Raw genomic sequence first — 60,989 nt, forward strand, 5'->3', positions numbered from 1 at the left:
AAGACCCTATGAGTGAATCAATATTAATACCAAAATATGTCATATTCAATGACCTGACAACAGTATCGTAACTATATCCCTTATGAATAAGTCTGTTTAAAGGTTTGGTTAGCTTTTGAGGTGAATTCCGACATTTTTGTGCTTTGTAAAGAATATTACCATAAAAGATTGGATGTGAAATACCTGAACGTATAAGATGTCTGCATGTTGATTTATATTTACGAATAATGTCCTTGTACCGATGATAAAATTTGGTAAACCATTTTCTACATAAGGAAATGCCTGTACCAAGTCAGGAATATGGCATTTGTTTTCCATTCGTTTGGTGTGTTTGAGCTTTTGATTTTGCCATTTGATAAGGGACTTTTCGATTTGAATTTTTCTTGGAGTTCGATATTTTTGTTATTTTACTTTTTACATATTTCCGAATTTATCCTATGGGAACTTTATTTTCACATGAGAACTCTATACTTTTTAATAGAACTTCACTTATTCAAGATGCCTAATTACGTATACAATTGTACGAGATGTAGTACGTTGGAGACCAATAATAAAACGACCAGCTTCAATTTGTACAATTTGACCATTTAATGTTTAGCTTATTCAAGAATAGGGCGAATAATTGCCAAATAAATTGTAATAAGTGCATTTCTATCAAAATTATATTAAATTTTTTTATAAAAATAAAATGTATTCTAGAGCAGGTTGTTGTTTTATAAATTGTAGTTATGTGTAATTTCCAACTAGCATTACTTATATCTGGTATATATTCATTAACTTTTCTTCAATAAATATTTTTTAAATTGATATTGTCTACGTCATCCTTAAAATCTGTATAATTTGGATACTTATATTTTCCAATTGAACGTTTGTTTGTGTATTTTTTATTCAAAATGAAATTAACTTCCTCGTACACGGGTCCATGAGTACATAAAAATGTGACGCTATATCAACGGAAAATTTTGTTGTTTGTAAAGAATAAATCAATACTTATACACTTGTTGGTGTATGTGATAAAGTTGGTCTTTTTAAAGTCTAGATTATACAAATTCGGGCGTTGTAAAATATTTATGAGATTGTTATTATTTACCTCTACATGGTTTATTATTGTGTGTTAGCATATCTACATAAATCTTTATTCATTGTGTAATACTTTATGCTAAAACATAGAAATTCGTAGAACGTTAACTAACACATTGGTCGTCTTGAAAAAAATAATGAAGGCATATATTCTTTATTAGTAAAAAATTTTATAACTACATGCCGTTTTTACGGGGTTGGGGGTGGGAAGTGGGGTGGGGGGATTGGGGGTGGAGTGGTTATCATATAACTGACGAATTTGTAAACGTGATAGTTCACTAGTTGTCCGATCTTTATAATTTAGCTGTCTTATTTGTAATGTTTTTCTTTTTAATCATATCACAGTACACATGGTACAGTAAAAATTGTTTTGACTTATCATTTGAGCTCCTACATTTTTTGTGCTTCTTTTATAACAAAAAAATCGAAAAGTCAAGGTCTAAACAAACCAGTGATAATATAAACATAACCTAAAAATACTAATTCATATTTAAATATTACAAGGAAACAGGTAAATAAGGGAAAATGTATGGTCTACCCAAAGTTTATTTCCGCGTAGGGACGCTACCGAAAACATATTATATCAATAATCAGGGTATTATTTGTATAAAGACCATACAGGTTTAAAGGTAAGCACAAAATCTCTTTTGCAAAGTTAAAATTTAATTTAGTTTTAAACTTTATTTGTTTTTGTTTTTGTTTATATTTATCATCATATCTTTTGCTTTGCGCATCTGCTCAATGCGTTTTAATTAGGTTGTGAGAAGTGTGTCCCTCTTTCATATCAACGCAGGATGTGTAGAAATTTCAGGTTTTGTATTCAAAAAAAATATTCAAATGGGTACATTAATTTGTAGCTTAATGTTAATCCCCTGATCACTACCATAAACCCCTCCCGATTCGTTAGACTAAAATCTTGACTTAATGCCAGATACGCAACGTAAATGTCGTTATCTGAGTGAACGTGTTCATTTTAGCAACACTTTTTCGTACCTATCTTTTGACTATTTTTAGTTCTCTTTTTAAGTTTTTCTAATATGATTAAACTATGTATCATATCAATTAGAAGTAGGCATAAATACATTTGTTTTACATGTAACATTATATATTGCCGTTTTATATGTGCGTGTGCATTTTTATTTCTACCATACGACTCGGTGATCTCGTGATAGCTTGTTGCATCGAGTGTGGGTGGTCGTTGGTTAAATCCCCGACCAGTTAAAAAAATCAGAAATAAAATGGTATTTGCTTGTTCTCTGCAAAAGATGCAGCATTAAGGATAAAGAGGTTAGCCTGATAGGCTCGGAGTCGAAATAATATGTCCGGGTAATGTGACATATCTTCCTGGGTATTGTTACATTGTGAGCTTGCACGTAAAAAATATCCGTCCTCCCCCTCCTCCCCCTCCTCCTCATCCTCCTCCTCCTCCTCCTCCTCCTCCTCCTGTTCAGCAGCAACAGCGGCGGCAGCTTTAGTTTTCTTCATTTATTTATCTGATTCTAAAAGTGAGGAGTTTTTTTTTAAATCTTTGGTCAGTTTTAAAAAGCGTACGATATTTATATTAAATATAAAAAACTTTTTATTTTATGAAAAAGAAAATTAAAAGGATCAAATAACAAATGATAACAAATGTCAAGTTATTCAAAAAAAAAATTTAAATGTTAATATATATATTAGTTAATCCAGAGGTAAATGATGGATATTCCGAGGAACTGATTGACAGAATTACAACTTACTTATCCTACAGCTAGGCTAAAAAAAGTGAGGCGGAAGATACCAAAGGGAAATTCAAACTCATAAGTCGAAAATAAACTGACAACGCCTTGGCTAAAAAAGAAAAAGACCAACAGTCAAACAGACAAACAATAGTACACAAAACACATCATTGAAAACTAAAAACTGAGCAACACCAACCCCACTAAAAACTGTGGGTGATCTCAGGTACTCCGGAAGGGTATGCAGATCCTGCTCCACATCTGGCACTAGTTGTGTTGCTCATGAAAGTACAAACTAGTTAGTGTAAAATTAAGATGCTAAATGCAACTGTATGCACCTATTGATAAGTTGAGAATTTAAAATCAAAATGAAATATGTTTTTTTGCAGCTACATAATTAAGTCTATACAGTATGATTCGGTGTCTTGTTTTTGTTGCCAGTATTTACCATGTGAGTATTTACAAACACATCAGCAGAAATTGAAGTTTTAGGTTAAATTTATTTCAAAAATGATTGACACCAAAGTCTAAAAATCTCATCCATAAGTTGAAGAAAGACAGACAGTGTTATGGTCTTAGCAAATAAAAATCCATGATTAATCGCATTCGATGTAGTGTCATTAACGTACAAAGGAGGCCGACATTGTATAACGGTCAATTAAATAGTTAGGACCTTCGTCAAAAACTTTCAAAAACAAAACAAAAAAAAATTTTTTTGGTTTTTTTTTACCATTTAAAGCCGTTTGTTCAATAACTCATGGTTATCATCAATATGCACCAAGGATATCGTGATAGTTAGCACTGTAATATTGCATTGATTTAGATATCCTTACTCCAAGTGCAAGTGCTTCGGAAAATGTCGCTAAATTGAAATAGAAAAGTCATATTGGATATATTTCAATCCTCGCCACTGGCGTTATACTTAAATCTCAACAAGTTGTTAACGTCACTCAAGATATGAATCAGGCCTTGATGTTATCTTAGTATTCTAAGTATTTAAGTTCAATTTGGTGGAGTCGGTTCGCTTATAGTCACCAAATGATCCGTATAACAAAACATAAAATTACATATGATACTTCTAGATTTTTTTTCTTTATTGTCAGGGAGTAAGTGCAGCCAAAAAGTATTTTTATAAATTAAAAGTTTATTTTATTTTTTCTCTGTGTTTCTGTAATCTTATATTGAATATCTATAAAACCATGCATATAAGATAAACACTAAGATAACGCAAACTTAACCTTGCATCAAATATCTGAATTGCCGTGCATACAATTATCTAATTTTCGGTTTCGATTTCCTTATTTTGACAGTTTGAGAGCAACTGTATACTGTGTTTTGTATTCACAGAATGATTACTATATCAAATTGTTTGCATATGCTATAATGCAAAGTAGTAAATCAACGATAATTTCATTGGTTATCGCGTTGAAAAACATAGTTTATAACCCGCAAATACATTACACCTACATGGTAGTCCACGTAGACAAAGCATATTCATGTAGAAATATTTTTTTCATATCTACATTACTATATATGAAGGTGTGGATGGGGGTTTAAAAGATAGAGAATAATGGGCAAAAAAATATAAAGAATAGAGAAAAATGGACCAAGAAATAAAGAATAGAGAATAATGAGGTGCTAAAATATAAAAAAATAGAGATCAATGGGCAAAAAGTATAAAGAATAGAGAAAAATGGCTTACAAAATTAGAGAATATAGAAATGAAGGACCCCATCCAGACCCTCTTATATATCACCTTGTTGGTCCCATGGTTTATGATTTTTACACACTAACGTCGAAGATATAAGATGTAATCTCTAGTTTTGATGGTGAAAACTCCCGCACTGAACAGGAAAAATCCAGCGCTAGAGGTGTTAACTCCAGTTCTGCAGATTTAAAGTAAAGCGCTGAAAGTTTCAAGTATAGTTGTATTTAAAGAAGTATAGCGCTGAAAATGTAAGTTCATGCTCTGCAGACGTAAATTGCAACTCTGACATTAAACATTTAAACGCTAGCGCTGAAGATTTAAATTCCAGCGTTTGATATATAACTCAATTGCTGTAGATTAAAAGATTAGTACTGGAGATTGAAGTCCTGGTGATGTCACGTCCAGCAGTTTTTTTTCGTTGGTTCATGTCTGTCATATCAATGGCCGCAATAATACCACATCTCCTTATTTTCATTATCTAAATTCCCCGATAAAAAAGGAAATAGGGTTTCAACTCCATTAGGCAAAGTATACTTTAAATGAATTTGACTTTTTTTATGTCCTTTTCTTCTGTTTAAGTACATTTACGCATGCTTGGCCTTTCAGGTGTTATGGTTTGTGCGTTCCTGATGAAGGTAGATCTAGAGTGGCGCTTCGGACGCATGAAATTTATCAAGAGAGTTTATTTCATTAATCATGCAATTGTATGTTGGTTTTGAAATATCTATGTCGTAGTCTCATTCCCATAATCCTTTCTTCGTTGATGGCCATCATCGAATGTAATTTAATTTGATTTTTTAATGACATTAGTAACTTAACGCATCCTCAGGTGAATCACTGTTTTTTTAACCTCTTTTAAAGTTCCTTTATAAATTCAGTGCTTAACCGTCCAAAGCACCAGGACACTAGTTGAATTGGTAGGGCTGTTCTTTATGCTCAATTTCTAGTTTTCAGTTCGTTGTGTTCTGGTGACTTCTATTTTTCTGATTATTCTACCTCTAACTATGGTGCTTATTGCATTAAAGATTGTTTTGCTCCCCCCCCCCCCCCCCCCCCCCCTTTTTTTTTGGTATCTTTTGTACTTAAACGTTTTACTGATATTATATAATTTAGTACTTGTGTTGTCAGGTTTCCTTCGACGTATTTCTATTTCATTCCTCCCTCGACTAATGGGTTTTTTGTATTTCCCACTTAGTGTTTTGTTCCTTCTTTTACTGTTATATAATATTATACATAATTAAAGGATACATTGCCATTGTCAAATATCACACAACATCGTGAATATCATCGAAGACTGTTGACTCAATAATTTCACAAAGAGGTTTTATTGTTAAGGGAGGTACTTTTATAGTAAAATAACAACTTTGATGCTAACAATCCTCCTTTTTCTTAATTGATATTAATTGATGTTCAGTGGTTGTCGTTTGTTGATTTGGTAATTCATAAGTGATTCTCGTTTCTCGTTTTTTATATAGATTAGACCGTTGTTTTCCTGTTTGAATGGTTTAACACTAGTCATTTTTGGGGCCCTTTATAGCTTGCTGTTCGGTGTGAGCCAAGGCTCCGTGTTAAAGGTCGTACTTTGACCTATAATGGTTTACTTTTACAAATTGTGACTTGGATGGAGAGTTGTCTCATTGGCACTCATACCACATCTTCTTATATCTATTTATTTTCTTTTTCTTTCAAGGTTTCAATGACTTATATATATTACAAACAGCTCAACAGAAATTGTCTCCCTTACTATGATTGTGAACCAGGTAAGTACATGTATTAAACTCAGTTGAAGAGTAATTTATTTAGTAGTTGCATAGGATTGGTTGATTGATGGTTGCTTAACGTCCAGTGGCAAATATTTCAAGCATGTTCAGGACGGAAAAAAATAAATTTTGATTATTTATTGTATATATAAAACCTGCAATATTCGTTCAAAGAGTTAATAGTTTAAAAATTCATATATTGTATTCGTTCATTATTGAAATATTTTTCTTGTATAATAAAAAGAGCAAAGGTCGTTTAAAAAGCTTAAAGTGTAATATATCAAATAGCGTGCGGAATAATTAAAAGTCAAAATTTATCTAATAATTGCAAGTTGTTTTAATTGTCGTCATTATCAATCTTTTCTTTATATAGTTGTAGTAATCTTACTATATAAATCCTTGGTTTCTGTGTAATGTTTGTGAACGGTTGTTTTTCTTCTCTCTCTCTCTCTCTCTCTCTCTCTCTCTCTCTCTCTCTCTCTCTCTTGTGGTTAGTTGGAGAAATGTCCAGTCGACTAAAATATCTGTTTTTACTTTAAGGGTATACGCTAAATTCATCTTATTTTACAGGCAATGAAATACAGCCATGTACTAAAAACTTTACTCTTGATTTATGTGCTCCTTGTTCAAATGAAATGGAACAGCCAGATTTGATATCATCTTCATCTGATGGGGATGCGAGTTCAACTGCTTGCTTTAAACCGAAAGAGCTATGTCTGGCACAAGGTAAAATTAAAAAAAGTTGATTCATTGTGCAAAATCATTATAAAAAGTATAACTTGTAAAATTAAATATAAAAATAAGAAGATGTGGTATGATTCCCAATGAGACAAATATCCACCGGAGACCAAGGACGTGGATGTATATTAAAATAAGAAGATTCAGTATGATTGCAGATGAGACAACTATATACAAGAAACTAAACGACGTAGGTTTAAGCAACCTTAAGGAAACCACAAACGGTACAGTAAGTCATGTCGGGGCCTTTTATAGCCGACATACAGTGTGGGTTTTTCTCATTGTTGAAGGCCGTACGGCTGCCTTTAATTGCTTACATCCACTTCTTTGATGTTTGGTGGTTAGTTGTCCCATTGGCAATCATACCACATCTCTTTATTTTTATAGTAAGCTATAAAAGGCCCAAAATGAATATGAGAAATAAGTCAAAAGAGAAAATTAGCTTGTTCCTTTTCTACTAGTGGCAACAGTTTACTACTTTATTTTGAATGATTGGTATAAACTAGGGCTCCTTAAATAATCAGTGGTTAACAATCTAGTTCTTGTAGTCCATAGGGACCTAGCAGTTCATGGTAGTATTTATAAAACAGGAAAAGAATGAATTGATACTTAGATAATGCGTTATGCATTTTAGTCTAGAAAAACAGGTTTTGATGTGCATATTTGTATTTGTAGTAACTTTAACAATATAAACCCTAAATTTGACAGTAATTTTCCAAGTTTTACGTTATTCAGATATCACTTACAGTCGTGTCTCGAAAAAAGGTTACTGTGACCATTTAAAAGAATGCAAATGCAAAACAGCAATCTGTCATTATGGGGATCCCTGCTTATGTAATGCAAAAGTCGGAGGTTGTCCGCCTAACACAACACTAAATCAATCAGGAGGTATGTTATACATTGAGAATATGACACACTTTAATATAATTGTATACATCACTGTTTTAAGAAAAGATTGATCAAACAATTTGTGACTTGAGGGGAGACAATCCAAGTTAAATTTTTTAGGATTTTTCATTTGACTATCTGCGCTTTATTTGAATATCAAACAGAAATTTCAGATTTGACACTATCATTATTTTTTTACAGCGTTATATATCACAAACTATATAAATATGAAGTTGTCCTGTACAGTATTGTACCTGTTTGAACCATGTTTTGGAAACTTACATGTTCTGTAGGAAGGATGTTATACAAAGCAGGATATTTTTTCGATGCTCAATACCTCACACTGTTTGGAAGTATTGCATTTCCGACAATTTTCTCTCCCAGCTGTGTTTGTTATGTACATAACCTTGCGAGATAATGTAGTCGCTGTTATTATTTTTTTTTCATATTAGAAGCATTAAAACTAATCATTGTCAACATACAACGGTTTTATGGCATTCATTTATGCATTTGAATTTTACCATAATATAGTATAATGATAATCCTTTTCTTCTTAGAATGTATTCCATGTCCAGATGGTACTTACAAGAATGGAAGTGGGTGTGGTCCATGTCGACATTTACAAAAGACGGTACCAATTGTAACACACAAGATGCCAAGGTTTGTGATTGAGACATATGGAATCAATATTTTAGTAATCTTCACATTCTTGTGTGATCTGTCATGGATGATAAAAACTTTAACTTATACCAGGCTTATAATTTGGAATATCAGGTGTGCGTTTCATCTGAATATAATTATATATATAATCATCAGTAGAGCTCGAATATAATTATATATATAATCATCAGTGGAGTGCGAATATAATTATATATATAATCATCAGTGGAGCTCGAATATGATTATATATATAAACATCAGTGTCGCTCGAATATAATTATATATAATCAGAAAAGACTACTTTTGTTTTAGACATATTGATATATAAACCATATTCCTTTGAAGAAGAGTTTACAGCATTTATCATATTTTGCAAATCGTCTATGTTCTCGCTAAATAAAACAGTGTCGTCTGCGTACATTAGTGAAAATAAATTTAAAGATTTCAATTTCATATGACTGACAGCCATTACTAATTAGCTCTACTTCCATATCATTAACATACAACGAGTATAATAATGGAGATAAAGATTCCCCTTGCATCAAGCCAGTATTACATTAAAAAAAATCTGAAATTTTTCCATTACACTTTATACAAGTTTTTAATTTTGAATACATAGATTTAATTACAGTAAGAAGTTTACCAGTAACTCCACATCTAACTAGTCTAGACCACAACTTAACATGAAAAACACTATTAAAGGCTTTAATATAATCGATGAAACAACAGTACAAGCGTTTACCCTTTCTTAACGACTTAGATATATATATAATCATCAGTGTCGCTCGAATATAATTATATATATAATCATCAGTGGCGCTCGAATTAGCAAAAACAAAGTTGAAGAGCATTGATACGCGAAAATTCCAAAAAAGATTTTTTGTGGCAAAAAGGTTCTAAAATAGCAAGAACAGTTTGTCTTTCATTTTGTCTTTTATTTAATAGACATACTTAAAGACAGGTATGCAATAAATTATTTGTAAAATATATTATCTAAATAATGACAATTATGTGTTTTATCTTATTTAGTCTCCCAAAAAAAGTTTGGAGACTTATTGTTTTTGCTCTTTATTCTTCTTCTTCCTCTTCCTCTTCCGTCGATTTTTTAAATGAACGTTCTCGCATATGTTCTCCAAAACCGCTAGTCAGATTTACTTAAGGTTTCAAAATATGTCTATTGGTGCAATCAGGGTTTTGTTTGTGCATTGGGGTCTATAAAGGCGTACCTTGAGAGGCAAAAAAGAGAGGGGTTTACTTTAGAGCCCGATGGGGTTTTTAATTTTTTTTTTCAAATGATTATTACTTGAAAACAGTGAGTGATAGACACATGGGGTCTTCAGTAATGACCGTGGGAAATATGACCTACTCTCAGGTCAAACGATCAATGGTCACTTATAACCTTGATCTTTGACCTTGGTCATTTTTTTTCAATTTTCACAAAATATTTTAAAAATTGGAGAATCTTTATAATTGAAAATGTTCTACATGATAAATCAAAATGATAAAAAATTAAATGAATAATAGGGGAGTCCTTAGGGGTTTATACTTATGGGCACTTTGTTTGGGAGACTTCGTAACAGCATCCTGCTACAATCATTTCGTTCCTTCGAGATTTCTTTGTTTGATTCAATTTTTTCAACTATGTGGACTGCAATAAAACCTGCAGGTCTCAGAAATGCATGTTCTGTCTTTTGAAATTGACCTTTTTGGAAAAATAGGATTATTATCAAAATATCTTTTTAAAAAATACGACTATATTGGGACCTTAATGCCCACAACTTATGATAGTTTGTGATAGAAGAAATGCACGCCTGGTGGACAACATTTTCAGCTGGCATCTATGATGAGTTTATTGTTAAAGGAAAAAAAATTAAATGTCGAAATAAAAGTTATGCAAATGTTGTAGTGTAACCAAAAGAAACATGTTAACTGATCGTTTGCTAATGTTTTGTCATTCAGTTGTGAGTTTTGTCTGTAAAAAGAATATGGTTTATGTTTATTTTCCACAAAACTTCTAAAACGAAGACAAGTAGTAAATTTTGTATAATTGTAAGCGTGTTTGACCGTTCTTTTCTTAAAACTTCTTCTCGTACAGGCAAACATGTCCAAAAGTTCAAATAGTATTAACAAAATACATTTTCTATTACATGTTGTAACAAATTTAGCAAATACATCTTTATCGCAAAAATTAGAATACATACCAAGTAAATACACCCAAAGACAAGTATTTATGTATTTTCGGTATGTAATTCATTGGAAAAAGAAATTGCATTAGAAATGCATTAAAATGGGATTTTTCAGGGGAAAACATTGTCTGCTTTCGTAACCGATAACCGATAACCTTGTGGTCCTCGTTATCCAACTTAACACGTTTTAATGTCTTGTTGACACTCAGAGGCTTATACTTCAAAAAAGTTTCTAATGAGTCCATTTTTGCACTCCATCCTGTCTCATTTATTTCAGCAATACCGTTGGGAGGCATACCTCTAAGAGCACTCATTTCATCATTGCACACATTTCTTCATCAACGTTTTTACGTATGTATAATTCATTCATATTTTGTTTTCACATAATCTTAATATTAGTTCATATTTAATATTAATCATGAATACTTGCTTGTTTGTCGATAAATTGAATCCAAGCAATTGATTAATTTGATAAAAAAAATAACATTTAGACAGTTTAAAAAAAAAATCATTTCGAAATTTGTGGGCCAAATTTTTGTTTCTTCTGAGCTGCAACGAAAGTTCATCCTGTTCTTAATCCGATCGTCGTTGGACAACCATATCCATGGACAATAAGGATAATAGTTTCTTCAAGGTCCGATGAGAAAACAAAATAAACATGAGACGGGAGATACTAATTGGAGAATTAAGACTCTTAAGTCGAAAAGATACTGACAAAATCTGGCAAAAAAAAACGAAAAAAAAACGAAAAAATAAATAACAGTCTACAAATCACTACATAAAAAAAAGACTGAACAACACGAACCCCACCAAACATCAGGTTTGATCTCAGGTGTTGCGGAAGATTGAATAGATCCTGCTCGACTTGCGACACCAGCATAGTTACAAATATTAAATAGTATTACATAAATAAGTTATATCGAGGGATTAGGCATTACGAAATAGCAATGAAGTAAAACTTATCTTAACCTCCTCATTCATGTCTTTTGCCGAATTAAAATATTGTATAAATTGCTTTTAAACTTATACTCCCCGAGCCTAACGGTTGGAGTGAATATCAGTTTGCAACAAGAATATAACATAATATTATCAAATCAAAAGGCAGTAAATGTAAATGTTTCATTCTTTTATAAACTGATTTTGATTGGTCTGTGTACATGCAAGCACTTCTTTTTTCATTTCGCTAGGTGAATATAAATTTGTACTGATGAATAGGTTTAATTATTCAAAATCGACTTTATTTAATATTTCTGTAAGGTCAATGACAGTAACGAAAGAAATTTTAATAACGAGCATTAAGACTATTTAATCTTTCTTCATAGATGCTCTGGACCAAAAGCTCTAAAGCATAATTCAAAAAGAACTAGTAACCAAAGAAGGCCAATAGTAAGCTCAAACTTAGAAAAGAATATAACCAATGCATGCGGGAGATACATTCCTTAATTTTAGAATAATTTCCCAGATCTAACCTGAAACATATTATATATTCATTGAATTTATAATTTTATACCTTTGTTTGTGACATTTAACAACTATGATTTTTTTTTATCACAGCTTTGCAAGTGAATCCACAAAAGTCAGGAGGAAAAGATGATCTACTGATCATTTTGTAAGTATATTACTTTACAAGTAAACATACACAGTGAAATTGTTCTACATGGCATTTTTTCAAACAGTGTTCCTTTCAATAGACCTTCAAATGCATTTTGCTCCTAAAGTTGTTTTCTTACGCGCTGTTAAATAAGGAATGCACATCTTTTTGCAAAACGCTCCATCAGGGTAGGTTATTAGTCTTCATGGAGGTTCACTAAAGGAAATTGACAAATATGGCCATGTTTTCACCACACAATCGACTCTCAGGATAGACAAACTGGTGCATCTAAAAAAGGTTTTAAGGCATAGCTGGACCTAGATATATTAAAGTTGTTTGCATTTTATGTTTCAGAAAATTAAAAACTTACATGTTTTTTGATGTGCTTTTTTTCAAGTCTGCAAAATTAGAAAACACCTGCGTGTTAATCGATAAGGTCTACTCTGGTAAACAGTTAAAATCGCATATTATTTGCAGATATCTCTTGTCCACTATTGTCAATTTCAATCAGTACATGTATTTATTAACCCATGCCTTTAAAATTTTCCAAGTGCACAGTTTTTTTTTTTAAAAAGAGTAAAGTATGTGGTGTTAATACGACCCTATGTTGCGAAAGGTTATGAAGAACTTTAATCTACAACGACCAATGTACAACTATTACCGAGCAACTAATATCATTTGGTTTACTAGACAGCGTTAATACAACATAATAACACAAAAAATATTATAAATAAATATATACGCTTTTTACAAAGACATGCGTTTTACCATATCTCATGTTCTCAGTCCGCTGTGACTAGACATGTCTTGAATAAAATAAATAAAAACTACTAAACAATTGAGAGATCTTTTTATCTAGGTAAACCTTTCATTAGTTATTATCGTTTACAAAGCATGTTTCGAGCATTACCTGATTATGGTTATTCATTTGGCACGTTTCGTGCGCATTCTAACCTATATCATTCATTATTTCGGATGAAACCATCATTATTCTGATCTTGAAAGTGTTACCACACAATGTAGTACATTTTAGCTTTTTCTGTAGCAGTTGTACTAGACTACTTTAAAAAAAATGTAATAACAAAAAAACCGAACTGTAGGCAAATTCAAAAAGGGGAATTCGTTAAAAAAACGAATATCAGCCAATCTTACCCAGCCTTTACTTATTTTTACAGCATAGTTGTCCTTGCAGCGTTGGTCATACTATTATCAGTGGTAACTATAGCGATTTGTGTTAAAAGATCGGGATTTGTACTGGCTGGAATTTGTTGGACACATGGTATGTATGTTAGAATGATACATATAAGAATTTTCAATTCAAAAAATTGTTTAATTGTGGTATAGTGTTAGTTCGGATATTTTTTTTATAAATTGTATATATAAAAAAGAAGATGTGGTATGAGTGCCTATAAGACAACTCTCCACAAGAGACCAAATGACACAGAAATTAACAAATACAGGTCACCGTACGGCCTTCAACAATGAGCAAAGCCCATACCGCACAGTCAGCTATAAAAGGCCCCGAAATGACAATGTAAATCTATTATCTCCACGTTATGTCTTGCTTGTGATGATTTTCAGATGCGATACTTTTTAATTGCCAATTTCTACAGACCTTGTACTTGCTGTGAATTATCTTAGTCATTGTTCATGCATTCAGAATCTGTTATTGATTTCTAGTACGTGTATATATATGATTGTTATTGAGCTCAATTTGAAGGGAGTGAATGGTAGACAGTAAGGCAATTGTCAGAACACAAAATAAAACCCGAAAGTTCACAAAATGGACTGAAATACTTGACTTGATTTTCTCATTTTATATAAAAATGAAGAGATGTGGTATGATTGCCAATGAGACAACTATACACCGCAGTCTAAGTTACGTTGATGTAAGAAACTATAGGTCATCGAACGACCTCATCAATGAGCAAAATCCTTGCCTTATAGACAGCTATAAAAGGCCCCGACATGACATGAATGCAAAACAATATAATGAGGAAACAAACGGAATGATTTATAACAGACATCAACCAAAGACAATCTCGAAGTTACAGGCTCTTGACTTGAGACAGGTATATAACGAAAGTGGTGGGGGAAACTTATGTGTGAGTTCAGAACCCTCCTCTTAAATTGGGACAATGGTGTGACAACACAATATAAGATGTTGAAGAGCAAAATAGAAAGTGCACTTCAAATTCTAATCATGATATGAATACCAAAATAAGCAACATTTAATTAATGCATCCAGCTAATTTAAAGCTTCAATTAAAATTTTAGTCGTTCCGATATGAAGGTCTACCTTGTTTTTTTTACATACTAGATAAGAAAGGATATGAGGTATCCATCCATGAATCAAAATCAGTATGTGTACAGCAAAAAACACAAAAGCAAAAGAACAGCGCTTGTGTGACAGTTCTTCATCTCAAAGTCACAGTTAGGCCTTCAACACGGAGCAAAACAACTCTAACCTCACTGCCAGTTTAAGACAGATGTTAACATTCTGAAGAGAGCTGGAAATTGAAAACTTTATTGTTAAAAACAACAATGTAAGATGATTAGAATTATCATAATAAAAAAAAACTCTCAAGAAAATTACAAACGAGAAAGTAAATAACATTTTATGTTTACGTAATATTTAAATACCTTTACTATATTTTATAAAAGGCAACGTACAAACAGAAAATGATGATTTACGACCAGTTGACGTTGAGCTAGGAGAGGCTTTGATTAAGCATCAACATGACAATGTAAATATTGAATCGATGACAGATAAAGGAAATTTTGTAGCTGAATACCAAACAAAGGAGATTCCTCATCAATGTCCAACGTTTTCGTCAAAGCACGGGGAACCGAAGGAGTCTATTGATTCAGGTTGTCATGAAGAAAATGAATCCGATATAGTAGGAAATTTCACAAATGAAGACCATAAAAGCTCAACTGATTCAGTATTTTATAAAGACAAAACAGATCTGTATGCTTCAAAACAGCAAGGAAAAAACATTAAAGATTCACCGACATCTTCTGTATCATCTACTAATGAAGAAACAAAATTAGAACATGATAGTGAGACGAAAATTCCCAAACTATCCATGGACTTTTCTGTAATAAACAACAACAAAAACAAGAATTTGAATTTATCTGCAACTTGCAGTCCAGTGACGGCAGACTCTGAACCTCATACTTTTCAGCTGTTTGCAGCGAGTGTTCAAGGTATTTGTTCAATAGGTTTTAAAGATTTGTAAAATCATTACCTTTGGGTGGTACTTATTATTTACATCAACTCGTTTGAGTTTTTTTTATGGACGTCAAATCGTTTTAGTTAAGTGTTCAGTGTTTCAGATCTTATGTCTTTCGACAGTTTTATTGCGAAAATTATCTGATTTTGTTTATAATTCAATGAAATTCATAAAACATGTTTTCATATAAGTATTTTTAGACTGACAAATCATGTGTTATATACATGATATAGATAAGAAGATGTGGTACGATAAGAAATGAGACACGTATCTACCAAAGACCAATTGACGAGGATTATATGACACTATACGGTCATAACAATGAGAAAACTGCAAACTGTGTAGACAAATATACAGGGAACCGACATGAAAAAATGCGACACAATTTAAAAAGAGAACACCTGATTTCGCTAAAATGATACACGAAAAACAAATATAGCAGCCATCAATCATTGAAAACCCCCGAATAAAAGCCTCCAGTCTTCTGACAGGCATATTTTGCAAGTGACGCTTATCCAAAACTACTTTACATTTTATAAAGTACTCTGAAATATGATTTGAAAACTTTTTCGGGAACTTATTGAAAAGACCGTTGTTCCTTAATCAAGATTATATTGCGTTCATCATGTCCGTCCGTTCGTTCTTCAAAAACAAAAAGACAAAAAAAAAATCCGTCAGACTGTTTCAACCAATTCATAACAGTGCGACTTCATATTTAGTGCACAGCTCGACAGTGATACGTACGAGCTCTTTCTGATATGTAAGACACCTTTGTATATTTGCCGTTACATTCAAGTTTTCAGTATGTTGCATGAACTAAATATTTTCCCATACATTTTCAACTACTGCTTAACCAAATAAACAAATTTCATCTTCAACTACAAATAATACCTGTTTTCCGGTACTTCAAACTTCTAGTGGGGTATAAATAGCACCACACCAAATGTATTCTTGTTGACATCTCTACATGTATTTCAACAAAACAAAATATTAAGTCGCATGTGCAAGATATTTTTAGTATGATTATATTTATAATTTACTGAACATATGGCAGTTTTTTTTATAGTAACACAACATTGATTGCCCTTTGTTCATTTTACAGAGCACCAAGGGGATACTAGTGGCTATCAAACTCAATCTGAAAAAGGTGAGGATAATTTGCATTAATCATAAAATAGAAATTAACCTGACAGCAATAGCTATTGCTTAAATCTAATTTATCATTTGTTGAAATAATAAGATAATGATTATATATACAACCGTTGTAAGCAATTTTTGAAATAGTCTTTTCCTTCTACGGTTTTGTATCTCTACGAACTGCATTATTTGGGTTGTGCTCCTTTTACAAAAATTGCTTTTAACCGAATTATGAGAAAGAATGACTGAAGTAAACAACCACATAAGTTTTAAGGTCACCAATGTGCCGGTCTCACATCACTAGTGACATGTTTTCACGGTCTCAAATCTTTAGAAACCACTAAAGTCGTCTGATCAGTTATTAAGAGCCATTCTATGAAGCCACCAACCATTTCATATAGGGGGTGTCGGCACGCATAGTCACCGATTTTCCTGGAACTTAGCCTAGACATGTAATCAGGTAAAAAAGTAAGAAAAATGGCCGCGAAAATGTTGCTAAGCCACGGTTGCTATGGCAACCAAGTAAATGAGTTTCCCGTACATTTTATGGAATCTAGCATAAAAAAACCAACTACATGTATTTGCAGTCATTCAGAATCAAAACCAGATTTTATTTGATGATATTTGTTAATATTTTTCAAAAACATGATACTTAACAAACAAAACAGCAATGTCATATATAAAAACATTTTTTGCTGAATATTGTCACAACCGCAGAAGTTGAGGTCATTTTTGATTGTATTTGAGTAGACAAATTAAACACATTTTGAATGAACAAATTATACATTTTTACATCAACCTCCATTTAAGCTGTGGTTGTAAATAAAAAGTATCAATGTTTCTAGCCAATTAATTATAACAAAATGTTTGGGATTTTGGGTCCTAGGATGGTTGCTATGGAAACAAAAATGTGTCATTTTTGGCTTTTTACCTCTGAAATTTAACCATGCTATAAAGATAATTCCTAAAAAGTAATAACTATTGAATGACTATGATGTGCGAACTATTGGCAATTAATTTACCATGAATTTGACCAGAGATCAAAGGTCATTGATGACCTTGACCTTTGATCTTGTGTATATTAATTGAGAATATGCAATACACGGGGGAATGTCCAGGACGTTTAAAGCCACTATTATGTTAACAGATCAATAGTAAGAAGTCAAGGTCATATCAAAAGTGCTTTGCAACCACCCCTATTTGATAAAAAAAAGTACCTAGTAACCATACATGTTTAGATTCAGGACTATATAAACTATTACAAAGACCTTACATTAAAGTTAAAGGGAGGATGTCATCACATAATTTTAAGCAATCATTCATATATAGTGGAAAAGTGCCTAGCAACCATTTATTTTATATTGGAAGAGTGCCTAGCAAACATTTATTTATATTTCAAAACTGTCTAGCAACAATATATTTTCGGTTTCATTTGGACAAAAATCGGAAAAAAAACAATATCAAAAATGCAGTTATCTTCAGAATACATGTATAACCCAGAATAGTAAATTATATGGCAAATTCAATATCAGGAGATTGATTACAAATTCAAAAATTAAAAGATGTGGTATGATTGCCAATGAGACAACTCTCCACACGAGACCAAATGACACAGAAATTAACAACTATAGGTCACCGTACGGCCTTCAACAAGGAGCAAAGCCCATATCGCACAGACAGCTATAAGAGGCCCCGAAATGACAATGTAAAACAATTTAAACGAGAAAAGGTTATTTTTAAGACAGGTCCTTTGAATATACAAGAACAAGACAAAAGGAACAGAACTGCTGAGAGGACGACCAAATTAATTTATTTGGTTAGGGTTGGGCTTTTGGGCAAGAAGTTTTGCATAGACAGAATAATGACATCTTTATCATGCTGGATTACTTATTTCATTTTTCTCTTCGTCGAAAAAAACATTTTTCATTATGAACACACCCATTTCCTATTTCAAATCGTATGCGGCTGATGGGCACCTGAATGTACAGAAGATTCCTTTTCAGTATGTCTTAGGCAATATTATTGATCCTCAGTTCTAGACACTATCACATTCATTTCATTAGCATCCCTTATCCCCATCACAAAATATAAAATGGTCCTCCTTAACTAATAGAACTACTCTGAATCCGCTCATTTGCTATGTTTGTATTTCAAAAGTGGTTAATTTAAAAACAAAACAAAAAAACTCTTTCTTGAAAAAATATACATTGTGTGTTTTGCAAAATTTACTTTTTAGATCACCTGGTTCACAGGGCCAAGTGAGGTTTTCTCATAACATTGCGTCGGCCGTCGTTTACTTTTACAAAAAAAATCTTAAGGCCCCTTTTTAGCCCCAAAATATAGCCTTTTTACGAAGTTGTTAAAAATGTAAACTTTAAGCTATTTATAAGAAAGTAGAATACTTTTGTTACATAAATATGGGTCGTGTTTGACATTACAATGGACACGCATCAGGACTAGCATCATTATGTCATGCAAAAATACTGAAATCTTCTTAATTTTATCATTTGTGCTAATTTTAAGACGGTTTTTGTCTAAAAAGTAAGTGGCCGCACTTCAGTCTTAATATATGTTGTATTTAATGAAAATACGTAACATATATATAAATGTTGAGACTGAACATGAATGCGGCCACTTCCATTTTAGACAAAAACCATCTGAAAAGTAACGTTTAATGGCATAATTGATAGATTTTTCATATTTAAACTTGAATTTGGGCACTTTTAATGACAAAATCAGTTCAAATCTTTAATATAAACTAATAGAATCGAGTGAAGTAGACACTTGAAGTGTTTATAAAATGTAAAAAATCTTTCATTAGATGAATTTTGAATTTTAGGCCGAAATTAGCCTTTATCGGACCTTCTTTTTTAACCAGCTTGGCCACAATAATCATTAGAGTATGTACTTTAACAAATGTGTCCAATGATGGCTGACATGGCTAAAAATATTACATAGGGGTAAAATTCAAGTTTTGTCTATCATCATGAAAACTGTTATAAATGGATAAAATCTGACAGGGGCTTAAATATTCTGGATGATGGGATCTACCTATTGTCTTTTAACATCAAAACTGTTTGACAAATTTCCTATAGGAGTTTCTACCCTTGAATGTTGAATTTTAACATTTTTTTTTCATTTTTGCCTATTATCTTGAAAACAATAAAAAAATATAGAAACATTTAATATAAAAAATGATCAGCAACACCATATCTACAAAAACAATTGACTTGATTGAAATCGTCAGCTGATTCTTTAATGAAGTTATTGCCCTTTAAAGACGATTTTTATATTTTTTGCGTTTTTGCCTGATATCAAAAATATCATAATAGATAGTAAGAAACTTTAAATCACAAAAAAAATATCAGAAAGACAAGATTACAAATAAATCAACATGGTTGAATTCGTCTGACGACCCCTTATTAGAGTTATTACCCTTCAATGACGATTTTGGGTAACAATCGTCATTGAGTATAAACATATATATCAATAAAGAATTTGCTATGTATAGCTACAAGAGTAAAATAATAAGAAATATACCAGTAATTCAATAATTGGGATAAGGAAACAAGAGCTGTGCTGTTATTTAAATCCGTGTCCCCTTAGTAGTCATTTAAGGGCAAAACGCCTATATGGAGTTAAAAGACAATTTCAGCTATGTTGATTAATTAGTCTTGTTGGTAATTTTTGCTATTAAATTGTCCATCTATTCATCATAGTTCTCAACAGAAATTACTTTTATTTGCTACATTACTTTCTATCCATTTATTGAAGTTTAAAGATTAAGACTAAAAAAAAAAGTAAAAACATGAGGCCCATAAAAAGCTGTATTATGATTCAACTGGTATTTTTGCGTAAAATTGATACAATAAAAAAAATTGATACAATAAAATTAAAACTATATTTCAAGCAAAAGCGCAGAATCAAATTATTATTCTGACGTGTTCCTTATTTTATATTATAGTGTAATTATGACCCTTCAAATGTTCTTTATCTATATATCAAATGAATGATATGTTTTGGTTGCAATTTGCCCAGTAATTTCAAAGGACAACCCTTTGCAAAAGTTTACAGACGACAGAGACGGACGATAAGAGATAAAAAAAAACTCAATTTGCCCTGTAGGCTTGGCTCGCAACATAAACTAGAGTCTCTTAAGAGCCTGTGTTGCTCACCTGTATCTACTGTGGTTTCGGAAATCATGTTGAATAAGGTTAACATCATAATAAATAGTATTAGATACATTAATAATGAAGTTTGGTTTAATTTGGCCCTGTAGTTAAATCAAAAGCAGGACATCCCATTGTAGTCTTACAATGGTTACTGAAGACCCTTTATCATTATTTAAATTAGTTTTTAATTTGTGACCATTTGAAATGTTTTTTTACAACTTTCCTTTAGACTTCTATAGTAAACCCCTATGTTCTATTTTTAGCCATGGCGGTCATGTTGGTTGGATGGCAGGGTCATCTAATATATTTACAATCAAGATATCCTATTGAGATTTGTTACTAAGTATAATTCTTTTGGCCTAGTAGATTAAGTGGAGAAGATTTTTGTAAAATATTACAAAAATTTACGACAAATTGTTAGAAATAGACTTCTTTGGTCATATTAACTTATTTGTAGATTGTACTTTGCTGAACATTATTGCTGTTTAAGGTTTATCTCTATCTATAATGATATTTAAGATATAAACAAGAAAGGGCAAAATTTCCTTAAAATTACCAATTCTGGGTCAGCAACCCAACAACGGATTGTCTGATTCGTCTGAAAATTTCAAGGCAGATAGATCTAAACCTGGTGAACATTTCTACGCCATGTCAGATATGGTCGAAATGCTTTAGTTTCAGAGATATAAGTCAAAAACTGTAGTTTCAGGGGAGAAGATTTTTGTAAAAGTTAACGGACGACGACGACGGACGACGGACGCCAAGTGACGAGAAAAGCTGACTTGGCCCATTGGGCCAGGTGAGCTAAAAAGGGTTAAAATCGTCTTTTAAAGTTATTTTAACATTTTTGTAACTTTTAATCTAAAAAATAAATTGAAGTAAAATAACTGCGAAATTTGCTTAAGGCTGACATTTAATGTTGTCCAGTTGTTTTACGATTATACGATAGATCAATACCTTTTGACTATAACATTCATGTCTTGCTCTAACTGCTTTAGTTTTTGTGAATTAAGCCAAAAACTATCGTTTGAATTTCCTTGTTTTATTTGATTACTAGTAGTACCAGCCATAATTGTTATCAGGTAGTAACAGAATATATGCTAAGCATTATCATTAAAATTAACTGATTGTGTGCTAACCCATTGTGGCAATTTGGCTGACGGGGGATTGTCAAGGCGGAAGAATTAAGCATAGCAGAAGACTTACTCTGTCAATAAATCCTTCTGGATTTGTTGGAATTCACTAAAAATATATTGAACACAATTTGGTATGAACGATGAGTGCTTCATCTATAAAAGACACGGCTGTGAAGCATAAATCAAAATAATTGGGACGCGAAATTAATACAAAATGCAAAAAATATATTTTCGGTTTTTTTTGTAGATGCAGTGCCTTCGACTAGTTCACAATCTGGCGAATACATGTCTATGAATGTTTCAAGTAAGTATTAAGTAAGTATGCTAGCTTCCAGTGTGAGCTCATATTGTAATGGTCTATTTTTATCTTTAAAATTTAAAATATTGTTACATTACATGTTTTAGCTAAAATGTTGATTGATGTTATATAGAGGGTAGTAAATGTATGCTTCCGAAAATTTTTCGAGGAACACAAAAATAAGAAAAGTTAGCACCAATCAATTCAAACGGTAATGAAGTTTTCACACCTTTGACAATAAAGACAAAAAGACAGACACCAGTCAACGAAACATAACATGTAAAACAAAATATGATCCAAAACATACGTGTTTTAAATCAATTGTTACAAATGTAGGTAATGGATATACAACTGCGGCAATAGGATGATACAAAATACATGTGTGTATATACTTAAGGATTAATAAACAATGGAGAGGTATGCATGTATTTATTGAAGTAAGAAGGTACCGTATAAATGTTAGTTTGACCTTCTGGACCAAACTGATAATAATGTACTGTTGAAAAATCGTTTTTACTTTTCATCTGAAATAATTAAAAATAGCTACACTGTCGAATATAGCATGTCATTATTATAGTTTTGAAATAATAAGATTTTTTTTATATTTTTATCATTCCAGCTCTTAACAGTAGAAGTGACACTAATGAGACAATACCCAGTAATCTGGAAAACTTTAATTTTGAAATCAAAGGTATTCATAGAAACAATTCAAATAGTATGAGTGGACAATCAGAAACAGATATGAAACATTGCGGTCCAAAGAGTGTTGACAGTGGCGTTTTTAACATATAAAAATAATGATGTCGAAAAAGACAACTAACCTGCCGACGCCAGTTTATATGAGGGACCAGATGCGTTTCAATAGGAAATGACTTAAGGTCACGTTTGACTATTTGATACAGCTGGATCTAAGTACACCCGACGCGTGTTTTTAATCTGTATTGACATGTCGGGTTTGAGATACGTTGTAAATTATGGGATTCAAATCTGATATAGATAATGAACATTAAACCAATGCAATGACCTTGATAAAAATACAATTCAGAGTGTAACAACTACAAGAGACAGTATAATGGTCGCGTTATCCACCGAAGTGTTCATATTTATCATATTTGACAGTGCCGTTAATTTTTTTGTGGACACTTGCAAGCGAAGAGTAAGATACATATGAAAAACTATTATTTCAATTTTCATAATGTAATTATATATATGTAAATACACATTTACAATGACTGAAAATAATATCATTTGTCATATTTTGTCTACTGTGTTCCATTTACTATTTGAAAACAATACTTTTATATATAATTTGCATACTCCGCTTCTGTAGAAAAGTGGCTGTATGCAAATTAACGTCTAATGAAATGTTTGTATCTTTGCGTATACAAAATAACAGACAGTTGTGTTTTAATTAAAAAAAAAATGATATCATTATATAAGAACCTAAAGTCTAACACTCAGCATCACGCTATAAAATAAAGCTCAGAGTGCGAAAAGGTTTAAGACTAACATCGATACATGGTTAGTACAGCATTGATATATGCATTGCGTACTGTTTAAATTATTTTATCATGTGCCCAAATTGTCCTACACGAAAGTTACCTTTGAATCACCGACAATTACGCCCTTTTAACACAAACACAAGCCGTTTCCCCATGTCCTCAAGTTTTTGCTACGTACTCTAACTTTGAACAAGTTGTCACGTTGCTATATTATGCAATATGTGAGCATATTAATTGTTGGAGAATATTTATGCATATAACGCCAGTGACCTACATATCTTGTTGCAAGTTTTTGCTTCACCATCCAATGGCATGTATTCTGTCGTGTGCACATGTATCATATGCCGACCTCCACAATAAATAGGTGTCATGACTCGGAGTTCTTTTAATAACCCCTAGATCGGTTCGCCATATCTTAGATAATTTGATATATCGTCGCAAAAAATAAGGTTTCAGGAAAATAGCTATAGGTACTAGGGAGGGAGGTTGAGAGCCCACAAAACATGTTTAGTTGTCTTTCTGATATTGTTATACATCTTTCCCACTTTTTCATCAATATTGAATTTAGATCAATTTACATTGTGTCATAGATCAAATTTATTCGTTCAGTGTATGTTTACTTGTTTTTGTTATTATTTCTTTTGATTGAGTTAAGCCATTTCAATTGATAATTTATCGTGTGTACGGTGTGAGCCAAGGCTCGGTGTTGAAGACCGTACTTTGACCTTTAATTGTTTACTTTTTACACATCGTGACTTGGATGGAGAGTTGTCTCATTGGTACTCCATCTTCTTATTAGTATTAACCCCGCCGCAGTTTGCGCCTGTCCCAAGTCAGCGACTCTTTTCACAAAAAATCTTACGACTAAAATTGATCGTAAGTTATACTGAAATGTGTATGACTTACGAGTAATTTTACTCTTTAAGATTTTTTGTGAAAAGAGCCGCTGGAGCCTACTTCTGATTTTTGTTAGTCTTGTATGTTTCTTTGATTTTTGTTCATTTATATGTTTCGGAGTTTAGTGTGACGTCCATTTTCGCTGAAATAGTACATATTTTTGTGAAGGGGCCACCTGAAATCCGCCTCCGAGTGCGGGATTTTGTCGCTGTGTTGAACTTGAGACCCATATCTTTTTACTTAAAGAATACTGTGCAAGTCCTTTTCAAGAGTTTTTATATACGCCAACAGCAGGTGCTGCTGGAACGTTCACGCTATGACAAATGTCATTTCTTTTTTCAGAGAGGTTAGTTTCCTGTTTATATTAAAATCGATTATAACGATTGATGGAGTAACACATATAACGACAAAATAAATGGAAGTAATATTCCCTGTAAAACTTTGTTTTTATCTATAACAACATATGTGCATGACTGTTTGTCTTTTTGTCGTTTTTATTGTTATTTTTTTTTTGCCATGGCATTGTTATTTTGTTATAAGTTTGAATATTACTTTGGCACCCTTTGGATCTCTTTATGACAACAACATCTCAGTTGATACGCTTGTGTCAGTAGCTTTATTGGAATCTACAATGTTTTATTACGAGAGGAACAATACATGATAAGGTTCAAATCACCTCTTCGTTATATTTATGGACGCCTGCAAAATATGAAATATGTGCGTTTCGGATGACCATAGGCTTGATTAAACATCAGCTTTTCCTCTTCACGTGTACCCAATAGCTTTTCAGTTAGCATAATTAATAATACGGGTGCCACTACTTGATCATGTAATTTATCTTGTCCGGATCATACGAGTTGATCTTATGTTATGAGATTCATGTTTCTGTGTTTAATTTTGTGAACTGTGATTGTTCCTTTAGTAATTTATGTTTGTTAATATTCGACGTAATACCTTTGATTATCCCTTGTTATCTGCTTTCTTTTACACTTTCTGCTTGATAATTATAATCAGTTAGGCACTATACAACAACCGTACATGTCTATAATATATTTTGTTAAAGAGCACATACATTTCATAAGAAAAAAAATCTCAACATCTAAACGTACTCTCAACAAAACGAAGGTTTGAAGTTATGTATATCTTTTTTATGGCTCCGCAACAAAGTTGTCGGGGCCATATAGTTTTACCCTTTCCGTCATTCCGTCATTTCGTCATTTTGTCATTCTGTCATTCCGTCATTCCGTCATTCTGTCATTCCGTCACTCCGCAACAAACCATTATATGCAATTTTCTTCTTAATGCCTTCAGATATAGGGCTGATTTCTGGTATGCGAGTTAATCATGATGAGTTACAGATCAAGTTTAAGTTTCGTTCCGCTCTGCTAATTTTTGCCGAAATTACGGGCTTTGGACTTTGATAAATTGTTGAAAATCACAGTTATACGGACTATTTTTCTAAACGCCTTCATATATAGGGCTGATTTTTGGTATGTGAGTTTACCATGATGAGTTAGAGATCAAGTTTAAGTTTCGTTCCGCTCTGCTAATTTCTGCCGAAATTTCGGGCTTTGGACTTTGATAAATTGTTGAAAATCAGTTATACGGACTTTTTTTCTAAACGCCTTCAGATATTGGGCTGATTTTTTGGTATGTGAGTTAACCATGACGAGTTACAGATCAAGTTTAAGTTTCGTTCCGTTTTACTTATTTTTGCCAAAATTACGGACTTTGGACTTTGATAGATAGTTGGAAATTTCACTACCCATTAATCAAGGAAATTTTTCATCAAAATAGTATTGGTCTTGAGAGCTGGATACTATCCATGCATGTTTGTGTCCACATGTGTTGTTGAAAGTGCAAATTTTTCAACTTTTTGAGACGGGGCCATTCGTGTCGTTCCGACACATCTAGTTTTATTTAAGTTAGAATTATTTTTAGCTTCTTTCTCAAACCTATGACAAATAGCTCGATCTATCCTTTATCATTGATCAAATTCCTCGCCTTGCTAGGGATAATCTTTTGAATTTTATCGAACGAGCATTTTTCAGTTGGATTTTTATTCATGTGTTGAAGTAAGGTTTAAATTTCTTCGATAACCGTTATATTTGTATTACAAACCTTTGTACATGGATATGGATATCATCGATTGGTCCAATTATTAACGATTACTATTTTGATTTGAAGGATTCATTATCTAAGTATGGCTACATTTGCAGGACTTTGATAAAAGAAGGTTTTTCACACTAGGTTGAACCTTAATCGTGATCGTATTGCAGGACTTGCCATTACACTGTTTCGTGTTAACTTTGGATATGAATAAAAGTTATTACGAGACTTATATCAATGAGGCAACAACCCAACGACACAAATACCTAATAGACAAAAATGGCCAGTAAAAGATTATTCGAGCAAATGCATAATTATGTTGCATAATACAAAACATATATGATAAACAGTCATATTCGCTAATTTATTTTCGCGTAATATAAACAATATTGTTTATTTCCTTTTACTCATCAGTAAAAACCCTTTCGAGCCTCTCGATTAATACATTGTCTCCTATCAAAATGACGTAAGTAACGTATTAAAAAAAAAATAGTGACAGCCAGGTTAGAAGTCCATCATGTGACGAAGAAACAACGACTGGAAATTCTTCTACTGCCCATGATAGCCTTCAAAAATACAACAAAATCCTTTTAATATTTTACAGTAAGTCATATGCCTCTTTAACAAGTATGTTTTATGATAAAAGGCTTGTCTATTATTATACAATCAAAATTAAGAATGTATTTCACATCGGGCTGCTCTTTCGGGGAATACCCTTTTACGGTCGATGATTTTGGATATTCACCTTTTTTATGTGAATTAATTGTAATTTATTTGAGCATTAGTAACATGTGTTTGCTGTCTGGTTGTTTCATCACGTAATCAATGTAAAAGATAAAAACTTGTAATTGGATGATAACATATTTGAACCAAAAGAAAGTTTGAGCCAGTGAAACATCATGTTTATGGTAGATTGTATATGACTTGGCAGAAACCGAGAGTTAGTAAAACAAAATTCTGTTTCAAATTGTATTCCATATAGATTTTGCAACTGTTACAGTAGTCATACCTTGTAAGCCATTAATTGTTTTGAATTATACTTTCATCAATGGCTATTTAGGACAAATTATAATGGTTAGCTTCGGCTAGAAAAAAATAATAGTTTGTTTGATTATAAATAAACGAAAAAAGATTTGTCCTGGTCATAATATTGTCACTGAATATAATGTATTCAAAGCCCACTTAATGAAAGCAATGTTAATACTTCAGTGGTGCAGAAACGTGTGAGCAAAAGTTTTCATAAATATTCTATTTGGTTTGATGCCTCCTTTAGTTCCTTGATATTTATAAATCATATATAAGAAGAAACAAATCATGACAGTTTTGTTATTGAAGAACCTTATACATAGTAGAAACATTGTGGTGTTCAACAGATCCTTTCATTATACACATTGTTCAATGATCATATTTACAGTATAACTGTAGGTATGGACATATAAGAATAGTTTGTTTTTAATTGTGAGTATTTATAAATAGTACGTACGTCAAACTACGACAACATTGCCTTCTCTCTTTTACACCATGATATGAAGTAAGCGTATTAGATTACCTGATAACGTAATGACATTCTTTCAAGATAACTGATTGAAAATGGATTATAACGCTGAATCTTTCAAAAACAATCATAATATCTCGGTATTAGGTAATGTTAATATGTTCTGTAGTAACATGGCCATGAGGATCATATCAATTTTTCGAATTATTATACGTATACGGGAACTAGAGCTGTTGTTTTCAATATCAAAGCCGGTACCAATAGACTATAATTAAAATAATATTTCTGTTTTGAAGGTGATAATTTAGTATGCCAATTAGATGCCTATAGTTAATATGTATTCTACATCCCATACTTAATTTAGTATGTCAATTATATGCCTATAGTAAATATGTATTCTACATCCCATACTTAATTTAGTATGCCAATTAGAAGCCTATAGTAAATATGTATTCTAATGCAATTATTTTGTATCAATGGTTCTGATTGGATGACAATAAGCGTAAAATTCTCTATCTCCATGTCTGTAACTAAGGAAGCCGACATTTTGAATTCCGGAATGTATTGACATGTAATTTCTCCAATAATAAGCAAAAAAAAAAATCACATTTTTAATCTAGAAATCTTCTTTTTATCAAATTTTATTACATTCTGAAGCGGACAAGAAGCCAGAAAACGCCCGGTATTTTACGTTTGATTCCGGAATCATACTTATGACGTCACCTAGTTTAGGCGCCAAAGAAGATAACATCATTTCTCCGCTACGCGTCTCCAGGTAAACTAAATTTGCGACAGTAAAACTACCGATGGACGTCCGCAAAGCTTCAAATACAATACAGTTATCTCTAAATTCTACATTCCATAATTTAGAATAAAAGGTGTATGCATGATCGTAACAGCTTTTCATTTAATATACATCGTACGGTACTTTTTATTGCTTCCGGAATCATACTTATGACGTCACCTAGTTTAGGCGCCAAAGAAGATAACATCATTTCTCCGCTACGCGTCTCCAGGTAAACTAAATTTGCGACAGTAAAACTACCGATGGACGTCCGCAAAGCTTCAAATACAATACAGTTATCTCTAAATTCTACATTCCATAATTTAGAATAAAAGGTGTATGCATGATCGTAACAGCTTTTCATTTAATATACATCGTACGGTACTTTTTATTGCAATACATATATAAACATTTGACCAGAATCCATTCTTTGGATAAATAAAAGAAAAGCAAAAGATACCAAGGGGACATTCAAACTCTTAAGTCAAAAATAAACTGACAACGCCATGGCTAAAAAAGAAAAAAAAGACCAACAAACAAACAAAAGTACTCCAAACACAACATAGAAAACTAAAGAATCCCTCCAAAAAACTGGGGGTGATATCAGGTGCTCCGGAAGGGTAAGTAGATCCTGCTCCACATGTGGCACCCGTTGTGTTGCTCATGTTAGTACAAACCCGGTAATAAGTCTAGTTCGGTAGGTCACATTTGGGGTAAATATAAATCATATTTCAAATCCGGTTTTTGATGGGGTTCGGGTTGCTCAGTCTTTAGTTTTCTATGTTGTGATTTGTGTTTTGTTGTTTGTTTTTTGGTCTATTCCCTCTTTTTTTTTTGCCATGGTGTTATCAGTTTATTTTCGACTAATGAGTTTGAATGTCCCTTTGGTATCTTTCGCCTCTCTTTTAAAGAATTGTAAACAGAACAACAAGTTAAGTCAATTTATTGACTTTTTGGCTTGTTATCTATAGTGTCAATATTATCAATTGATTGATTTGCTATACTATAAATAAGAAGATGTGGTATGAGTGCAAATGTGACTACTATCCATCCAAGTCACAATGTGTAAGAAGTAAACAATTATAGGTCAAAGTACGGCCTTCAACACCGGCCTTGGCTCACACTAAACATGCAAGCTATAAAGGGCCCCAAAAAGACTAGTGTAAAACAATTCAAACAGGAAAACCAACGGTCTAATCAATATAAAAAAACGATAAACGAGAACCCTTATAAACCACACCAACAAACGACAACCACTGAACAACAGGCTCCTGACTTAGGACAGGTGCATAAAAATGCAGCGGGTTTAAACGTTTTAACAGGCGCCAACATTCACCCTACCTGAAACAGTGGTATAACATTACAACATAAAAAGACAAACAATAAAATATCAATCGAAATGGATTAACTTGATCAAAAAGACAACACACAAAAACAAGTAAATATACACTGAACAAGTAAATATATTTCCGAATAGGGACGCCGGATGATTTAAATTAATATTTGTATTGTGTGTGCAAAATAACGCACTGTTCTTAAGGTAAGAAAAGGGATTTTAAGTGTTATATTTGTTTTCTTCTGAATTAATAACATATTCCCCCATATTCCGTGAACATGATTCAAGTCGTTTCATTCAAGTATAACTATAGATTTCAAATTGAAGATGTTGCAGAAAATGAAATCCAATATTGACAGCGGAAGTGGGAGTTTCATACTGAACACATGTTATTTGAAAATTAGAAGTTATCGGCAAGTGCTTCCTCATCATTTCTCAATATTTTGGAACTCTGCCACATCGATAGTACATGTATAATCCTACTTCCTTAGTTAATAGTATACGCTAACTGTAATTTGACCACCCTCTACATGTATATTCTCTTTTAGCTTTAATGTAGTACAATGAATAAACTAGCGAGGAAAGTTTTATCATCAGAGTCTATATCAATGAGCGGTCATTGGGGTTAATCACATGTGTTAAGTATATCGTAGGATGTAAACATAATAGACATATCTACATATGTTTGATCAATTTTGACTTATGGCAATGGCAATGGCGGAGGAGTGCTATCTAAACTAGAACGATGGTTTGTAATTTGAAAAAAAGTTGATACTATGTTAAAACGAAAATATAATAAAGAGTGATTTTGTTTATAAGGGTTGTACAAAGAAAATTAGAATTAAGAGGAGATTATAAATACTTTTTTTCATTCAAAGAAATGAAAATCATCGTCTTTCCTTGTTCACTGAAAAAAATACATAAATGAACAATGTGAAATTGAAGAATCGGAGTAGGAGTACCTTCGACTCACAAAATTAATATGTCATAGGATGTAAACATTGAATAAATTACAAAATAAAAAAGCCGTAACAAAAAAATATGTATTTATTTGTAAATAATGTAGACAAGATTGTATAATAATTTCTCCATTTATTTTGTAAGAATAAAAGACAGACGACACAAAGAGGATATTATTCAAAACGGTTAGATAAACTGACACACCCTTAGATTGCAAAACAACGAAAAGAAAATCAAATTCATAACATATAAAACTATAGACTGAGCAACAAAAGCTTCACCAACACTTTGGGTGATCTAAGGTGCTCCAATGGGGTGAGCATATCCCCAGTATTCGGTGATGTCACAATCGGGCAAAAGAGGACGTGATTCTGGTTACGACAATTGAAACCTATTCGTGGTTATCTGTGACACAGATACCCAAAAGGTTTAGCCAACTCGCGATGGCGTCCGTAAAACTTTCAAAGGTGGGACTTCAACTTAATAATCTAGAACCTTTAATACAATAGCTTCCTTGTTAGTAGCAAGCTTCGATCAGGAAAATCATGGGATAACATCTATTTCCATATAAGTTACATTTTGGTTATAGATGTCATAATTTTCTTTCAGAAAACAGAAGGAAACAAAATTTGTAATGCTCAACTTCAAAATGGTTTTATCAAAAGCTTTGTCACTTAATAACCGTCAAATAAGATATTAAAACAGCTTAACCAAAACAACACTAATGATATGTAAGGGAAATTTCATCAAATAGTTCCTCGACAGTACACACAAATCCACCCATGTATGTTATCTGTTTTACATGTAGGCGAAATGCAGGAAATAATTCAAATGCATCTGCATTATATTCAATAAGAGGTAGGTGTTTGTATTTTTTTAAAGTAGACAAATATTGTGTTTGTCGATATAATAATTCATTAACTAATCATGTATTTAATTTCAAATGGAGTTCAGTTTTAAAAGCTACATATCTCAACGTCTAACTTTTTTTGATATAGTGTAAATAGTAACTCATTAAGTTTGGTACAAAACACCAGTTTTGAATTTTTTTTCGTATTTTAATATTTGATCATGAAAAAAAATGATAAAATAGAAATCCGTGTATTAACTGGTTTTTTTATCGTGTGTGAGTCTGTGTGTTTATGTGTGTTTTGTTTTGTTTTAGGATCGTGGTTGCTGTCTCATTTACGTTCTAAACACGTCTGCATTTTTTGTGATTTTGTAGGTCGATATAATCATGCTTGGGGTTCTTGTTTTTGTCCTCACCATATACCATGTAAGTATTTATAGACAAATATCGCGAAGTAAATGTGGAAATTTCCTATGTTATATGTTAAGCCTTGTTTCACCGATGTGCTTCATTGGGACAAATGAGTGTATCCATGTATTAAATCGTTGAATGACATCACGAGTATTAATTCCAACATCGACAATATATTTATGAATGTGAAATTTTTTATCTTGCCATAACTTTCTAATATTGAACTTTTTTATAATCAAAGCTATTTTCACGGAGTAATTCGATATGGAAACACGGCCTTTCCATTTACAAACTAAACATGAAGTCCTACGGATTTATTTAGTTCGTTTTAGTGAGAAGTCATATATGACCACATTCAATATAATCTGTAAAGCTACACAAAAGTTTAAAAGGTCAAAAGTAAAATTACAAAAATACCAAACTCCAAGGAAAATTCAAAACAGGAAGTCCTTTATCAAATGGCAAAATTAAAAGCTAAAACACATCAAACGAATGGAAAACAACTGTCATATTCATGACTTGGTACAGGCATTTCCTTATGTAGAAAATGGTGTATTAAACCTGGTTTTATAGCTAGCTAAACCTCTCACTTGTATGACAGTCGCATAAACTTCCATTATATTGACAACAATGTGTGAACAAAACAAACAGACATAATAGGTAAAAATGTCAAAAAATAGGGGTACAGCAGTCAACATTGTGTTTTAATTTTAATCACTATAAAACAAACAAATATGTCAAAGAAAAACAAAATGGCATATAGGCAAAGCACATTCGCAGAAATAAAAGACAAAAATACAAAAAATAACGATAGCACAAGAACACAATGGCGCGATGTACAAGTACCGAACCACGCCAAGAGGATATAACCAAAAATGGACTAAACAGTAAAGTAAATAATTTACAAAGACAAATAAAAGAACACTATAACACGTAATTAAGTAATTTAAACGTCAGTACCTAGAATTGATACTTCTAGACCATCGTGTATTATTTGTGAAGTTGATGCGGAATATTTATCAAACTGGTCTTGGCATCTTCCGATGAACTTTTTTAGAAAAAGGACGAGATGTTCTTTGACATAACCCTGGTACATCAACTTTTTGCTCAGACACTGATGACGTTTTATAAAGTCTTAGTAGCAGCTGCAAGCTCTTGAATACGGAATGAGTTGGGAAATGTATATCCCATATGCAGGTGAAGTTGGTATATTGCTACTAAGTGGGGGAAATTGATAATTTCAAAATTTAAATCGTCTCGTTTGTCATAGATTCTGGGACTGAGATGACCGTGTCAAATTTGAGGTATAAGTCTAAAAATGAGGCGGAGAAAGCTGTGTCTGTTATTTCTTTTATTTCTAGTTCTGGAGGATATATTAGTGGAACCCAATCAGAAAAGTTTGGATTGTAAATTGAAAGAACATCATCAATATATCTGAATGTGAAATAAATATTGATCCTCTTGTATTTGACAAGTGTCTGAAGGAACTCCGATTCATATGAAAATAAAAAAAAGGTCGACAAGGAGAAGAGCACAGTTCTTTCCCATAGGAATGCCGACAATTTGTTGAAAAATTTCCAAATTGTCCAAATTCAACAAATATGTTGTCAATAAGAAACTCCAGCATACTGATCACGTGTTCCTCTGTGTAGCATGTTTTACCTGTTTTTTCACTATTAACAGTATTACCGTATGGTTTTCCAAAGTAATACATTTATTGCGTATGCTACCATTTTTATATTGAAAAGCATTGTAGATTATTTCTTTTAGACGATTTTTCAACTTGACATGGGGAATGGTGGTATTCAGGGATGAAAAATCAAAAGTTTTGATAGAATAAATTTCAGAGAAAGATCGAAATTTTAAATCATCCAGAAGTTCTTTAGAGTTTTTGTAGAATACCACTACGCGAGTAAACAGTTTCACAGTATTTCTGAAGACCCTCTCTCAAAGTACGGAGTTCGAGAGAATTGAGGACCCATAATTCCGAAAGATTTTGACAAATACTATTTACATTATCAGTTTGAATGGATAAATAATAAGGAATGAAAATTTTAAAGATGATTATAATTTGATTATTTATTCTTTTTGTCTTCTTTATCTTATAAAATTGGATGAATGGTAATAATCTGGTTTATATGAAATATAAGATCACTAATATGTTGATATTTTTTATCAAAGCAAATGTTTTTAGTTTAAGTTTTAGTTTCATCATTGCTACTGAAAACTTGTACTCAATCTGATCTGTAGGTGTAGACTGTACAAAACGACGTCTCATTTGCATTGTAGTTTCACTAAGCGTGTATAAAAGTATAAAAAAAGAAACGAATTCCAAGGTAAATTCAAAAAAGTGGAAAGTCCATAAAAACAAAATCAAACGTTAAACTTTAAAAAAAGTAAAGTAAATTTCTCTACTAACATCAGCTCTCTGATAACTAATATCTGATATACTTATTGCAGTTTGTTAAGGATCAAATAAGAAAACTATTAAGCTATTTACTTTGTACTGTTTAACTAACATTATACACCCATTTCACAAATAAACCTCAAATTTCTACACAATTCAATCATTTTTAAAAATATCAATGTAAGCTAACAAAAGACTAAATCAAGTAAATCAATTATATCAAGCTATTCAATAAAAGTATGGTATTGTAATGTTTACAACCTGTATTTATGATAAAAACAAAACAATTACAAGGAGATCTTTTATTTTATTGAAGAGTTTGATCATATATGTACAAATATACAAGTATCAAAATTCATTCGTCTTTCCATAAGACAGAACGGACTGTCATTATCAGAGAATGCTTTTCGGTCCGATAGGCTTTTCTCCAGACAGGAGAGTCTTTTAAGTCCAGACAGCTTGTATCCGGTCAAATCACCGTTAAAATTGTACGCCGAACAGTGTCCCCTCATTGTGTTTGCTTTATTAGAATTTACTATATTTATTAGATGTCAATGTACTGTAAATTCAGAAATTATTGCGATGTTTTTATTATTGCGAAAAATGCGACAGGGTTATAATGGCAATAATTTAAACTCGCATTTTGAAATTTTTTATATGAGTTAAACAGGACTTTTCTCAATATCGCAAAAATTAATATCGCATTTTAGTCTAAAATGACAAAATCGCATTAATAAATGCACGCAATAATTTCGGAATTTACAGTACCCTTTGTTAGTTTTTTTCGTTTAAGAAAATCGGCCAATTAGAATAATGTTCTGTATTTTCCTTCAAACCCATGGTAGGATTTACTTATTGTCTTCATAAGGGTGATCCGTGTACGTTCAAAATTAATTTATACAAGCTACCCTCTATGAACCTCTATTACATATGACTTGAAAACTTGTTAATAGATAAAATGTACGACTACGAATAATTTTTTTTTATCAGTAAGGAAGAATTGACAATTGGTGTAGTTTACGTTTCCTCATTGTTACTGATCACACTTGTACTTAATCTGATCTTCAGGTGTAGACTATACAAAACTACGTCTTATTAGCATTGTAATTTCACTAAGGGTAAATACTTGTCTACCTAAATAAACTATCTGGTAATCAACTATCGACATACTTATTATAGTTTGTTAAGATTCAAATAAGATAACTAAAAAGCTATTTACTTTGTGCTTTTTAGCTTGCACACTACAGTAGTTTTATAAATCAACTTTAAATTTCTACAATATTCAATAATTTATATCAACGTTGATGTCAGCCTAAAAAAGAATAAATAACATGAATCAATCAAAGAGTGAACAATAGACATTTGGAATCCAAGCCGCTATAGTCCATTTAAGCATCGTGTAACTAGATTGTTTTCATTTTGTCCTTTGATTAAAGCTTCTCATTTACACTATGGCATCGTAATGTTTATAACACCAATTTATGATAACAAAATGACAAGGACTCTTTGCAAGATTTAATTGAACATAGATCTTATACACATATAGTAGTATAACTCATTTGTCTTTCCTTAAGGCAGAATAGGCTGTCATTACTAGAGAGTGCGATTCGGTCCTACAGGTTTTCCTCCAGACAGGATAGTCAGCTTGTATAAGGTCAATCTTAACATTAAAATTGTACACAGTGCAGTGTCCTTCCATTGTTTTAATTGGGCTATTAAAAAAAAATCGGCCAATAAGAAGAATGCTATTCGTTTTCCTTTAAACCCCTGGTCGGATTTACTTATTGTCTTCATTCGAGTGACCCCTGCATGTTCCAAATTAATTCATATAAGGTACCCTCTATGGACCTATATAACATAGGACTTCACATCTTTCATTTTCCCTCCAAACATTGAAAATAATATGATTGCTATTTCAAGCATCACATATTAAAGAGATAAGTTCTAAATAGGACATTAGCTGCCATATTATTAACCATCGTATTAATTTTTTCACTTTGGTTCAAAGCATATTGAAATATTTCCTTAATTACAAAAGTTTTATCGTAAACAATAAACAAGGAATGAAATCGTATCAGTATTGCGTACATATTTTATGACTTGACGCCATCCATCTTATTGACAATCAAGATGCCATCCAAAGATAGCTGATATGCATGTGACTCAATAGATATATAATCATCAATTTAAAAAGACAGACAAGCAGGTACAATAGCATAATGACGTTTTTAAGGTCTGTTTAAGTATGAATAGTGTTCACCGAATAAGTCGAGGAAATGGTTCTTCTTAACAAGTCTACCTTGTTTCACTTTTCAATTTTGACATTCTTGAAATTTTAATTACTGAACATGCTGAGCACATAAACAACCCGTGTCCAACTTAAAATAAAAGATCGCATGCATACGGACCTTAGTGCCTTATCTGAACGTAGAATTTCGGATTTTGAATTTTGCACTGGAGAATGAAATGGCAATATCTAAACTGGGTACAAAAAAATACATATCCTTCGATTTTCTTAAAATTTTTACATCCTATTCTCGCAAGTATTTGGCATCGAAATTAGTAGAGAACAGGGGTGTTCAAACCAGGGTAAAAATTTATTCCCATTTTAAAGTGGGGGTCTCAATTTTTTATAGATTTTTCTTTGAATGGGCGGAAGATATAGAAATTGGAAGAGTTTCTGTTTTTAAAGTAAATATTCATGCAAATGTCATGAAAAGGTGAATCCTTAGATATTTAACCCCTTTAGAAATAACAATATGTGTCAATAAATTGTAAAATTATAGATTTCTTTTCGATATTGTAGAAGGCGCCATTTTCGTCAATTTTTCTATTACATCTATTGGTCTTCTTTAATTATTAGCTGTTTCTAAAAAAAATCTTCGCCTCGATTTTTTTTATACTTGCATATAATAATCTTTGGTACATAACGTGTATGTTTTGAAAAAAAATAGGCACTTCTATCGAGTAGAAATGCAGAACGGTCAACTTTATTTCGTGTCCCCACTACGGGGGCGTGGTCCTCCCTCAACCTTGTTTCTGAAGTACACGATAGCTATACATCTCTCGAAAATAATTCGCCTCTAGGATAATTTAAACATAACAAATATATTTTAAGACATTAAAAAGTGTTAACTGCTAGTGACATTTTGATGCATAATTTCCAGAATCGACCTCAATCGTAGTTGTATCAGTATATAAATCAACGTTGTCAATTTCCGGCGCCTAAAATGTCTACGTAAAATGTAATTAAAAGTTGGATCATTTTCTTCGTTTTACCAATTTTGTTTATCTAGATGACAAGGAAGTCATGCGATATGTTGAATCCAATTCAACGTTTTACCTAGCATAGCCCGAGCTTGGTAAATTAACAGCTATAGGCCTACATGGGACTGATTTGTTGATAACCTTATACATCTTACTTCGTGGATCCACATTTATATCGTGAACTGTTACTGGCCGATGTGTCTACTCTGAATGTGTCATAGAAAGTCTATCTTTTTTTTTCATAATTTTCCTTTTGTTATCGTTATGGTTGTGTGTTTTGTTTTGTAATCCACATTACGTGATGAGGTAAAACCACGTAACCATTTCGGGAAAAAATATGTTCTATTTTTAAACCGGTTTCCATATGTCGTTTATTTAATGTGCTTTGGATGAGTTTCGCTATCCATTGAGTTAAAGTTCAAATTAAAGTTAGAGTTGTTGTTCACAGTTATTTGGTGTGAAAAAGGGGAACGGCAGACAAAAATAAGAAAAAAGTACTTAAAAATTTACAGTCTTTCGGACATACAGGATTTTATACACAAGCCACTTGGTCCTGTCGGTTTTTTCCCCCTTAGTTCTCAAATGGAAGCAGTATTACATAATACATTTGTAAAAGATTCCACGGAATTCATGTCTTGCCTGATATTGCTGATTTGTGAAAGCGTAATGTTAACTGTACATTTATCGGTAAAAATTAAAAAAAAAACATTTCTGTAGATGCTTTATCTTGATCTTGAAGAATAACTTCTAAACATGTTTTATAACAATCCATTGAGGTTTACAAATTTATCATACCAAAACAGTTTAATATGGTAATATTTAATGCCAAAAAAAACGTATATATGAATAAGAAAAAGTGGTATGGTTGCCAATGAGACAACTCTCAGCCACATATATACCACATGACGTAGAAGATAACAGCTATATGTGACTGAATGGTATTCAACAATGAGCAACATCCATACCATATAGTAAGCTATAAAAGGTCCCGAAATATAAAATGTAAAAACAATTCAAGCGTGAAATCTAACAACCTTAATGATGAAGACGCCGACGCCACTACCGACAACGGAATATAGGTTTGTTGTGCCTCACTGCCGCTACATTAATATCGCAGACTCGACACAAATCAAAAGATTTGTACTTTATTGTCAACAAATGGGACACTTTAAATCAACTTATACTAGAGTTACAGGGAAATGGGGGATCGGACTGAGCGACAAAGCATCAATTCTATAAAATATGAATTCTCTGAATTTTTTTTTAGCGTGTATGATCATTTAAACATATAAGAATATAAATCTTTTATTTTTATAAATTGCATTCCCTGATAAACATCGCACTAATTGAAAAAACAAACTTTTTAGAATATCTGTTTCACAGGTGACGACGGATATGTTCCAGTTTTCGTAACCACAACCCCGACATCTTTTCCTCGAATGTGAATTACCAAATAAAACCAAATCACGAATATCACGACGGGTGCCACACGTTTAGCAGAATCTGCTTATCCTTCCGGGGCACGCGAGATCACCCCCGATGGATTTATAAAACCCAGTAATACCGATCTATTGAGTTAAGGTAGATAGGGTGTCTTCCTCCATCTTGGATTTCGAAATACCAGAAAACAATCGGTCTAGATTTTAAATAAAATGTGCAAATTTTGAGAGTAGTAGGTAATTCATGTGTAAGAATTTTCAATTCAATATAGAAAAATGACATGTTTTATCATATTTATGGTTGTATTTTACAAAAAACAGAATACTTTTGTTAGATTCAATTTTTTCCAACTTTGCCACATGAGGGGAGGCAACTCAAATGTAAGAGCAGATCATTCAGATAAAGTTACTTTTACAATAGAATGTGTTAGGAATTTACCTATTTTATTATGTAGCAAGAAAACGGGTCCCGTGACCCCATTTTTTCTTTTTCTTATCTGAAAGCATAATATTAGAGCTATCTTCTCATATTCTATCTCAAAATTCTATGGTGTAGTTTTCGTTTTATGGCAGAAAATTGGGTTTTCCATGCATAATCTTTACAAAATCTGTCAATTTTGCACAACCTGTAGCGTAAAAACAAGACCCGTGACCCATTCTTTTTATTATAATTTTTGAATAAGTATGATATAAACTACATTTTGGCAAATTATTAAAAAATTCTATGGATTATGATTTAGACACCCCATCTACCTTAAGCCAAATGAAATAAGTTTTACATTTTTTTTCTTATGTTGTGCTGTTACACTACAGTCCGAGGTTAGGTTAGGGTTTAGCGCTCACATACATGTTAAACTCTACCACGTGCACTTTCTTTATGTGCCTGTAGTTCATTGGTTATCGTTGTTTCGTGTAAATCATATTTGTTTTTCGTAGATTTTTTAGTTATAAATTAGACCGTTAGTTTTCTTGTTTGAATTGTTTCTCCTTTTCACGTGGTGGTCTTTTGTAGCCTTTTTTTACTACAGTGCGTTGAAGGCTGTACGGTTGCCTATGATTGCTTACATCCATTCATTTAAACTCTGGTGGATAGTTGTCTCATTGGCAATCACACCACATCTAACTTTATTTCAAATTCTATGTTGTGTTTTGTATACTGTAACATTGTTTATGTTTTGTACACATACCCCTGAGCCCTCTTTTCAGAAGGCAGAGCAACCGCCCTTTATCCGCGATAAAAAATATAAATACGAACTCATATTATATAACTCCATTTTCAACTCGAAATCTTAATCTCAAATTCGACTCTAACTCGAACTCTTCTACAAAAGGTGACTCAAATTCAAATTTGAAGTCGAATTCATTATTGTATTAAACTCGAAACCTTTAAATTTGACTCGAACTCGAAGTTCAACTCGAAACTCAATGCTAACTTGAACTTTAATTCTAATAATGCCTTTAATTCTTACTTAAATCGAAGACTAACTCAAAGTTTAACTCGAACAGTAACCCGAGCTTTAGTCTGAACTCTAACTCGATGGATGGCCACACTCATCCAAGGCACATATTACATTGAAATTTATCTAAAAATAGAACTAGTTTTTCCGAATTGGTCACGTGGTTTTACCTCATCAAGTAATGTGATAACCACATCAAAGAATGAAAGGACCACATCAAGTACTGAAACAAACACATGATGTAATGCAAAATCGTCAAATTTTGAAACATCATTACGTTATGTTATAGCCATATAAAGAATTGGCAAATCATCATTACGAAATAACAAAACTACATCATGTAATGAAACAACTACATAACGTTAAGTCACATACACATCAAGTACTGTTAAAACCACATTGCCTAATGAAACAACCAAATTAAATAATGATGAAACCACATCGAGTAATGACAAAACCATATTAAGTAATGACAAAACTATATTAAGTCAATACGAAACCATTTCGTGTAATATCGAAATATTATTAAGTAATGACTATTCCATATTGAGTTATATTAAAATATCATTACGTAATGTCAAAACCATATTATGCAAAGACAAAATATTATTTAGTAATAATAAAACCACATAACGTTATATCAGAGTTCCACATAAGACAGCTGAGGCGTTCCATAGGGGGCAGTAGATCTTTTTCTGGATTGACTTTTTATTTGCATTTATTACCACACATGCTTATTTTTTTTTTTTAATTTATTTTCACTTTTGTATACAGATGCAGAATATTCATTTTCAGTCTGTCTTGTGTCATGTTATTTAGGCGTCTTTCATAGTTAACTATGCGGTATTGGTTTTGATCATTGTTGAAGGCGGTCAGAGACCTCTACGTCATTTGGTATCTAGTGGAAAGTTATCTCATTGGCAATCATACCCCAACTTCTCGTTTTTATATTGGAACTCTAATCGTGTCTAAAGCAGGCCAGCTGAAAGAGAACGATAGTACCTTTAATTATAAATAACTACTTTAAAAGAAAAATTACAATGTACATATATAAAAATCAATGACATATTTCAAAGGATACAATGTAGCTAGGCATATGAAATATTTTTTTTTGTATGCTATGCACCTATATTCTCCTTTCGGTGGCAGGGGCTATGTTGTATGGTTGGCTGTATTATAGCTTGTAATAGTCATGCAGTGTTGAATGCATGTCTTAAGGGGGCATAGACCCCCACATCCAAATTGATAGGGATAAAATAATTAAATTCTGTCACTCAATTACAATGTGCATATATAAAAATCAATGACATTTTTCAAAGGATACAATGTAGCTAGGCATATGAAATATTTTTTTTTGTATGCTGTGCACCTATATTCTCCTTTCGGTTGCTGTCTTCAAACTCAACAACCGGGCAAAAGTGTAGGAAATCAATCCAAGCATACTAGATTATATAAGTATGTGATATGTGATAAATTCTCAATTCTGTATGGAAATAAGCACCATAACTTTGGAATGACAAAAGTGAGATTATTTGATCAAATCTAAACTTGTGATACAATATCTTGAAAAAGTATCAAAGCAAAGTTGAGTTCTTCTACAACGTTTGGGCAAATGTCTAATTTTCCATGAATAAAGTCCAATAATTCTGAATGAAAAAACTTGAATTTGTCAAAAGCAAAAGGGAGCTTTCTTTTGTTATTCCTAATCACGTGTTAAAATTTCAGGATAATAGGTGTAGCATTTCGAGTTTTTCGAAAATATGTCTCAAATATTTGGTTGTCACTTAAAGTATAAAGTAAAACATATGGAATCTTATTAATTATATAAAAGTGATATTGCTATGATAAAAAAGTTCATGAAAACAACTGAGTCAATAATCTGAATTTACTACAAAATATTGAAAGTTTCACTTATGCACATTTTGATGAGTCTCACATATTTGAAATTCCTCTTTTTACAACACTTTGGAGCCCATATTCTGCCAAAGTTTCATTTATTAAATGCTGCATTAGTTAAACGAAAATGTCTGCTCCTGGGTATATCTGTTGGGGTTACCACCTTGGAAGCAATTCTGTATATGACTATATCTCTCTTAACAAATTTCATATAAATTGCTGAATCCAGGTATTAAAATTGTATCCTCCAGTAAAATTATCCTTCTGAAAGGATCTGTTGTGTACTGAAAATAAGAAAATATCATGTTAATAAAATAAGTTTGTTAATTCAATCAAAAGTTATGAAGAATGATAATTATGATATATTGTATTTCATTGTTATGACCCCAATATGGGCTCAAGTCATTCTCTTATCTGAAAGAAAATGGTCAAATTGAATAAACTTTCATTAATTTTGGTGAAGGTGGTTAGCAAAATAATTTAAATTAAAAGTTTTCAGAAACACCATGTTAATACTTGATCAGCATATGATGCATATCATGTAATAGTTACTTTCCTTATATTGTTTTCAATCATATAAATGAATTTTAAATTACTGTACCCTACATTCTTGAAATAAGGTTTTAAATCTGAAGGAAACAATATTGACATTAACAGAGCATAGATAATAGAATATTTACTGCAACTGTGCTATTTGCGCGGTCAAATTGCATTGACCGTATAATCATTTTTGATATTATGACCGTATATCACCTTGTTTATGACGTTGACAATGCGTTTCCGTAGAGATTTATTTATGACGTCATTAAAAGTGCAGGTTCGCGGAATTTTTACGTCGTTCGCTCCAAATTAAAAAATGATGGTTTTTATCCTATATATTTCATTTAGAACAGTTGTAGGAGTTGCAGTATATATAGAATAACCATACATTGTCTCGAAATATAAGTTTTAATTGTACTCGGCTCAAAACAGGATAGAAATGCTTGGCAAAGCCTCGCTTTCGACCTGTTTCTAAGTCTTGTACAAATAAAATTTATATTTGAAGACAATGTATGGTTATTCTATATAAAATCTTTTAAACTATTAAAAGTATATCATTGGGCCTTAAAGTCTGGATAGGATACCTTGGCCTACATCCTATAAATCCAGTCCCAATTTATTTAATTGGGAACTTACATGTCTGACTGTTAAATGAAGAATATTTTCAGTCTGTTTCCATATGAAAACAGTTTGAATACAATGTATATCATGTTTGTTTCATATTTGGGGAATTGACATCATAGTCAATTGTAAATAACCCACTTTTGTAACCCTTAACAGACACTTTTTGATTACTTACCCCTAACATATTGTAGTCATATTGTTTTCTACGAACAAAAATAATTTTGCTTCCAACATCACTCCATTAAAATGTGTTGCTGCAATCACATAGACATTCCATGTCTATTTTCTTGTTACATGTATAAGTATTTTTGTTTATATATAAAAGTCCTCTGTTTTAATCCGTAGTGAACATCTTTCTCTGTCCTGATAATACAAAGTACATGTACATACACTTACTAAAGGTATATAACTAAAGTCTTCAAAGCAAAATTAAACTTTGTATTGTTATCATCAACACAAGAATACAAATTTGCCAAATAAATTACCAACAAAATACATGTACATGTACATGTATTATAAATAATTATGCCGCCTAACATTTTTCTAAATACGTAAAAGTTACAGGCAAAGAAAACATTTCAAAGTCTTGAAAAATATTTTTTATGTTCAACATGGAGAACATTTATGTTATACCAAACCTTTTGATTACATTGTTATACCTAATATTGTACATAAACAGCATAGCATGTACATTGTACAATGCATGCCGAAATTTTATACATTTTGAGGTCAACCATAACCTTTTGTTTTTATTTCTGGAACCACCACTGCCTAGACTGTACTGACACTAAGTTGACACCTTGAATTTGATAAAACTAATGAAGTTTTAGAAAGTAATATTGTCAATGGATTTTCATTTTTAATGAGACAGTTGGAAGACTATAACATAATGAAATTATACAGGCATTATTTTGTTAGTTTCTGGGGTTATGCATGTATAAGCTTTCAAATGGGTGAGTGATTGGATAATTTCAATGTGTAAATTTCTTTAATAATATTTAGAGGATAACTTTTTAAATAATTTTTTTTGTGTGAAAGGGGGGGTCCTTAGGGTAATGAATGTTCTGGTCTGGTAAATGTACATGATGTACATGTAATCATGGTAATAACTGAACTTGATATAAATATTACTCAATAGTGCTGACACAGGATGAACATGAATATTCTGTCCCCTTAAATTCCCCCTTCCCACCCACATAAAAATTAAAAGGTGATTGGGTAAATATTTTCCAGGGAGATTGTGAAGAAAACTTTGAACAGTTTGAAAACGGATGTTGACAACTTGTGTGTTTATATTTTTTTGGAGACAAGGGCGGATACCTAAGACCGAAATCCGAATCTAATTCACCAGTATTGGGTGTAAATAGTGGATTCAATATATGATAGGGAATGATGAAAAATGGGATTTCATGTTTCATACAATTTTACACTTTATTTTTGCTGTTTAAATCATTTCTTGGGATCACACTTATTTGAAAATAATTAGTTGAATATCTGAAATAAGTCTTTACCTTTTATGTTGTGTGGCATAAAGTTAAAGCATCCAAGAATGTCATACATGCAACTTTACAGAATGAAATGCCAAAACCAACGTCAAACAATGGCCGCCATTACGTGTTGACATCGTCGTCTAGTGAACCGTATCACTAAGCACCGAAATCCTTACTCAGACGCTTCCGGTTGTCCTACTGTTACAGAAGACCCTAAAACATTATTTTTCATCAAAATTGATTAAATATTCTGGAATTTTATGAAATTATTATTATTAATATTAAATACAAGAATGCAACGGCGTCTGATCCAATTTCGCATGGATGTTATTTAGTCTGCGAATTTTTACGTCCTAGATCGTTTATCTTCCGTGTTATTGATAATAATCAAATTCAGATTTCTTTTTGATATCAAAACATACGCTGTATATGATCGATTTGTAAAATGATTAATGAACAATATTATTTTCTTCAAAGGTTCTATTGTAATTGGTTCAGTTAAACAAATCAAATGAAAGTAAAAGTGTTATTAAAGTGTTTAAAATGTGTTTGATATTTTACAAGAAAAAGAATTTTTGTGTTTACATTTTGAATAAGAATATCCTTCAGTTTTGACACAAGTTGTGATTGCTACAACTGGTTTTACATGTAGCTCTGTCCATGGTTAAGCACTTTTACAGACTTTGGCATTCAAAAGTGCGTAAAAATTGCATTTGCAAATAAACGCAAAATAAATGTTCGTCTGTATCTGGCATAAACCAGTTGCAATAACAACCTTTACAATCTAACTATATGTCTTTCAGTTTGAGCCATGCCTATTTTAAACAATATTTTGTTTTTCAAAAGTGCACAAATTACATTTTTGCAAAAGAAATACAGGGATTCGGATACAAGAAGAACTTATATAAATCCGTCTTCCTTGTGAGCCATGCTTAGTAAAAATGTTCTTTTAGTATTTTAGACGCATTGTAGACGATGAAATGTCATTTAGAATTTGACAATGCCAGATATAATAATATTTAATCGTAAATGTATGAAAGCTTTTGTTTCTTTTGTTCAAGGTTTCAATGAGCCATATATATTACAAACAGCTTAACAGATATTGTTTGCCTTACTATGATTGTGAGCCAGGTACGTGATATATGCAGTTTATATGTAAAACTCATTCAAAGAGTCAGTATATTAATTTATAATTTGTTATTGTATTGTAATGTTAACAAAAAAGTTGAAATATACCAAAAGGGTAATAAAACTCAGAATTCGGAAACGAACTGACAATGCTATGGCAAAAAATCACCAAAAGACAATCAACAACACTGAAACACTACATAGAAAACTAAAACTGAGCAACACGAACCCCAAAAAAAACGAGCTCCGGAAGGTTAGTCAAGTCAGTAAGACCTATTTATTCATCATACCGTATCTTACTCTCTCTTTCTTCCCTTTCCAATTTTATGTAAATATGAACAAAACAAGTAATAAATAAAGACAGTTACTGTTTTACTTTTCTTTCTGAAAATGAAACGATATCAAGATGATACATTCAATGTTTTTCTTATTTATAGGAAATGAAATACAACCATGTACAGTAAACTCTACTCGTGATTTATGTAGACCTTGTGTTGATGGAATGGTCCAGCCAGATCTTATATCATCTTCAGTGAAGGGCAATACAAATAATACTGCATGTTTCAGACCCAAAAAGTATTGTCTAGCGCAAGGTATAATCATAAATAAAAAATTTACAAATCCAGAAACCGTCGTGTTGACTGATCATTGGAGATTCATTGATAATATTTGATATCGCCATCAACTCCTGAAATACAGCAAGGTCATTTTTCAATAATTGTTAACAAAGACTAAATATTAAGGCTAGACCTAATGTCGGTTGGTATAATCACTCAAGAATTAGTCGACATCATAAGTTTTATGAAAGATTAACTTGAGTAAAATTTGTATTGCTACTTTGCATCCGGTAAAAGTATTTAAAAACAAATCATGAAAATTGTTAACTTCCGTGTATATCTCTTATATTTTAGTGTTAGCTTATAAAATAAAAAATTTCAACGAAAACGTCCGAAGTTTATATATCATGTCCCTTCATATTTTGTTATCTGCATATAGACTCATCATAGATAGCAGGATATATTAGGATTAACACCTGACAGATGTCCTTGAAAACAAACTGATCATTCTGGATGTTGCAATTTTACCGTGTCAAACACTGTTTTCGATGTATGTTATCTGTGGTAATTTGTTTCAATTTCTTAAACTATATGTTGTATACCCGTCCATTTTACCGATCTGTAACGTGGATTATCGAACTTTTTTATGAATGTTGCCATGAAAGCCAAACCAGCAATATTTTTTAAGAAGTTTATATACATAAAAGATATTAAATGTGATAATCAGTTAGAAGACCCCGTGATTTGTAAATTTATAATCAGCATAATTAGGCATGATATGACTTTTGATTTAACGATTTGATATACTAATGTGAGCAAGTTTGTATGTAAGAATCTTTTGATCTCTAAACATTGCATTTTTATACAGGTGAAATAAAATACCATCGTGGGGCATACTATTTTATCAGATATTTTACTTCATTGTTCATATTACTGATGACAACTGATATTCGCATTCTCCTCATAAAGCCAAATTACGTTGACTTTCAATTCCGTTTTCAAAGGCCTAACTATACACATTTTATAAATGAAATAGGCGAACTATCAGTTTAAAATTATTTTTTTAACATCATAAAAGATCATATATTACAATAGACACACATTATCGTATCTAAATATGGCAATTTTAAAGAACGGGATGGACTCGCTAAACAACATTCAAGATCTTTAAGGAATGTAGGAGTATAACAGAACAAATATAGTAGACCCAGAGGGAACGTATGAACATTTCTTATTGATGAACGTAATGGGGCGGAAAAGGAATTTGTAATCGAAACAAGCAGTCTGTACGTGTACCTAGTTTTAGGACTATTTAAGATCATTCTGCCAAGAAAATACAAATCTATACACGCAAATAATACACGAGTACCAGAATTACATGTTTTAGTTTTAGTTCTTTTTTTTACAGATATCACAAACAAACGAAATTGGAACAATGCTGATAGAGGTTTATGTGACAGTCTACATGGTTGCAAGTGCAAAACAATAGCATGCTTCTACGGAGATCCCTGCTTATGTGACGAAAAAAGAGATGGCTGCCAACCTGGAACAACATTAAACGAAGCCGGAGGTATTCAATAAGTTGTATACTTATCGTTAAACTTGGTTTATTTGGTGAATTTTAAGCAAAACGACTGGTCATCATACTAGAATGTTCAGAATTTACTGTGCGTCCGCAGCACTTTGCTGGATTTACCTTCATCAGGAACGCTCAATTCCAAATATTTGAAAGTAAAGGATGTATAAGAACCTAAACAGTTGAAGAGCTATACTACCAAAAAGGACCTAAAAAAGCCAAATCCATCTAAGGTCAACTTTGCCTGAGGGAACTTTTAAACGGAAAATTTTAGAAAGGTTTGTTATAAATCGTGTCAGTACCGAAGTTCTGACTACTGAGCTGATGATACCCTTTAAATATCAGTCCTTTTGAGATCCAGGGAAATGCGTCAAAAAATGTAAGTAAATGAGGCAAAGCAGATTCATATAGATCTAAGCATAAGTTGTATGCAGGCATATTAGTATATTATTAAAATTATGTATTTCATTTTGCTTTACTTTTATCACTTTGAGTTAAGGATGTTCGTTGATCTTGATTTTGACTATTGCCAGATAGTTGGACTCCTCTTGTTTTATCCATGTAGTGCCATTACAATTTTGGCCGCTAACCTCTACTTTTCCTTTCATAATCTTATGACATATAGTTTAAAAAGTCTTTTCTAAGATCTAATAACATCTTTGTTATTTTTGCAAAGTTTTTGAACTGTGTCAATGTTAAACGTATGAAAAGTCTAAAAAGAATCTTTTACCGCTGAATTCTTTGATGGCCTATATCTGATAAACAAGGACACATTTCATGTTTAGTTCCTTTATTTATATACTTTCAATTTATAACAAACGTGTTTTTTTTTTAAACAGAGCAGCGAACCTTACTCTAAATTATGTTAAATCCTAGTAGTATAAATGTTATATTTGGTTATTTGAATATTTGTAAGTCCCTTTTTGTCATATAGCTCTCCATGTGTATTGTTTTATACATCCGTGGCTTTCAAATGTTTGGGTTTAAGCATTCTAGATGGTTAATCGAGAAAAGTGCTTCGGACGCACGAAATTAATTTATTTTCATTTGAATTTAAAAACATGTTTTACTCATGTATATTTAGGACTACTTGTTTGGGTTTGGCTATATTTTTTCGTTAATTTCGGTTATATCTGCTCTTCAAAGTTTTTATTTGTTTTGGTATTTTCAAATTTCTTTTTGCATCGAGAATAACTGAAGAGCTATCATTTGTACTGCTAATATTATTCTATGTTTCGAACCTATTCTTACATTTGCTTTAAATCTAGTGTTCATAAAATTGTTACATATATTTCGAAAGCATCAGAAACCAAATATGTCTGGAGAATATGACCTAAAAAACATAAAACATAAAATATTTATTGTTGTATATGAACGTGTATTAGCTATATATCATGGTTTTAACCTCCATGCAAATTTTCTTAAATTTTAGAATGCATTCCCTGTCCAAATGGTACATATAAGAATGACAACGGCTGTGGTCCTTGTCGACATTTGCAAAGAAGGTTTGTAATATAGAAACTTATAATCTAAAAATTGTTAACGCGGATTCCTTGATATGGTAGGTGCGTGCAATATTATCCTGCGTCTGAAATCTGTTTCAATGAATCTTTCCCATGTTTTATCTATCTACTTGACCGACATAAATCATGGTCTGGAGATCATAACATTGCATAGCTGTGTAGTCTTTCGTATTTGTTTTTAACTTTTGCACTTGTTATGCGAATGTTTTGCATTACTTTCTAGCGTTTTTGCATTTCAAACAACACAACTCTATTCATATGAATGAAAAGAAATGTGGAGTATGCGTCAATGAGTGAGCATGCTAACGACAACTTTTGTGGATCGTCCAACGAACTGATTCTTTACAATTACGGTGTTGTGGTTTACTTAACCATTATAACTGTATCGATGAAATATTCAACCAACTGTACTCTGTTGATAATTATTTCAAAGGAAACGATCCACCAATCTTACTCTGTAAAGAAATCTTTAATATGAACATTCAACAAATATTACTATCTGGATGAAGATCTTACGCGAAATTGTCAACCAATATTACTCTGTTGCAGAATTTTCTCATTTGCTTTATAAATTGTACAAAACATTTCCGGTTTGTTTAAGTCAAGTTTGACAATTCATCTCGTTGGATTCATTTCAGTAATCACATTGTCAATCCTACTACACAGAACGCTCGTATAGTTAGCACTTACATATCTTTACCATCACCTGCACGTATGTATAATTCAATCATTTTGCGTTGAGTCAAATTCATATATGACTTTTGTCTGTACATGTTTATGGCTTTTCTAATATATATGTCGTGATTACTGGCATGCTTGTAACATATATAAGCAACTATTTTAAATTATTTCAACAACTTGGAATGTGTATGCATTGCATTTTCCGTTTTTAGTTGCAACGTAGTACAATTGCATGTATTCCACTTCCATTAGGAATTTATATTGTTGATTAATTATCATTCATAGCGATAACTGTTTTAAAACGTTTTATTCATAAATCGTTTTTAATTGATGTTTCTGTTTTCATATCACTAAAATTTATTTGTCATTTTTACATTCATATATATATATATATATATAATCATCATTACAGACGTTCAGATGAATCCAAATAGACTGGAAGAAAATGATAATCTTTTGGTAATTTTGTAAGTATACACCTTTTTTATAATTTACTTTACATAAGTCCATTGCAATAAAAGCAAGGATTTTTAACGATAAAAAATTTGTCCATTATAAATGTGTATCGCAGTATGTAGTCCATTATTGAATTTCTTGTCTGTTCGTCTATTTTGCCAAAGTGTTGTCGGTCTTCCGTCAGCTTATGGTTTTTAGATTCCCTAATGGAATCTTTCTTATTATTCCTGTTGTTGTTTCTACGAACATTTTTTTTACTTAGAAATTGACCATATTTTACAGTATGGTTGCCCTTAGCGTGCTGATCATATTATTATCTATGGTTACAATAGCGATTTGCTTTAAAAGATCCGGCTTTGTTCTTGCGGGGATCTGTTGGACACATGGTAAGTCAAATAGAATGTTTTATGACAGTGGTATATCTTCCTACATTGATCGAAGTTTCACATATTTATTGAACAGTAATTATATTTTGTAAACATAATATTAGTCTACGTTTAGTAAATGAGTTTTTTATGATTTATTATAAGCAAAAATCCAAAATCAATAACTCATTTGCATTCAAAAGACATTTCGTTATGCAATCTCAAGCATAGAATTATGTGATAGAATTTTTTATCACTGAGTCAATAAAGACAAAGAGTTTTTTTAATGCACCGTATCTTGAATATTGCAAACAAAACAATTAAAGACGTAATCCGAGAAAAAAAGGCGATATAATCAAAGAAAAAAATAATCATTAAGCAACACGTTAAAGACTATCATTCCCAAACACCATAAAATACTTGAAGTTGCTCGGTAAAGTATGAAGGTTATCTTCATTTTTGAATTCCAGTGACAAGTTATAGTCTATTATAAAGCATCATACAATAGTAAATTTGTATCTTGTCTTATACATTCCCTATCTCTTTTTTTAATCCGATTTTAATTGATTGATAGAAGCGAACAGACACTGAAAAATACAATTCACAGTATCAACATGTAAGATTGAAGAGACAATAAATATAAACAATACATCATAACTATTTCCCAAAAGTCAGAAAAATATGTGGGTCTTGACATTCTTTTAATGTTACAACATTTTCTATTAATTCCTGTTAGGGAGAGGGCAACCAGACAACACAGATCATATACACATCGAACCTTTGATTAAAGTTGCGAATCAAGATGACAATGTAACAATTCGAAAGACAGAAGGTCGAAATATAACTGATAATCCGGGTGGTCAACCTCAATGGCATTATCCATCGCATAATTTTAAAAGCGGGACACAGGCAGATGTCATGTCTATTTCAAACGAATCTGGTTTTCATGAGGGAAATGGCATAATTGCAGCAGTAAATGGCAAATGTGAAAATTGTAAAACGTCAACAGATTCAACATCAAATTATTACAACACGTATCGTCAAGCTTTAAAGCAGCAATTAACAGACGTTAATGAATTACCGACAAATGCGAAAACTAGTGGCAAAAAAGACATGAAAATTGAAAAGAAATTGAAAAATAAAATGCAGAAACCATTATCAATTGATATACCAACAATGAACCCCAATGACAGTTTTAATGTTTCTGACACATACAGTCCAGTCACAACAGACTCTGAACCTCATACTCTTTGGACAGGAATTGGTCAAGGTATATTTTTCTTTTATGTATTTTGGTCACCTGTAAAACTGGTGTGAAAAATCCATGTTTTACTTTTTTTAGTAAATCACAATAGTAAATGTCGAAATAACTTATTTATGTTACCTATATTAATGTTATATATCGTGAGGTACATGACATTGAGTCAACAACCAATAGACACAATCATAAATCTTTATATTTATTTCTAGTTGTTCAGTAGGGAATTTTGTTAGTATATTAAGAATCAAGAATCTCAACACAAAATTACCACAATCGCATCAGCTTACATTCACATTTTACTCTTATTGTCAAAAAGACCGACACTGTCGATGTCATTTGCTGTTCCGAAAATATGTGCGATGTAAAATTATCGTATTGGTATATATCTCTTGTCAGTTTCGCTGCACAAATTAGTTGGTTTCTATTCTGAGATTCTTATATATGTATATGCCATTAAATGTTCATCGATCTGTATATGAACATTTTGTGAATTTGCATTGATAAACGAATCACCAATGTCATAACCTGTGTTTTAGCGACGAATATATTTCATTTTCTCAAATCATGAAGGAATTTAAATTTAAAAGTTAAAATACAACAAAATACGTGAAAGAGGGCAAAAGATGTCAGAAAAACAAATCTTTGTTACATTGTTTAAGCTAAAATCCTAAAAGGTAATATTTGTTGTCTTATTAGATTTTATATTTTTAAGGTCTTATACTAGTATGAGAATTATTTAAATTACCCGATAATATTCTATTATTCTATTTGTAGACCAGATAAACTAACTACATCTTTTTTGCAGCAACACATTTCACTTAATTCAAGCCTAATTTTTATCTATTTACAGCGCATCAAAGTGATACCAGTGGCTATCAAACTCAATCTAATGAGGGTGAGTGTATCACTATGTAACATAATTAGCATTATTCTTTGTTGTGTTCATATACTGATACGATTCAGAGCAACTAAATGTTTCAAATGTAAATCTTATCAAAGGCAACAGTATTTAAACCGATGTTCATATATCATAAATCGTTTAACAAGACAAATCAAGGTATCAATTAAAAACTGAGGTAATTGCATGAACTTCAAAAGAAACAAGGCCTGATGCGTTGACATAAATCAGAAACTAATTTAGTTAAGTATTATACTATTCAAATTGAAAATGCAAAGTTGTAAACTATCAAAATAATTAATGATTTATGGTTCATTTTTATGTATATTGCTGGCCTTTTTTGTATATGTTAATATAAACATGCTTACTAAATTTATTTTGTTAATATTTTATAAAAACTTTGCCTTCGACTTTTGCAGCTTCCGGGGACTACATGTCTATGCATGTGTCTAGTAAGTATACGTAAGTATACTAGCTTCAAGTGTTAGCTCATGTTTCATAGAACTATTCACATTTTAGAAATGTAGAATACTGGTACATAATGTGTTCTGGCAGAAGATAGAATGTTTATTTAATTATTTACTGGGAATCATTTTTTTCTTGTTGCATTGTTCATCTCAATAATTGCCAAATGTATTTTGACATTACTTATACAGACATCAGCCTTTCCCAGACATACATCAACCAACTGTATACATGTATATACATTTCAACCATTGATTACACTGTGAACGTATATAAATGAGGATCTTTCTTTTCACTGCAAAAATTTAATTTGTTTTTATACTATCACAGTAAAACAAAAGACAAGTCCACAAAACATTACTATCGCGGAAAATCTAAATACTGAGCAACACAATCCCAAAAAACACCTGGGTAATCTCATGTACTGCTGAAGTGTTAGCAGATCCTGCTACGCTTGATTTATGACATCCGATAAACGACAATCGATCAAAAACCAAAATACAAAAAATGTAAACAACTACAGATCACCGTACGGCCTTCAACAAATATAGCGAGCTCCGGGAGGACAAAATGTGTAACAAATCAAAAGAAACAGCAACGTTATTTAATGTCTTTTAACAGTTACTGTAACTTAAATGATTATTAATTTCAAATTGGTAGGTAATATGAACATAAGGATAAATTATTTAACGGTCGACATCAATAATTGACAGGAGAACAAGGCGGTAATCAAACATTATCCGCCCGTTCGAGGACCTCTTGGTATTTAAAGTATATTTAAACAAGCGATGATAATCAGACATTCTATTGATAATAGAAATAGACAAAAGAACCAGTTGGTTTTTTTTAATTTTTATAATGCTATTACTCTACTTTCACAAGTTATTGTGAGTGAATGAGCGCTTTCATATATGTTTAATCCCAACACATTTTATATGTTCTTGTCCCTAGTCAGGAGCCTGTAATTCATTGGTTCCCGTTAGTTGCTGTCTCCCATATTTGTCTCTCGTTTCTTGTTCTATCATAAATCAGGTCGTGATTTTTTTTTTAAATTTTTTTCGTTTGAAGTGTTCCACATTTAGTCATGTCTGGGACTTTTGTAGCTAACCATACGGTATTGCATTAATACCTGAATTTAAGTCTTTAGCGATCTTTTTGGACTTTACATCATCTGACAATTGTTACCAATGAATTATTGAGTCTTGTGTTTAGGTAAATTTTTACACTTATCCTCTGCGGTAAATTCAGTACTGTTCGAACAATTCGCTGCAGTCAATTTAGTTCTCTTCAGTAGCTTTTCGGACAACTCCGGATAATGTTGATGTATACAGGTCAATAACAACTACTGACTATAAAAATAATAGGATGTGGTATGATTGCCAATGAGACCACTCTCCACAAGAGAATAAATGACATAGAAATTAACAACAATAGGTCACTATGCGGACTTCAACAATGAGCAAGACCCATACCACATAGTCAGCTATAAAAGGCCCTGAAATGTAAAATGCAAAAAATTCAACGAGAAAACTAACGGCCTGATTTAAAACAAAATGATAATCGAAGAAAAATATGATATACAGCAAACCACGACAACCCCTGAATTACAGGCTCTTGACTTGGGACATGCACATACAGAATGTGGCGGGGATAAAACAAAATCCGAACATAGACTGAAAATATCTTAATTGACTAAACAGTAAAGCCAACAAAGATATGTTATTGTTAATGAAACAAATACAGTTTGTGCTCCAAATTGCTTTTACAGCATATAATTTACATAAATGCAGGTTTAGCTTTTAGACCAAACTGGGAAACGTACTGCTAGTCAAGTTCTCTCCCTGTCCTTCTGAAATAACTACAATATACTGCAATCTCGACGATCCCTGAATAAGGTAACAGTTGTGAAGCGATGTTCATATCTCAATACATCATTCAAGAAGACACAGGCAAAAACTAATAAATAGATGGTAGACCGGGTGTGTTGAGATGACATTCAGTCAAAATGTAACATTCGGGAAAACGACACAATCGGTAAAATGTAAGATTAGATGACTTTTCTAAGACTTTGACAACATGTCGCAGGTGAGTTGAGGTGTATCACTAACATGTCTTAGCGGTCATCCAATCCGTAATGTTTACTGTAAAAACTTAATAAGTGTCGATTTCAGTCGTTCGTCCTCATTAATTTGTTGAAGCAGTTTTTGTTTAAGAGGCAAGCTAGATACATCACATTATTACATTCTTAGAATCAATAGATTGTAAATGGGTTTTTTTGTTATTTCAGCACTAAACAGTAGTGACAATAATGAGACGATACTCAGTAATCTGGAAAACTTTAATTTTGGAATCAAAGGTATTAATATGAACACTTTTAATAGCATGAGCGGCCAATCAGAAACAGAAATGAAACATTGTGGTTCAAAAAGCATTGACAGTGGAGTGTCTCTAACATACAAACATCCAGATATATAAACAGAAAATATAAGACATAAAACGCAGAAGACACAAAGCCGTCAGTGTTAATTAATGGTAATTTAGTCTGATTACTATCATATTCTTGGAAATTAGATTAAATCTAATAAAAATGTATGATATTGATCGTACATTCCAAATGCGTGTTCCTAGTCTGTATTGAAATGACGGGTTTGAGATGCTATACAAAGGATGTGGTTACATGTAATGTAAATAATTTACAAGTAAGCAACAGAAAATTGTGTTTGGTATGTAAACCGTGCAATATTATTATTTAAGAACTGTATGTAGGTTTTGTTATCTACTGATGCATTCATAAACAATGTGTACATAAACAATGTATTCATAATTAATGTGTTCATAAACAGTGTGTACATAAGCAGTGTGTTCATAATCAATGTGTTCATAAACAATATTTTCATAATCGATGTGATCATTAACAAAGTGTTCATAATTAATGTGTTTATAAATAATGTATTCATAATCAATATGTTCATGAACAATGTGTTCATACTCAATGTGTTCATTAACATTGTATTCATTATCAATGTGTTCATAAAAATGTGTTCATAATTAATGTGTTCATAAACATGTGTTCATAATTAATGTGTTCATAAGCAATGTGTTCATGAATAATGTGTTCCTAATTTCTTTTAAATGTACTCTGCTAATGTTTTGGTCAAATCGAATGCATGAAACATACAATACCATACGTGTTGATTATTCTTTGCTGACTGTCAGTTGAAGCACTGAATAACAACTTGATATGTATATTTCTTGATTTCATATAAACTGTGGACTAATGCTTTTAGTCAAACATGCTTTATTTTAAACCACTATATGTTTTTATGCATGTGATTGATATCTGTATTCTGATAAAACGAAACGCTATACTTCATTGTACTTTAAAACGAACATAAGATTATGACCTATTCTGAAGATCTTTCTTTTTTCAGTTTACTTTGAACGATCCTCAACATCTTCGAATAACATTATCAGATATATTTTCCTTTTCTTGTTCTGGGTTTGAAAAATCCTACTTTCTAGAGAGTTATACATGTTATACTTATTCCAAAAACTTAGAACAAAGCAGATATAATAAATATGCTAAAAAGTAAAATAACAAAAAATACCGAACTTCAAGGAAAATTCAAAACGGAAAGTCCCTTATCATATAGCAAAATCAAAGGTCAAACACATCAAACGAATTGAAAACAACTGTCATATTCCTGACTTGGTATAGGCATTTCCTTATGTATAAAATGCTGGATTACACATGGTTAAATAGCAAGCTAAACCTCTCACTAATATGAGGCCGACTATACTGTATCTGTTATATCCTTTATCTCAAGTTCGATGGGAGAGAACATCGTCTATATAGCGGAAAGTGAAGTTAACGGATACTGTTAACTTCTTTTGTACAAGCTTCAGTAACCATGTAACCTCAGGTTTCCAAAATATTCTATAGAAACACCAAATAAAAAATAAGGGCGCTTTGAAACACCCAAGATATATGTTTATGACTCAGAAATTTTTTACTGCAATGAAATGTAGGATTAATTTCCTACAATTGTCAAATTCAAGGGAATATTTTTTTCGACCCTTTTTCGTATGCAACCGAATGTGACGTACTATGATCTGGTGGTATTACACCTTATATGAGTTACATGTATTGCCATGTAATGACGCTTATTTGTCCATTTAAGTTTTCATTCTTGGCGAACACTACAGTAGATACAGCAAAACTGTAAATAAAAGAAATAATCAGCAAGTCAAGAGCTATAAAATAGTTCAATGTAACTAAAATTGTCCGTCGACTCCTTACATGAGTCATTGCCCCCAAACAACGATTTGTACCCATTTTTGATTGGGCAAAATTAAACTACAACTGATAAAGATAAATAGCTCAGAACAAAATTATCAGCAATAAAAGATGTGAGAATCGGCCCACGTACAAAACATAGCTCATGTTGCCAATCGACTACTTAAAAAAGTTATTCACCTGTAATGTTGTTCCCTTAAATTTTTTTTTTTTATTTTAGGCAAAAACAATAGTAGATAAAAACAATCTGTAAACAACAAATTGATCAGCAAGACACGATCTACAAATGATTTAAAATAGTCAACATTCCGTCGACTCATTATTTGAGTGATTAAACTGAAATGACAATTTGTACTCATTTTTGCATGTTACGCCAAACCTAAAGAAGATAAAGATGAAATATTTTCAAAAAACTTCCGAAATGTAATATTTCTTTAATGTAGGCGTTAAACCTAATTATAATTAGCAATGTGCAAAATTTGTTGTAGTTAGGAATTTAGGGTTTCTACACATCCATCGAAAATATTACTGCAGATTATAAAAGTTTTGTTCAATAGAAAGATAAGAGTCTGGACTTAGAACTGATAAAGATAGATATGTAAGTATAGCTTTACATATCGCACGTCAAGACATATATGTAAATTTGCCATTTGAATATCTTTTGAACGCTTTGATCAGCGATTTCTTTTATTATTCTTATTATAATCAACCTGTGCCTTGTGCCCAATAGCAATGTACATTACCTAACGTTGGTGCGTATTAACGCATCCCCGGGTTTGAAATGTTTAGGTTTGGGCGTTCCTGATGAAATTGAATCGGACGCACGTAAAAGTGTTAAACTCGATTACAAGCACTTGTTCTATTAGTCCCCGATGGTATCATCAGCTCAGTAGTAAGTGCTGACATTCCGTACGTATTCAAAATTTTTTAAAAATACTCTGATACAAAAATTCTTTGAAACTGATATTATCTAGATGCTTGATTTCTTGATTGACAACATATAATATACGTTAAGACTGCGTGTTTTTCAACTTAATCGACATACCTATAGCACCTAATTCATCAAAAGACTAGCATTTGTATGAATTGAACATCAGCTGTAAATATTTTGATTTAATATAACTTTTTTGAGCTACGAAGTATTATAATCTATAATGTAATATTATTTTATATTTCAGAAGATCTTGATGTTAGGAATTAACTCATCATAGAGACCTTGAAAATGGCACTGTGTGGTTACATATCACTACTGCTGGTCTTACATTATGTTAATGGTAAAGTATAAAACAAACTCGTTATTAAATAGCAACTAATAGTTGTGTGATACAAGTAAAATAATAACTATCAAATTAGCTTGGTTTGCAAGCGTATCTAGTGTTTGCTCAATAAAAGCTGTTTTGCTAAAAATAAATATTCTACATGATAAGAACATATTAAAAAAATAAATTACAAGCTTTATAAGTATGTTCCAATTGGCCAACCTAAAGATAATCTGATTGCATCTTTCATGATGTATGATGGCGGGTACCTGTAATTCGTTGTAGGTCAGCTGTTCTGCTTTTCTTGTAATGGATCAAAAGAACTTTACCGTGCATTCAGATCAATATCATTGTTTTATGTTAATAGAAAGGCAAAAAATATCATAGGGACATAACGTCTAACTATGTAACATTCCAATGACTGATATTCTTCGTCGACTATAACCATAAGTGATACATTGCTACGAAAAACAAATTATACTTACTTCGTCTAAATGTTAGCTCTTGAATTGTGCGATTGCAAATATTTCTCCTTTCCTCAACTGAATTTTGACTTATTTTTATGTGACATCTCTACTATGTACATCGACCTAGGCCTCCATAAAACTGAGAGGCTATATAGTTTTAAATCCATATCTCTATTTCAGCTAGTTTGTTGTGGACAGTTGATCAGAAGATAACTCGATATGGTGAAACCTTAACATTGCTTTGTCATGTTCCTAACTGTTGTCCTAAATATGCTGGATGGGATTTA

At 31.9% G+C, this 60,989-nt stretch overlaps 2 protein-coding genes and 1 long non-coding RNA gene across 4 annotated transcripts; 2 read left to right on the forward strand and 1 right to left on the reverse strand.

The window, feature by feature from the left end:
* The first annotated feature begins 1,587 nt into the window (after positions 1–1,587).
* Positions 1,588–23,566, forward strand: LOC127719460 (uncharacterized). 2 transcript variants are annotated; one of them, XM_052225564.1, is made up of 13 exons: positions 1,588–1,709; positions 3,185–3,246; positions 6,194–6,263; positions 6,834–6,989; positions 7,737–7,889; positions 8,447–8,549; positions 11,013–11,086; positions 12,290–12,344; positions 13,502–13,605; positions 14,991–15,536; positions 16,665–16,709; positions 22,255–22,311; positions 22,925–23,566. In XM_052225564.1, the coding sequence occupies exons 2-13, from the start codon at positions 3,208–3,210 to the stop codon at positions 23,095–23,097; spliced, it is 1,575 nt and encodes a 524-aa protein (XP_052081524.1). In that variant the 5' UTR covers positions 1,588–1,709; positions 3,185–3,207; the 3' UTR covers positions 23,098–23,566. The 2 variants fall into 2 exon arrangements, with proteins under 2 accessions (XP_052081524.1, XP_052081525.1); XM_052225565.1 differs by having other exon boundaries at positions 22,255–22,322; positions 22,925–23,063.
* An 8,568-nt stretch (positions 23,567–32,134) lies between these two features.
* LOC127719462 (uncharacterized) lies at positions 32,135–58,047 on the forward strand. Its single transcript, XM_052225573.1, has 13 exons — positions 32,135–32,246; positions 32,554–32,664; positions 46,831–46,900; positions 47,335–47,490; positions 48,863–49,024; positions 50,463–50,535; positions 51,192–51,265; positions 51,647–51,701; positions 51,973–52,076; positions 52,792–53,325; positions 54,167–54,211; positions 54,634–54,676; positions 56,967–58,047. Exons 2-13 carry the CDS (start codon positions 32,626–32,628, stop codon positions 56,977–56,979), a joined length of 1,368 nt encoding a protein of 455 aa, XP_052081533.1. The 5' UTR covers positions 32,135–32,246; positions 32,554–32,625; the 3' UTR covers positions 56,980–58,047.
* On the reverse strand, positions 42,206–46,085 carry LOC127719463 (uncharacterized). The gene is made up of 3 exons (XR_007990321.1): positions 45,791–46,085; positions 44,455–44,642; positions 42,206–43,399 (listed from the first exon to the last, which is right to left on the reverse strand). It is a non-coding gene; the product is annotated as an uncharacterized LOC127719463 (long non-coding RNA).
* Positions 58,048–60,989: the final 2,942 nt, after the last annotated feature.

Source organism: Mytilus californianus, unplaced genomic scaffold, assembly GCF_021869535.1.
Source record: "Mytilus californianus isolate M0D057914Y unplaced genomic scaffold, xbMytCali1.0.p SCAF_11, whole genome shotgun sequence".
NCBI classification, from domain to species: domain Eukaryota; kingdom Metazoa; phylum Mollusca; class Bivalvia; order Mytilida; family Mytilidae; genus Mytilus; species Mytilus californianus.

What these genes read in the sequence shown, in the direction of transcription:
- LOC127719460 (XM_052225564.1), top strand. Translation starts at nt 3,208, where the DNA reads ATGATTCGGTGTCTTGTTTTTGTTGCCAGTATTTACCAT. An exon ending in TTACTATGATTGTGAACCAG is followed by an intron (nt 6,264 to 6,833) that starts GTAAGTACATGT and finishes CTTATTTTACAG; the next exon opens with GCAATGAAATACAGCCATGT. An exon ending in GTTTGCAGCGAGTGTTCAAG is followed by an intron (nt 15,537 to 16,664) that starts GTATTTGTTCAA and finishes TTCATTTTACAG; the next exon opens with AGCACCAAGGGGATACTAGT.
- LOC127719462 (XM_052225573.1), top strand. Translation starts at nt 32,626, where the DNA reads ATGCTTGGGGTTCTTGTTTTTGTCCTCACCATATACCAT. An exon ending in AAAGTATTGTCTAGCGCAAG is followed by an intron (nt 47,491 to 48,862) that starts GTATAATCATAA and finishes TTTTTTTTACAG; the next exon opens with ATATCACAAACAAACGAAAT. An exon ending in TCAAACTCAATCTAATGAGG is followed by an intron (nt 54,212 to 54,633) that starts GTGAGTGTATCA and finishes CGACTTTTGCAG; the next exon opens with CTTCCGGGGACTACATGTCT.